The 72,089-nt window shown below is 32.9% G+C and overlaps 3 protein-coding genes and 2 long non-coding RNA genes across 6 annotated transcripts; 2 read left to right on the top strand and 3 right to left on the bottom strand.

Annotated features, from left to right (window-relative positions):
* Positions 1–14,402: 14,402 nt before the first annotated feature.
* LOC134258111 (uncharacterized) lies at positions 14,403–19,223 on the top strand. Of its 2 annotated transcripts, none has more exons than XR_009990079.1 (3): positions 14,403–14,447; positions 15,481–15,574; positions 18,556–19,223. It is a non-coding gene; the product is annotated as an uncharacterized LOC134258111 (long non-coding RNA). The 2 variants fall into 2 exon arrangements; XR_009990078.1 differs by lacking the exon at positions 14,403–14,447 and adding an exon at positions 14,695–14,758.
* Positions 19,224–21,568: 2,345 nt separating this feature from the next.
* LOC134258108 (uncharacterized) lies at positions 21,569–37,485 on the bottom strand. The gene is made up of 4 exons (XR_009990076.1): positions 37,334–37,485; positions 23,669–23,721; positions 22,882–22,988; positions 21,569–21,921 (listed from the first exon to the last, which is right to left on the bottom strand). It is a non-coding gene; the product is annotated as an uncharacterized LOC134258108 (long non-coding RNA).
* Positions 24,354–32,286, bottom strand: LOC134258104 (uncharacterized). Its single transcript, XM_062740662.1, has 12 exons — positions 32,169–32,286; positions 31,522–31,689; positions 31,115–31,183; positions 30,443–30,499; positions 29,852–29,887; positions 29,421–29,462; positions 29,256–29,309; positions 29,043–29,099; positions 27,341–28,717; positions 27,139–27,224; positions 26,548–26,833; positions 24,354–25,947 (listed from the first exon to the last, which is right to left on the bottom strand). Exons 1-12 carry the CDS (start codon positions 32,215–32,217, stop codon positions 25,820–25,822), a joined length of 2,409 nt encoding a protein of 802 aa, XP_062596646.1. The 5' UTR covers positions 32,218–32,286; the 3' UTR covers positions 24,354–25,819.
* On the top strand, positions 32,406–36,608 carry LOC134258103 (uncharacterized). Its single transcript, XM_062740661.1, has 2 exons — positions 32,406–32,509; positions 33,541–36,608. The coding sequence occupies exons 1-2, from the start codon at positions 32,491–32,493 to the stop codon at positions 36,324–36,326; spliced, it is 2,805 nt and encodes a 934-aa protein (XP_062596645.1). The 5' UTR covers positions 32,406–32,490; the 3' UTR covers positions 36,327–36,608.
* A 9,830-nt stretch (positions 37,486–47,315) lies between the features above and the next one.
* Positions 47,316–49,360, bottom strand: LOC134258105 (streptavidin-V2-like). The gene is made up of 3 exons (XM_062740664.1): positions 49,257–49,360; positions 48,079–48,152; positions 47,316–47,846 (listed from the first exon to the last, which is right to left on the bottom strand). Exons 1-3 carry the CDS (start codon positions 49,268–49,270, stop codon positions 47,452–47,454), a joined length of 483 nt encoding a protein of 160 aa, XP_062596648.1. The 5' UTR covers positions 49,271–49,360; the 3' UTR covers positions 47,316–47,451.
* Positions 49,361–72,089: the final 22,729 nt, after the last annotated feature.

The following is a 72,089-nucleotide window of genomic DNA, read 5'->3' as shown; positions in this document are numbered from 1 at the left end:
CACACAACACGAAGTGGTACGTATTATCACAAACTCATTCATAATCCTTGATTTATTCAATGATATTGAATGCCTTATTATACTATAATCAAGCGTACAGTATTAGGTACCTTACCTTATTTTCTGATTAAGCTAATTCTCAAAAATGAAAATGAAATTACATGCAATTACTGCAGATCTGTCAGATCCCAAAAATGAAAGATGCATTAATATTGATGAGTTGTTTTTGCAAATTATAAATTTACATTTAGTTTGAACCAAAGTCATATTATGTTCAAATAAAGATGACTTCATGATTACAGATGCTGCCCAGAAAGAGTACACCCGAGGCTATTTTTACTGTCTTCAATTAATAATCGGACCTGTTTAACAACACAAAGAGATTAAATTGTTGTTTTGCAGATATAAGAAAGCTTTTGACATTGTTGATCGATTTGAATTGCGGATAAACTCAAGCACATACGGTATAAGACGTAAATTATTGACAATTATTCGGCCTATATTTACATCCACTGAATATGTTCTCCTTTATTTCTTAAGAAAGCCCATTGCGTTCATCACTGCATAAACTACAGTAGTCATGTCGCCTGTACAGATTTCTTAATCAGTGGCTGTTCCATCAATGAAACGTATAAAGACGTTCGCATTAATACAATAATTAATCTTTTTAATCCTACTTTTAAATGATAATTTAAAAGATATATAAATATAAACAATAAAATGTCTTCTTTTGTTTGTTATTACTGGAATGAACGGTCGCAGCTATTGCAGAAAAAAATTACATAACCCGCATACACAGGTTATGTATTTTTTTACAACAGCTGCTTCCGTTCATTCCAGCAATAACTAACAAAGAAAGCATTTTATTGTTTAAATGTACGAAAGAATGAAATCTACTGTCAAGTTCCACAGGCCGGTTACATACTGTATTTGATTTTACGTAACCATTATGTATACAAAAGAGAAAGGGTAACAGCGTCAACCCGAATTTAAGCAGGGTAGATCTCTGAAATATTTGTATTTTGGAGGCGGGGGCATCATCAGTGAGCTCATCGCTCACAGTGCCTCTAGTTTATCACTTGTGCCAGTCAAATGTAAACACAATTCATAAATTCTAATTCCGTCTATGGACGTATAAGGGAGCGTTTCACATATTCTATTTACCTGTTGTTTAAATATGTAGGTATCAGAAAAGCAAGAGGAACAGGGAGGGGTATCTAAATTCAAAATGTTCAACATCATAAAAGCCAAAAACAATCCCAACACCTGGAATATACAAAAACGCCCTAAAAAAGCTACATGCCATGTAAAAATTATGACACTTTCCCTGTCATGTCAGCTCAAGTATGCAGTGACTTGACGTCATATCTAGGTAGTTCAGAGAAGTTAGTACAGTTTGAATAGTTTATTAGTATTTTTCGGACAGCCTTATTCTAGCCGCATTGTTCATACGTAGAGCATGCTCTTGCGTATCAAATCAACTGAGATATATATACTCCTTATGCAGGTGATGAAGGTATATTGCTGCATAAGTAAGGGAAGTTGACGATAGAAAAGTTAAAGTCATCACGTTTATCATATAGCTTGGTTGTTAGATTACCATTAACGTCTTTTTCATGTAAAATATAAAGGTATGAAACAGATGTGTCAGACTCTGATTAAAAAAAACGTTCTTGTGTGTGCTCGTGCATCAAGGCCTAAAAATGAGAAACAGAACACGTAATGTACTCAGATGACAGTACAGATTGTTGATTTATTTATATACTTAAAAATGAAGCATAAACATGTACATAAGAAAGGACAATATTTCAACGCTGAAAAAGATTTCATAATTATGACAAATTCTATGAATTGTAGAAAAAAAATCCCTATATTTTGTATTCTGAAACAACAAAGGCGCCTGAACCTTATCGCTAACCTAAGCTATGTTGACCAGCTATTCTTCGTTAGAATTTTTTTCTCCCTTTTGAAAAAAACTCTGACTTCATTAAGGCCTTTAAGCATCTGAAAGGGGATCTGACATATCCAAATATTATTCTACAAGATGAAACTATCATGTTTTTATCAATGCAACAACGCCGACTTACTAATCCGAAAAAGATATTTAAAATGATTTATATCTATGTCTGACATAAAATTCTTTATTTTTGCCTCTGTCATCAAAATGTTGCACATTCATGCGAATTTAGTTATGTTTATACGAACATGTTCTTTGAAGAAACATAGGGCCCCCAACCACAACACACTGAAGATTGCTGTTTTTCTTCAGAAAATGTTAGAATTTTTTTACCTTCCCCTGAAAATATGTTGCTTCTGCTTTTCGCCACGATTTCAATTGAATACTTGAATCTATTCAGCTTTATTGTAAAATTTGCTATTTCAGTCACATTCTACCCCGCAGGCTGGTATCGTTACTATATTGGGTTGCTAGTATATTTATATGAGTAATTATACCTCTCCTGTTTTTGAGGTGAGAGTTTTAAAAAAGAAAACAAAGTCTATGTATTCCGTATACTTAACATTTGATTCCTGATTAAGACCTATTTAACATATGTATTATATTATTGAATCATAACTATTTGGATTTTTACCCCTTTCACCATTTTAGATATTTTATCGCAATATTTCCAAAGTGAAACTCTGTCTGAATATTAATAGTCCATTTCATTTCTGACAAATGAGATTAAAATCTCTCCACAGATTCTTGATGAAATTTAAAAATGCAAAGAGATGGTAGATGGACCAACGACGGAAATTTGCTGATTAGTTTTCGAGCTTTCGTTCTGATTAGTCAAAATGTACTTGATGTATATTTTACCCCTTAACAACACACAACACACTTTCACAAAAACAAAAGGAATAATATTGTTAAGATAAAAGTTATCAGATTAATGAATATAAACAAATGTTGAAAATCTATTTTTACATTCGATAGAAATAAAAAAAAGACTAAATTAAAAAAGAATTAAAACAAAAAAATATTTTTGGCAGGTAGACTCTCTTTAAAAGATCTGCATTGGGACACCTTGATCTTTAAGGAAAGGAAATTTATTATCACTTTAATATAGGGTAATACACAATGGATATGCACTTTTTTTTAATTTCATATATAATTACAGAGGATGTGATCCTACATTTTCAGAAGACATAAGTGTTTATGCATTTATCTAGCATGTTTTTCTCCATCAAGTCTGTCTAATTTTAAAGAATCAGCTACTGTCATATTAAAAAAAACATGTTTATACTTCTTCTTTCATGCGATTTTAACCTTTCAGCAAGACTTGTCTTCACATTTTCTGAAAAAGAAAAGAAAAAAAGATAAAGAAAGGTTAGTAAATATATTGACAGGGGTATTTTTAACAAATAAGATGAGAGAGAGAGAGAGAGAGAGATTACTTAAATTGAATACAGATATTATAAATTTTAATACTCAAGGAAAACACTACTAATAAGACAGAAATATATATATTATATATAATATTGTCTGAAGTATAAATTTAAATTTAAAAAATGAGAATTTTTTAAGTTAAAGTGGAATGTTATGAAAAATTTAAAATTCAGAAGCCCAGTCATATCATCATTTTTAAGAGAAAAATAGATATTCTCGCATTTAGTATAATTTTTTCTTGAGACTTTCACATAATAGTGTTTGCATATAACAAGGTGACATCTCATAGTTCATACGCTATTGCAATAAAAAATTCTAACTTACATTCATCTTTTCTTTTCGATCATTCAAGAAATCATTTGTTGCTTTCCATCCTTTCTAAAAACAATTTTTTTCTCAAATTAATCATACTACCTGTATATTATTTGATAATTTAAGAAAAATTGAGAATTTGGTAAGTATAAATATATCAAATGAAAAAAATCAAGATTCAAAAGACTTGAATAGTCATTTTAACAAGTGTTTTTCTGTCTTGTAATGGCTCTTCAGACAGTTTTAGACAGTTAATTAATATTTGATATAGATTTATAAAAAGATTCTAGAATATCCATAATTAAAAATGAATGTTTTTGGTTAAACTATTAAAACAATAGAGGATCATGTTCGTAGGAAGACATGTACCACATCTGGTATCATTGTATTTTGTTACCGAACAGTTTTCAGGAATGGTCAATATTCATTTTAATTGGGTGGTTGTCCTTGGCTTTGAATTAGGTTCATATCTGTATCAGTGGTTGAAAATCATTATTTTGTTCAATGATTGAACCCCCCCCCCCCACCTTGTAAAGCGGGAAAGTATATAGTAATCGGTATTTCCGTCCCTCTGGCTGTTATGGTTTGAGGTACTCATCTCTTATCCGCAACTCCTTTTATACAACTGAGTTAAATTTCACAGAATCTTTATTATATACAGTTTATTATATGCAGTTTGTAAATGCTATTCAATATGTTTAGCATATAATTTTTTATTAAAATATCATGATGAATGTTCATGCAACTAAATAGCTCTTATCAATGTTTATAGTTTAAGCATATTAAAGATATGTATGCCGTGTTAAACAGTAGTTTTGCACAGCTGAAACCGAACAAAAATTTCTGGAGTATGATAAGCTACCAAAAATGAAGCATTCTTGCAAATTCGACGAAATTTTATTCAGTATTAACAAAGTACTGATCAGGAAAAGAACACGATATTCTCATGCATATTTATAAAGGACTGACGTTTATCCTGGATCTGCGCATGTGCGCGGGAAAAGCATCGCAAGAATCATCAAGTCGAGGAAAATATTTTTTGTGACGTCTGTTCAGTGAAGGACACAAATAGACCAATCAGCTCAATGAGTTGCATTTATGGGTTACTGCTTAAAATACTACGTGTTTTTCAAAAAGGCTAGTTTTTTTAAATCGCTCTCAGAAAGACTTGATGCATAATGTACATTATTTTCTACTAATCCCATGCTCATGTTTGCATACAAATGATTAACAATGATGAAAATTAAAGTTTTCCCCACTCCATGGTACAGGGGCGTTTGTTTTAGAGTTTCCCCGTGCTGTACTGCTAGTGGACATTTTCGGTTGGGTGAACATTTACCGGATCTTCAGTATGGAGCGCATTATGCGCAAAAAGATATTTTATGTCAAGTACAATGTATGGAAAGTAATTCAAACTACTATGTTTACACCCTGAATGGGATATCGTCAATAATCCCTTTTGGTTTTTTAATATTGAACTTCATAACGTATGTAGATGAAACTTACAAACCATACATCTTGCCTTCTTAGAAATATAGTTGGGCTAATAAAATAAAATTGGTCAAGGAATTCCAGGCCTCAAAAACTATTCCAGTTTGAGGGCACAACCAAGCATTTCGATGAACACCATTAAGAAAAAAAATTCAGGTAGGTAGCATATATCGTTTTTTTTTATTAAGTGGGTCGGGGGATAGAACAGTTAGAATAAAAATCAACTAGTTCGAAGAAATCTGACAAGTAAAATAGGTTCCAATATCTATCAGTACTAAATTTTATTCATTCACTACAATTTACTGCCAAACTCCAAATTTCACTTTCGAATTATCTCGAACAATGCTGATAACCTACTTTATTTTCAAGGGGTCAGAAATACTGTGGTTCATATGTAAAGAATATAATTATATTATTTAATAGTAATCTGGTTTTGGCAATCGGTATATTGTGCAGATTTATACATGATATTCTGTGGAATACTTTTTGTTGGTTTGAACCATTAAGAAATGCAGAATCGAATGTATCTAATAACCATTTTGATTGATTAAATTATATCATTTGTTTGTATTGGTTATTTCATTTTGGCACAACATGGTTTCCACACTTCTTTATCCATAGTCGCTGACAGCTGCAGAAGTTCACCCAACCTGTCCATTGAAAAGACAATTGCACGTGATTATTCCTCGGTACAAAAAGCAACCAACTCTTAGGTGCTCTCAATATTGACAATCCCTAACTCACGTGTTTGTAGTAAAACGTAGTAGACCATCATGCTTTTCGGTTCATTCACAGATTGGACCATTGTTTGCTGTAAACATGCGAGACAACGTGATCATGAATATTTCAATAAGAGGCGGTTTTTTATCCGACACGGAGAGAAAATAATTTTTACCAAATAATATTTCATAACTTTTAAAAGTGATGGAGTGGGATTGTCTTATTTGCAGAAAGTATATAACTTATATAACTTGATGAGACACCACATATATTTATTACTTTTAAAATAAAACACTAATACGGCATATATAGCTTTAAGATTAATCAAAGTCTCTTGAATAGTTTCTTTAAAACTAAGCTTTACTCACTAATTTAAAGAAAGGTCAAGGTAAAATAATGATTATGAAGTTGAATAGATCCCATCAATATGTATCTGCACATATATAAGGTTTGATAAAAATATCTGAAACAACTCTTGAAACCGAACTTAACATAATTTAACAAAAATTAAGGTCAAGGTCAGAAATAAGAAACTCATTAATGAAATATATGTATCAGCATATGAAGTTCAAAGTGTGATGGAAGGACAGTAGGACATGTTATTAAGATTAAGTAAACCTCATTACAAATGTTTATGCTAAGGTGAAAAATATTTGGAAGTTCAACATTTTTTTAAATTCTGTGGAACACTAGAACCAAGTAACCTAGGTGAGCATTGTGGCCCATGGGCCTCTTGTTATGTGTTATTTAATTCATCATGAATCAGGTGGTATAATGATATTTTTATGTTTCAGTTCTTCCTATGAATGATGTCATAACCCACTTTGAAAAAAAAGTTTGTTGGAGAGAAAAGGATCTGAAGAGGGAGAAAGAATTGCGTGATTATATTGAGATGGATTTATAGACTGTTAGACCTTTTGCTATCACTTAATTCTGTACTATTAGTTCCACAACACTGAGCCTATAAGCTTTTGACTTGATGGTTTATCTAATTTGAGAGAGCATAGTCCAGTTATTAGACATTTCAAGATTAACAATGCAGAATATGTACACATGTAATGGCAGGTAAAAATCCCACACAAACAGGACACTGATAAGACTGGAATTTAGAGATATTTAATTTCTCTCTTGTGTGAATTAAAAAAAAAAATTAATGCCAGAAACAATATAATAAATTAATAACTTAGTCTTGTTTTGTGCTTATACTTTTATGCCCCCATAAATGAAGTTTTGAGGGTATATAGTATTTGTCATGTCCATCTATCTGTCTGTTTATCTGCAAAAGCTTTAACCTTGCCCATACCTTTTGATTTTATTAGTGGAGCTATGACTTTCATATTTCACATATGTATTCTTTGTATTTAGATCTTTCATTGGATATTACCAACTTTGACCTTTTGACCTTGAAGATTTACATACTAATGAAAAAAATAGCAAAGATTAAACTTTTCTTAAATGCAAATTTAATTAATTGGTACCAAAAGTAGGGTATTCTCACTGGAAAACAATTGTAAATTTGAAAGTAGTCCAATGTTAAAGTACTTTCAATAAGTACAAATATCTCCAAGGTCAAGGTAATTGATATCCAATGAAAGGTCTTGCCACATAGGATACTTATGTAGAGTATGGAAGCCCTAGCCCTAACCATTCAGAAGTTATAGCCAAGGTTGAAAATTTTTAAAAGTAGGTCAAACTCCAAGGTCAAAGTTCTTGTTATCAAATGAAAGGTCATGTCACAAGGATTAAATGTGTGAAGTATGGAAGCACCACTGCACCAGCCCTAACCCTTTAAAAGTTATCGTCAAGGATTGCTTTCTTAAAGTAGGTCAAACTTAAAGGTTAATGTCAAAGGGTCAAAATGCTTGGTATCCAAAGAAGGGTCTTCTCACAAGGATTACATATATGAAGTATGAAAGCCTTGTCCTTTACAATTCAGAAGTTATAGCCAAGGTTATGTTTTTTTCACAGATACGGTAATATACAAGGTCAAAGGGTCACGATTGTTGGTATCCAATGAAAGGTTTTTTTTGAAAAAAATACATATGTGAAGTATAAATGTCCTGGTATCTACTGTTAAAAAATATGGCCAATGTATAAGTTAAAAATTTTCATGTAAAAGTGGGTCAAACTCCAAGGTCAAAAGGTCACATTTGGTGGTACCCAAAGAAAGGTCGGAATACACATGTGAAATATGAAAGTCATGGCTCTACCAAATCAAAGTTATGGGCAAGGTTAAAGTTTTTGTGGACAAACAGACAGATGGACACAACAAATACTATACACCCCAAAACTTCCTAAAAAACTTTAACATTGGCAATAACTTTTGAATTGCAAGGGGTAGAGCTTTCACACTTCACACGTAATCTTTATGAGAAGACCCTTCATTGGATACCAAGAGCTTTGACCTTTACCTTGCGTTTGACCTACTTTAAAAAAAACAAACCTTGACAAAATATATTCAAGAGTACGAGCTATTGCTTTATACTTTAGTTTTTTATTCGTTGTGACAAGACCTATCATTTGATACCTAGACCTTTGACCTTCACCTCAGAGTTTGACTTACTTTTAAAAAAAATGTAACCAAAATTTTTAAACGGTTAGGGCTAGAGCTTCAATACTTCACATGTGGCAGGATCATTTATTGGATACCAATAACTTTGACCTTTTGACCTTGGAGATATTGATAAGGTTAAAGTTTTTTCACAAGTCCGGAAATCTCAGATTTCCGGACTTGTGAAAAAACTTTAACCTTATCAATAACTTATAAATGGTAATAGGGCTAGGGCTTCCAAGCCTTCCATACTTTACATATGTACTTGTGAAAAAACTTTAACCTTATCAATAACTTATAAATGGTAATAGGGCTAGGGCTTCCAAGCCTTCCATACTTTACATATGTATTTTCTGTGGCAAGTCCTTTTATCGGATACCAAAACCTTGACCTTTTGACCTTGACATTCCAGGACTTATGAAAAAACATTAACCTTGGAAATAACTTTTGAAGAGTAAGGGCTAGGGCTTTTTTACTTCCCATATGTATTTTTTGTAACAAGACCTTTCATTCAATACCAATAACTTTGAGCTTATGACCTTGATCTTGAAGATTTCTGTACTTATGAAAAAACTTTTGCCTGACCATAAATTGGGAACAGATGGTGATAGGGTTTTCATGTTTCACAATTGTATTTCCAGTTAGGAGACCCTACTTTGGGTATCAATATATTAAATTTGCATTTAAGAGAAGCTCAATCTTCACTATGTTGCCATACTGGGGCATCAGTGTTTCACAAACATATCTTGTTTGGAAATCTACTTGCATGCAAGTTTTTTTTTCAATACTAGATTTGAGTGCGAATTCCCTCTCAAGGTCAAGTACATGTATGTGAAGGTACTGCATAACTCATTAAAAGGCATATGTATACAGATTACAGATTATCAGACATAAATATGAAGCCCACTTTTTTAAGTACACATACAGTATATAGGCCATATAGTAGCTCCCATATTTTGAACATGTATTTCCAATGTTGGTGAACAATATTTGGGTCTACAAATATCACATGTATATGACAGAGCTCCAACTTTTCCAACATGCCTTCCATTATATGTTTGTCATTCAAGTCCAAAAGAACACCAGAAAAAATCACAATTAATATCCACTCAATAACACATCAATACCAGACAACTTAAATAAAATAAATGTGCAGATTACTTTCAGGAAAATTTTTTTTAAAAAATCTTATTGCAAAATATTCAAATAGAAAATGCCTCAATATTTTGGTATATATATATATATAATATACAGAGTTTACAAGAGGCTCAGGGACCAACTGGTTTACCTATGCAATGTGGCTAAGAAAAAAGCAAATATCAGTTTAGTATTGAAAAACTTAAATGCATAAATGGTCCTGGCATACCCCTAAAAGGGAGGAATATAATTTGACAAAATTGAACCTACACTAAATAAGGATGCTTATATATTTTTGACTGTGGCCTTTTTTCCTAAAATTTTGAACTCTCAGTGTGGCACCACTCTACATCCAGGGGGTCATGATTTGTACAATGTACAAACTTGAATCTACCCTATCTGACAATGATTCCACAGGAGTATTCACCTTTCTTGGCCCACTGGTTAAATAGAGAATCAAATGTAAATACTTCAATAATGAAAATGTGTCAAAAATGCATCACTTCAAATGAAGTGTTAAATAATGTTAAAAAGACAAAGTTCATGGAACAGGAACAACACATGCAATCTTTCATCAAGAATTCTCTGAAATTTGACAAGACTCTTTTTTTCTTCCAAGTTATTCACATTGCAACTTTTTGTCCAGACCGGCACACTCTTCCAAGGAGATTTCTCTGATATTTATCATGGCTGTGTTTTCCTTATCATCCAACTGCCAGATTTTTGTCCGTAGGTCTGAAACTTATGATGTGCTCAAAGTCTGTCAGGGTGAAGTTCAAACTCCAACATCAAATTTATGGTTCCTGAACCCTGAAAATAACATTAAAACACAAGAGTCTTTATAATTATCATTGACACACATAATCATGGGAAAACTTGGTAGGGTGGAGAAGTTTTAATTTTCATGATAATTATGACAAGTGGTGGGCTCCCAATGTGACAGCAAACTGGGTTTTTCTTGTGTGAACTGACTTGGCATAAAATTCTTACATGAATAAAAAATGTACATTTGCAAGAGTTGTTTCCTTTTATCAAAAATAAAACCTCCCTATTTTCTCACAATATCCTTTGTAACTTGCATGAATTTTAAAAAAAAATATTTAAACTTCTTTTGACAATTTCATAACGGCAAAGTATGGGGAGAAAAAAAACCTTGCAAAATGAACAAACACTAGGATATTTTGCACAGAAATGATGAAGGTCAAATAAAGACCCATGGGTCACATTGCTCACCTTAGCTCTTTGGTTTTCAGTATTGAAAAAGTAATAATTCCTACTGGGCCCAAACTAATCCTAAGGGGAGGGGAAGCGGGTATGATTTGAACAAGCTTAAATCTACACCAACTGATGATGCTTTCTATTTCCTTGACTAATCATGGCCTTAGAAGATTTTTAATGATCTTTCCTTTGTATTTTGGTGTAAAACTTTGATTTCCATTGTGGCCCCATCCTTAACCTGGGGATCATTTATATGTATGATAAACAGATGCCAGACACTTCTTAGTCGGAAAAGTTTACTTGAGCCTTATGCCCTTTTCACATGGAGAGTTTAATTCACAGTTAATTAATGAGAAGTAAAAAAATAATGCAAATTAAATTGTGTTCACACGACAGCTAAAGCAAAGTAAACTTATGCGAATCAAAATTTTATTTCTACATTAGGGAGATCAGCATTGATATTATGACGTCATTTATTATTCACATCATGTGTGCCGAGCCGATTCAATTGACATAAAAATCATAGTGTTTTTTATACCACAGCAATTTAGTGATTAACATAATTTTCCTCTATTTTTCAACCAAACCTAGCACTGATATCTAAATCTAACTATTGACATGGGGCCTGTGACTTAATTCAGGCCTTACACATGCGTCAACATTTCATTTGAATAAGCTTTGTTTAGCGTTCACATGGAGCTAATGCGAAGTAATTTAATGCGCAGTTAATTAATTCAAATTAAACTTTTTTGCATTAAACTCTCCATGTGAATGCTGTTCAAATTTAATGTGCAGTAACTTAGGTTTAATTCGAATTAAACTCTCTGTGTGAACATGGCATTAGACTCAGGTAAGCTAAATTGCAAATAATTATTTATAAAGTAGATGACTTTTCTAAACATACCAATATATTTCTGCAGAATGAATAAAAATATAAGTCTCAATGTAAAACTTTCTGAGTACCCATTACATTTTCTTAATGCCCTCCCGCCCCCTTCCCCCTGGATAAATCTGCCACTGTAGTAATAAATATATAATTTCTTAATTCTTTCTAACCACTTTTGTTCTTTTCACCTCGGTGTCATCTGCAATCTTTTTCTTTCTTTACAACACTGTTTTCTTTCTTTGAAACCTGCATGCCTCTAAAAATCATGACTCTTTGTTGCTCCTAAAATTAAATGTACATGTGCAAATAATTCTTTAAAAACTACAACATATTTTCTATTTCTCATGGTAACTGAAGATTGAACAAAAAATGTAGAATTTCAATATTTTCTGAAATGTTTCATATTTAGAATTTGTCAATTGACTCTTTTAATGGCAGCTGTGGCTTAAAAAACAGAATATTGAAAATTGTTTTTTTTTATCATTGAGCAGGTGAGCTAAAAACAAATCCAATACATGAGTGATTCCTGGTTATGTTTATATAGTGATTTATTGTGCAGTTTATTGAACACACCTAGTAAATAGTAAATTTTAACAATAACATTGCTCTTGATAACAAACATAGGGTCGCCCATATGGAGCAGTGGTTAGAGCTTTTGCTCTTAGAGTTGCAGAGAAAGGAGTTGATCATTGTTTTGGGTTCAAATCCCACTGTGGGACGTGGAGACAGGTCTTTTGGATGAAACCATATAAATCGAGGTCCCATGTCACAGTAGGTGCCGGCACGAAAAAGATCCCTCACTGTTCAATAGCCCTGAGTGCCGAGTATTGGTCAAAACTTGAAGCTCTCCACTTATAAGTGGTGCGTCTCCATATGAGTGAAAAAGTCTCGACAGGGACATTAAAACCATGCATGGATCTAGAGGGGGAGGGAGGACCCCCCGTGGAATTTGCAGTTATTAAATTTATATACTAAAGCAAGAAAAAAAGTTACCTTGGACTCCCCCTCGGAAAACGCAAAACTCCCTGGTAAATGCAAATTTTTGTTAAATTGGTATGAAATATCAAAGGATTGAAGTCATCAACTACCCCCCCCCCCAACACAAAATAGGTTTTTGATGTTTGGGCGAGTTTACATGGAACCCCCCCCCCCCCCCGAGAATGTCTAGATCTCTGCCTGTGTTAAACAACAAACATACATAGGAGTTTGCTGTTATATTAAGAGAAAAGTTTTGGTCCAATAGTAGATATCTTAATAAAATCAGGAGATCTAGACAAATCAATATATGAAATCATCAATAGTCGTTTATCAGAGTTTCAAATAACAGTAAGAATCAACGTAAATGGCTTACTGCAGAGAAAATTGAAGCTAAACTGTAAAATACAAGCATTTACTGTTCGTAAAGATATATCATTCAATTTAACGCCACTTTATCTAGATTTGGAACATAAATTCACAATGCAATGGCATGCATTGATGCAATCTCAATCTCCTATACAAAAGTACAGAGATAATTCGAACTAGTTCTTCCGAAGCTGTCGTTTAATAACAACATACTGACAGCTGATTTCTGAGACATTTCCTTTATCGAATGAATGGAATTCACTTCCTTGTACATTAATATAACAAAATCATCTTTACTTACCGCCAAACCGCCTGCCTTTTCAGTTTCACTGGCGCCGTCCTCGGCACTGTTGATACTAGGGAAGCACATGGCCTTAAACCACGTGATTGTCTTCGGCAGACAAACGTTTACTTTTTCAAGCGTCCAAATAATAATAATCTTTCCCAAAGAAAATCTGACAAGATTATAATTGTTCAGTACATCAAAATCACAGAAACGTTTGATTTCAAGCGTCTAAATAATAATAATGTTGCAACTTTTTTGGTCGCGATTATTATTGTTGGAGTAAGACAGATTATAATTGTATGATCAATGTGGAATAAAATTGGCATGAAATTGAAGCGAAATAAAAATAATGTGTTCGCTTGGGCAAACATGATTATAATTGTTAAAAGTAAGAATAATTATTATAATTTTGAGGTGAAATAAAAATAATGTTTTTATGGAAAGCCGTAGGGTATCCCCACATTATTATTATATCTTCCTATATATCTATACCAAAAATAATTATCTCATCCAAACTTGCTTTTTACAACATTATTATTATTTTCCTGCAACAATTATAATCTTGTCTGTTAAATGTGTACACATTATTATTATTTTGTCCTACAATTATAATGATTCACTTCACAATAATAATCTTGCCAGTCAATGTGGACACATTATTATAATTTTTCGCCTCATGATTATAATCTTGTCAGTCGATGTTTTAAAACATTATTTTTATTTCAGCTCAAAATTATAATAATTATTCTTACTTTTAACAATTATAATCTTGTTTGTCCGAGCGAACACATTATTTTTATTTCGCTTCAAATTTATAATAATTATATTCCACATCGATCATATAATTATAATCTGTCTCTCCAACAATAATAATCGCGACCAAAAAAGTTGCAACATTATTATCATTTAGACGCTTGAAATCAAACGTTTGTTTGATTTTGATGTACTGAACAATTTTAATCTTGTCAGATTTTCTTTGGTAAAGATTATTATTATTTGGACGCTTAAAAAAGCAAACGTTTGTCTGCCGAAGACAATCACGTGGTTTAAGACCATGTGCTTCCCTGATCAACAGTGCCGAGTACGGCGCCAGTGAAAGGCAGGCGGTTTGGCGGTAAGTAAAGATGATTTTGTTATATTAATGTACAAGGAAGTCATTCGATAAAGGAAATGTCTCAGAAATCAGCTGTCAGTATGCTGTTATTAAACGACAGCTTCAGTTCGAATTACCTCTGTACTTTTGTATAAGAGATTGAGATTGCATCAATGCATGCCATGTAAACTCGCCCAAACTTCAAAACCTATTTTGTGTTGGGGGGGGGGGTAGTTGATGACTTCTATCATTGGAATTTTCATATTTACATACCAATTTAACAAATATTCGCATTTACCAGGGAGTTCTTAGTTTTCCGATGGAAGTCCAAGGTAACTTTTTTCTTGCTTCAGTGTATAAATTTGAAAACTTTGCAAATTCCATGGGGGATCCTCCCTCCCCCCTCTAGATCTGTGCATGGTTTAACGTCCCTGTCGAGACTTTTTCACTCATATGGAGACGCCACCACTTATAAGTGGAGAGCTTCAAGTTTTGACTAATACTCGGCACTCAGGGCTATTGAACAGTGAGGGATATTTTTTGGGCCAGCACCTACTGTGACATGGGACCTCGATTTATAATTATGGTTTCATCCAAAAGACCTGTCTCCACGTCCCACAGTGGGATTTGAACCCAAAACATAATGATCAACTCCTTTCTCTGCAACTCTAAGAGCAAAAGCTCTAACCACTGCTCCAAATGGGCGACCCTATGTTTGTTATTAAGAGCGATGTTATTGTTAAAATTATTTACAGGGTGTGTTCAATAAACTGCACAATAAATGACTTACTATATAAACACAACCAGGAATAACTCATGGTTGGGATTTGTTTTTAGCTTACCTGCTCAATGATAAAAAACAATTTTCAATATTCTGTTTTTCAAGCCACAGCTGCCATTAAAAGAGTCAATTGACAAATTCTTACATGTAATATGAAACATTTCAGAAAATATTGAAATTCTACATTTTTTGTTCAATCTTCAGTCACCATGAGAAATAGAAAATATGCTGTAGCTTTTAAAGAATTATTTGCACATGTACATTTAATTTTAGGAGCAACAAAGAGTCCTGATTTTTAGAGGCATGCAGGTTTTAAAGAAAGAAAACAGTGTTGTAAAGAAAGAAAAAGATTGCAGATGACACAGAGGTTAAAAGAACAAAAGTGGTTAGAAAGAATTAAGAAATTATATATTTATAACAGTGGCAGATTTATCCAGGGGGTAGGGGGGGGGGTTAAGAAAATGTAATGGGTACTCAGAAAGTTTTACATTGAGATTTATTTTTTATTCATTCTGCAGAAATATATTGGTATGTTTAGAACAGTCATCTACTTTATAAATAATTATTTGCAATTTAGCTTACCTGAGTCTAATGCCCTGTTCACACAGAGAGTTTAATTCGAAATATTTACATCCACTGAATATTTTCTCCTTTAGGCCAGCATTTTTTTAATTTTAGGTTTACAAACCCGCCGCTCGAGTTTTTGAATTTTCAGAAAAAAAATAAAATTGAGAAAAACAAAATTTTTTCTTTCCGATGTCAAATTTGAGTAGGGATCGAGATTTCAAATCTACGAACTCGTACTTCCAGTTTTAAATGCATGATGGCGGGTAATGAAGGTAGATTTGTCAAGTCCATAGCAGCACTAAAGCTTGGTTTAATTTAAATATTTATCGATAGGAGTGCCATTCAAAAAGTTTCACTCGTTCAGAGAACAAATAAAATGCTGACGACTTTGTTGCACGATGACATTTTGGTGAAATAATTATGTATCCATATTCAAAAGTATCTGTCATCTGTCTGTAAATTATTTTCCTCCCACAGGTTTGAAACTGCCCATGGTAGCTATTGTCAGAGACATTGTTTAGGTCTCTGTTATAGCTTACAGTCTTGTATCATTCTTCAGAAAAGGGTCGCTTATGCATCAGATGTAGTGAATAAAACTATGAGAGAAGTTAAGTCCATTTGAGGAAGAAATAAACAATAGCCTAGAGAAATAAAATATTTCAACTATTTTAAAAATAAACAAGTATATACAAATATATACAAGCATGTAGTATCGTTTGGGTCAGCCAGAAAAATTATTTTACTTTTGATTGAAAAAAAAAATTCTATCCTACTCCCCAATACTGTACTCCCTGTCTGTTTTATGAAAGGAATTATTATTTTATGTCTCAAGTATATTTTAGAACAATTTCAACACTCTCACCTAACACACATTAAAAACAAAAATGAAGATATATATTGAAAGAGTTTTAAAAAATGATTTTTTTTAAATCTGTATTTTGTCCAACATCACAAGACTTATGTCTCTGGCCCCAACTGGTAGATGATGAAATAAATAATTAAAGGTTTTATTTTCCCCTTTGTAACTCTTACGTGTTCAGTTGCAAGGAGCCTGTTAGGAGGGCATCAAAAAAGAAACAAAAATTAGTGTAGAAAAGTTTATAATGTATCCCAAAAATAATTTTATTTTTATTTCCTCCTCCTACGGGACTTTTTCATTCTGATGTTCGTAAACCTAAAAATAAAAAAAAAATGCTGGCCTTATTTCTTAAGAAACCCCATTGCGTTCATCACTGCATAAACTACAGTAGGCATGTCGCCTGTACAGATTTCTTAATCAGTGGCTGTTCCATCAATGAAACATATAAAGATGTTCGCATCATTAATACAATAATTAATCTTTTTAATCCTACTTTAATTGATTATTTAAACAGATATAAATATAAACAATAAAATGGCTTTCTTTGTTTGATATTACTGGAATGAACGGTCGCAGCTATTGCAGAAAAAATTTACATAACCCGCTTATGCAGGTTATGTTTTTATTTGAATTAATTTGAATTAGCTTCTCGTGAAAGCTAAGCGAAGCTAATTAAAATTAAATTTTGACTCATGTGCAAGGCCTGAATTAAGTCACAGGCTCCATGTCAATAGTTAGATTTAGATATCAGTGCTAGGTTTTAAGGAAAAATAAAGGAAAATATGTTAATCACTAAATTGTATAAAAAACACTATGATTTTTATTTCAATTGAATCTGCTCGGCACACATGATGTGAATAACAAATGACGTCATAATATCATTGCTGATCTCCCTAATGTAGAAATAAAATTTTGATAAGTTTACTTTGCTTTAGCTGTCGTGTGAACACAATTAAATACGCATTATTTTACTTCTTGTTAATTTACTGTGAATTAAACTCTCCATGTGAAAAGGGCATAAGGCTCAAGTAAACTTTTCCGACTAAGAAGTGTCTGGCATCTGTTTATCATACATAATGATCCCCAGGTTAAGGATGGGGCCACAATGGAAATCAATGTTTTACACAAAAATACAAAGGAAAGATCATTAGAAATCTTCTAAGGCAATGATTAGTCAAAGAAATAGAAAGCATCATAAGTTGGTGTAGATTTAAGCTTGTTCAAATCATGCCCGCTTCCCCTCCTCTTAGGATTAGTTTGGGCCCAGTAGGAATTACTGTATACAGGGTTATTTTCGCCCCGTGTTATTTTCGCCCTTTTACACTTGCTTACAAATATGCCCCGTTTTAAATTCGCCCAGTCCCAGTTCAGTTTAAGAATCTATACTGTGTTCTTTGAATACGCCCTGTTTTAAATTCACCCACTTGTGACAAGGGCGAAAGGGGCGAAAATTTCCCTGTATACAGTATTACTTTTCAATACTGAAAGCCAAAGAGCTAAGGTGAGCAATGTGACCCATGGGTCTTTATTTGACCTTCATCATTTCTGTGCAAAATATCAAAGTGTATGTTCATTTTGCGAGGGCTTTTTTGTCGCCCCATACTTTGCCGTTATGAAATTGTCAAAAGAAGTTTAAATATTTTTTTTTAAAATTCATGCAAGTTACAAAGGATATTGTGAGAAAATAGGGAGGGGTTTTTTTTATAAAGGGAAACAACTCTTGCAAATGTACATTTTTTATTCATGTAAGAATTTTATGCCAAGTCTGTTCACACAAGAAAAACCCAGTTTGCTGTCACATTGGGAGCCCTCCACTTGTCATACGTATCATGAAAAAACTTTTCCACCCTACAAGTTTTCTCATGATTATGTGTGTCAATGATAATTATAAAGACAGTTGTGTTTTTAATTTTATTTTTGAGGGTTCGGGAACCATAAATTTTATGTTGGAGTTTGAACTTCACCCTGATAGACTTTGAGTACATCATAAGTTTTAGACCTATGGACAAAAATCTGGCAGTTTGATGATAAGGGAAACACAGCCGTGATATATATCATAGAAATCTCCTTAGAAGAGTGTGCCGGTCTGGACAAAACGTTGCAATGTGAATAACTTGGAAGAAAAAAGAGTCTTGTCAAATTTCAGGGAATTCTTGATGAAAGATTGCATGTGTTGTTCCTGTTCCATGAACTTTTTCTTTTTAACATTATTTAACACTTCATTTGAAATGATGCATTTTTGATACATTTTCATTATTGAAATATTTACATTTGATACTCTATTTAACCAGTGGGCCAAGAAAGGTGAATACTCATGTGCTTTCATTGTCAGATAGGGTAGATTCAAGTTTGTACATATCATGACCCCCTGGATGTAGAGTGGGGCCACACTGAGAGTTCAAACTTTTAGGGAAAAAGGCCACAGTCAAAAATATATAAACATCCTTATTTAGTGTAGGTTCAATTTTGTCAAATCATACCCCTTCCTTTTAGGGGTATGTCAGGACCATTTATGCATTTAAGTTTTTCAATACTAAACTGATTTTTGCTTTTTTCTTAGCCACATTTCATAGGTGAACCAGTTGATCCCTGAGCCTCTTGTAAACCTGTATATTATATATATATATATATATATATATATATATATATATATATATATATATATACCAAAATATTGAGGCATTTTCTGTTTGAATATTTTGTAACAAAATTCCTGAAAGTAATTTGCACATTTATTTTATTTAAGTTGTCTGGTAATGATGTGTTATTGAATGGATATTAAATTAATAGTGATTTTTTTCTGGTGTTCTTTTGGACTTGAATGACAAACAATATAATGGAAGGCATGTTGGAAAAGCTGGAGCTCTGTCATATGCATGTGATGATTGTAGACCCAAATATTGTTCACCAGCATTGGAAATACATGTTCAAAATATGGGAGCTACTATATGGCCTATATACTGTATGTGTACTTAACATAGTGGGCTTCATATTTGTGTCTTGACCTTGAGAGGGAATTCGCACTCAAATCTAGTATTGAAAAAAAAACTTGCATGCAAGTAGATTTCCAAACAAGATATGTTTGTGAAACACTGATTCCCCAGTATGGCAACATAGTGAAGATTGAGCTTCTCTTAAATGAAAATTTAATATATTGGTACCCAAAGTAGGGTCTCCTAACTTGAAATACAATTGTGAAACATGAAAACCCTATCACCATCTGTTCCCAAGTTATGGCCAGGCAAAAGTTTTTTCATAAGTACAGAAATCTTCATGATCAAGGTCAGAAGCTCAAGGTTATTGGTATTGAATGAAAGGTCTTGTTACAAAAATTACATATGGGAAGTATAAAAGCCCTAGCCCTTACTCTTTAAAAGTAATTGCCAAGGTTAATGTTTTTTCATAAGTCCTGGAATGTCAAGGTCAAGGTTTTGGTATCCAATAAAAGGACTTGCCACAGAAAATACATATGTGAAGTATGGAAGCCCTAGCCCTATTACCATTTATAAGTTATTGCTAAGGTTAAAGTTTTTCACAAGTCCGGAAATCTCCAAGGTCAAAGTTATTGGTATCCAATAAATGATCCAGCCACATGTGAAGTATTGATGCTCTAGCCCTAACCGTTTAAAAATTTTGGTTACATTTTTTAAAAAAGCAAGTCAAACTCTGAGGTCAAGGTCAAAGCTCTTGGTATCCAATGAAGGCTCTTCTCATAAAGATTATGTGTGAAGTATGAAAGCTCTACCCCTTGCAATTAAAAAGTTATTGCCAATGTTAACCTTTTTTACAAAGTTTCAGGGGTATATAGTATTGGTCGTGTCCATCTGTCTTTTGTCCGCAAAAAATTTAACCTTGCCAATAACTTTGATTTGGTAGAGCCATGACTTTCATATTTCACATGTGTATTTCTTGTGACAAGACCTTTCTTTGGGTACCACCAAATGTGACCTTTTGACCTTGGAGTTTGACCCACTTTTACATGAAAAGTTTTAACTTTTACTCTGGCCATATTTTTTTAACAGTAGATACCAGGACATTTATACTTCACATATGTGTTTTTGTCTAAAAAAACTTTCATTGGATACCAACAACCTTGACCCTTTGACCATTAAACATGTATTTCCGTACCTGTGAAAAAACTTTAACCTTGGCACTTTTGAACGGTAAGGGATGGGGCTTTCATACTTCATATATGTTATCCTTGTGAGAAGACCCTTCATTGGATACCAAGCATTTTGACCCTTTGACCTTAACCTTTAAGTTTGACTTACTTATGCAATCCTTGACCATAACTTTTGAAGGGTTAGGGCTGGTGCTTCCATACTTTACACTTTAATCCTTGTGACAAGACCTTTCATTTGATAACAAGAACTTTGACCTTGACCTTGGAGTTTTACATACTCTTAAAAATTTTCAACCTTGGCTATATCTTCTGAATGGTTAGGGCTAGGGCTTCCATACTCTACATAAGTATCCTATGTGGCAAGTCCTTTCATTGGATATCAATTACTAGTACGTTGACCTTGGTGATATTTGTACTTATTGAAAGTACTTTAACATTGGACTACTTTCAAATTTCACAATTGCTTTCCAGTGAGAAAACCCTGCTTTTGGTACCAAATAATTAAATTTGCATTTAAGAAAAGTTTAATCTTTGCTATGTTTTTTATTAGTTTTAAATCTCCAAGGTCAAAAGGTCAAAGTTGGTGGTATCCAATGAAAGGTCTTAATACAAAGAATACATATGTGAAATGTGAAAGTCATAGCTCCACTAATAAAATCAAAAGGTATGGGCAAGGTTAAAGCTTTTGCAGATAAACAGACAGACAGATGGACATGACAAAAACTATATACCCTCAAAACTTCATTTATGGGGGCATAAAAGTACAAGCACAAAACAAGACTCAAGTTATTAATTTATTATATTGTTTCTGGCATTAATTTTTTTTAATTCACACAAGAGAGAAATGAAATATCTCTAAATTCCAGTCTTTTCAGTGTCCTGTTTGTGGGGATTTTTACCTGCCATTACATTTGTACATACTCTGCATTATTAATCTTCAAATGCCTAAAAACTGGACTATGCTCTCTCAAATAAGATAAACCATTACATCAAAAGTTTATAGGCTTAGTGTTGCAGAACTAATAGTACAGAATTAAGTGATAGCAAAAGGCCTAACAGTCTATAAATCCATCTCAATATAATCAATTCTTTCTCCCTCTTCAGATCCTTTTCTCTCCAACAATTTTTATTTCAAAGTGGGTTATGACATCATTCATAGGAAGAACTGAAATATAAAAATATCATTATACCATCTGATTCATGATGAATTAAATTACACATAACAAGAGGCCCATGGGCCACAATGCCCATCTAGGTCACTTGTTTCTAGTGTTCCAAAGAGTTTATAAAAAATGTTCCTTTTTTCAATGAAAAATGACCTAATATTGTGGCTTCACCTTATCATAAACATTTGTAATGAGTTTTACTTAATCTTAATAACATGTCCTACTGTCTTTCCATCACACTTTGAACTACATATGCTGATACATATATTTTATTAATAAGAGTTTCTTATTTCTGACCTTGACCTTAATTTTTGTCAAATTATGTTAAGTTCGGTTTCAAGAGTTTTTTCAGATATTTTTATCAAACCTTACATATGTGCAGATACATATTGTTGGGATCTATACAACTTCATAATCATTATTTTTTTTACTTGACCTTTCTTTGGACCTTGACCTTTCTTTAAATTAGTGAGTAAAGCTTAGTTTTAAAGAAATTATTCAAGAGACTTTGATTAATCTTCATATGCTTAAACTATAAACATTGATAAGAGCTATTAATTTGCATGAACATTCATCATGATATTTTAACAAGCATTCTGAGAGTATTGCATAAGCAATACATGTCCCCTACCGGGTTCCCCTTTTTCTTCAGAATGTCATTTTAAAATGTGCAAAAGTCATGTCCAAGGTAAAACTGAAAGATTTTCAAGTTGTAAATGCCTTAAAACTAATAAAATAATCCGCGTTAAGACGAATATTCAACTCATTTCTCCATCATGCCAGTCTTTTCCTCGCTTCATGTTTTTGTCGACAATCGGAAATTAGCGCAATTCGAACCCGGTAGGGGACTAATAAAAATTTATATGCTAAACATTTTGAATAGCATTTACACAATGCAACAAAAAATCTGCCACTGTGTTAAATAATTAATTCTTTCTAACCATTACTGTCCTCTTTACCTTTGTCATCCACCATTATTTGATGGAAAATCTTCTTCTTTCTTTACAACACAGTTTTCTTTCTTTAAAATCTGCACCCCTATAAAAATCAAGACTCTTTGTTGCTCCTGAAATTAAATGTGCAAATAATTATTTAAAAACTAAAGCATAATTTGTATTTCTCATGGTGACAGATGATTGAGTAAAAAATATAGAAATTCTCAAATTTAGAATCTATTATCTAACTCTTAAAAGCTGTGAATTTAAAAAACTCCCAGAAACGTTAGATCCGCTCGCATACTTGCTACACTAACATCTAGTAACAACATCTCACAAAGGGTCAAGTCAGAGGTCAGATTCTATCATCCAATCATATTGTCGCCTGCAAAATCATTGAATATTTGTTGAAAGGAATAAATCTACAGTTGTTCCGAATTTGACCTTAGATGTGACCCTCTATGGGATATTGTTAGATGTTAGAGTGGCAAGTATGCAAGTAGATCTAACATTTAACTTTAATTAGATTGACCAAGAGGTGAACATACTTACTGTAAAATCACATATTTTCGTGGGTTCAAACTGTCATGGTTTGAGGAAAAAAATTTGGTTCCTGGGAATTTGATTTCGTGGCTGAAGAATTGTTGAGTAGTTTTATATGTAACACTTTACATTTTGTGGTGGACTTGAATTTGTGGGTCTCTGCATACCACGAAAACAACGAAAATTAAACCCCCGCGAAAATTTGTGATTTTACAGTAAATGTGCATGTTCATACCCCTTTAAAATAATGGAAAAGGCTGTCTTTTACCTGGAATTTTTTCACCATTCCACAGCAGCTCCTTTCTTCAACTTGTGCATAATCTGCAACATAACAGTTATTTCATAAAAAATGTTTTTATCCAATCATAGATAAAATCAGCCAATCAAGACAATTTATCAATAGTCAGACTTTCAAATTAAAGTTTTTTGTTTGTTTTTATGTTGTTTAATGTCCCTCTCAAGAATTTTTCACTCATATGGAGACGCCACCATTTGCTGGTGCAGATAGAGCTTCAAATTTATTCTATACTCAGCAATTAAGGCCATTGAGCAGTGAGGGACCTTTTTTGGGCCAGCACCTACTGTGACACAGGACCTCGGTTTATACCGTTTCATCTGAATGTAGTAGTCCTGGAAGTGCTAGCCACGGATTGCCCAGAGTGCTATCTCTGATCACACGGTATATGTCATGCACCTGCTGTGACGTACGTGTACCTATCATCGCACACTTTTTCTGTTAACGGGTGTAGTCAGTACAGACAAATCTTTTCGGCTCCATCAATATTAAGCATTGTATATAGTAAATTGCATATGAAGGACTGGTCTCCATGTCCCACAGTGGGATTCGAACCCACGACATAAGGATCAACTCTTAACTTTGCAACTGTAGAGCAGACAGTCTAATATGGGCAACTCAACTGAACCAAGTCGCAATGTAAATAACAATAACCCAAATGAAAAAAACAGGGTAACAAAATACTATAACAAAACACTAATACTTTGTTGTGTTTTGTTAACGTTTTATTAGTACAGCAAATCACATGCAAATGAGGTAACAAAATATCAATAAAATACTAATAAAACATAGTCAACAAAATACTACCAAAATACTGACTACAACAAAACACCAATACTTTGTAGTGTTTTGTTGATGTTTTATTAGTACAGCAAATCACATATGCAAATGAGGTAACAAAATATCAATGAAATACTAATAAAACATAGTCAACAAAATACTACCAAATCGTATGTAACAAAATATCATCAAAATATGAAATTCAAATCACTTTCAGACCACTATTAACAAAACATGATCAAAACACAAAAAAAATGCACCTTTAAAAGACTAGAAAATCTTAATCAATTCATACTAAAAAAAATAATTGGAACAGAGTTTCTGATTATAAATATACATACATAAAGAACTTGCAGATACATGCATTGATATATATGTAAAAATTGTAATTTTAAAGCAAATATAATGGATTTCGGACAAGAATTGAAATCAAGTAAATTAAAAGTACATTAGAAACCATTTAATTGTCAAAAGACCATGGGCTAAGAGTATTGAGATTTGGAACATCACATCACTATGACTAGAACAGCTGAATGAAAAAAGCAAAAAATAAATCCAAAATATATATACAAATAAAAAAATCTCTGGTGTGTACATAGCAACTGATATGGACGGTCTTTAATATTAATGTCACAAAATTACAACAACCAAAAAACTGACATGTTCCTCAAAATTATATAATTTTTATCAAGAATTTGCCATTGATGACATACCGGTATACATGTAGGTACTTGTACAATCACAAAAAATTAGGGTACTTTACATTACTAAGCACTTAATTTTGGACAAGATACCACAGGGTGATATTTCTTATATATCCCATATTGGTAATTATCTAAGTGGCCTATATCACAATTTTTAATGAACTTATATTTAAAAACATGTTGAAAACAATGTAGAAATAACAAGAGAATGACAAATATGACCGATTATATAATGAAGAACTACAAAAGATATATTTGAGGAACATGTCGCCTGACCTTAAATAATTAAATAGATTGAGTACATTGGACAACAAATAATATTTTAAAAATTACAGTAAAAAAAGAGTAAAATTACCGGTATGTAAAATACTGACTAGAACATTTAAAAGATGAAAACGTATACAGAAATCAAAATAAGTAAAAAAAAGTTTATTTACAGAACATCAACATCCCCTCTTTCAGACAAAAACTGAAGCTCTAACTCTAACAAGAACTATATACAGTAACACTCAATTATAACTAAGTCACCGAGAATTGTATAGCAAGTATTGTATTTAAGATTTTCATTTCTTACGTTTTGAATTTCAAAAGCAAACTAGAAAAACAACTGTCAAAAACATTCTGGAAATGTGATCGCTTTCTACTCTGATGCAGCTTTTGAGCTCAGCGAGGACTGCCGTTTAACAGTCTGTCTAGCTGAAACCATTTTCGCATTCCAACACTTCTTAAAGTATGGGACGTCCATCTTCAAAGAATGTGTTGCATACACTGAAATTTTATGCCAAAAATTAACTACCTGTAAATGTAAGACCTCTCTGTTTAACAGCTATAGGTCTTGACAATTTCTATACTGTAGATCACTATAATTTTGCGACACCTTATTTTCGCGAGATAGTCATTGACTCTTTATAAGCGACACATAATTTTCATGAATTGGAGTCATTCTTTATATAACCTTAAAGAATACTATTAGACGTGAGAATGAAATTTTTGCGAGCTCACTGTCTCCCGTAATTATGCAAAAATAAAGTTTTCCCAAATAAAAAGTGATTTACAGTATATAGAAGTCAAGAATGATAATTATGATTGCTATAATTGCAAAGAATTAACAAGGTATGTGTTAATTCTTCTGACCAATCAAATAAATCAAAATTTAGACAAAACACATTTAACATGATTTGAAACTTTTTTTTACAGCTTTTACTTATCCGATGCTTGCATTATTCAACAGGTTTAACCAAACAACCATATTTTACCGATTACACTATAAATAATAATACTTTTATAGTCTTAAACATCGATTCATGTAATTCCTTTTATAACAGCTATACTTCTGTGTATATTTTGAAGAAACGAGAATATACTCACATTGCAAACCCGCGTAGATGGGATTTTGCTTAAACATAGCCGTGCCCCCATCGACTGCCAAATCCCAAGGGTCAAAAAAACCATCCATCAACTTCTTCAGTATTTCAACCTCACGGGTTTCTCTAACTTCCTTTCCTTTCTTTGTCGCCTTTTTCTTTTTCCGACGTCTTTGGTTTGATATGAGCGAAAGTGTGTTGTGCATCCACAATGAATTAATGGCAATATTACTACCAGGTGCCAAAAGATGAAAGCCCTCCGGTATGACTCCATTTGGACCTATTTCAATCTTTTTTTAAAAAAAAAGGAAAGAAATAGAGAATGAAAAAATAACAAAAAGGTGTTTGTTGGTTTTTTTTTAAAAGCTGCATGTCAAATATAAATAGACTGAAGAACATTAATATGTACCAAAAATCTTTTTTATTTTAAATGTTTTATACATTTCTTTCCAAAATGTAAAAAAAAATTGAACAAAATTAAATGAAATGCCCCATTAAGAACTATATTTAATTACTTAAAAATTACAATATTAAATTTTTTCTTCATTAAAAAATTCATTAGAGTTCTTGTATAAACTTTAAAATTCATACTTACATAGTCTGCCAGTTCCACCTCTGGCCGGGTCTTCGGTTGATATTTACGTTTTTTACTTGCGGTGTTTTCAGGATTTGAGGAGGAAGCTGCAAATTAATGAATATTTATGTAAACTGTAATATTTTCCCCTGATTTATCTCTGAACAATTTATGATGACAGCATAAATCATGTAACAAGTCTCAGCTATACTTAAGCACTCACCACTCTGTTGAAGTTGGTTGATTTCTGCCTTTAGATCTTTAATAATTTTGTCTTTCATTTCACAATCAAAACAATTTTGGTTTGCAAAGGAATTGTTTGTAACGTTGCAGCTTTCAAAAGTTGGGGGTGGTGATGGAGATCTAGGACAGAAATCATCTCCACTGACGACCGTGTATGATGTAGAGATAAATCCACCCTTGCACCTGGTGTTGTTGCTTATGTCAAGAATATCTTCAGACTCGGATCGACTGTCTGGTAAAGTTCTGTCGCTGGGAGGAGAATTACACATATTTTCACCACTGAAATTGTTCAAGTCTGCTGACACCTCTTGGGCATGGTTAGTCAGACTGGGCTCTTGATAACCAAAGTGACGGGCTGGTGAAATGTTCGTGTTTATATACGACGCAACCTGCTGGGTTTGGCTAGGAGGACTTGGCTCTTGATAACCAAAGTGACGGTCTGGTGAAATGTTCGTGTTTATAGACGACGCAACCTGCTGGGTTTGGCTAGGAGGACTTGGCTCTTGATAACCAAAGTGACGGTCTGGTGAAATGTTCGTGTTTATAGACGACGCAACCTGCTGGGTTTGGCAAGTAGGACTTGGCTCTTGATAACCAAAGTGACGGTCTGGTGAAATGTTCGTGTTTATAGACGACGCAACCTGCTGGGTTTGGCTAGGAGGACTTGGCTCTTGATAACCAAAGTGACGGTCTGGTGAAATGTTCGTGTTTATAGACGACGCAACCTGCTGGGTTTGGCAAGTAGGACTTGGCTCTTGATAACCAAAGTGACGGGCTGGTGAAATGTTCGTGTTTATAGACGACGCAACCTGCTGGGTTTGGCAAGTAGGACTTGGCTCTTGATAACCAAAGTGACGGGCTGGTGAAATGTTCGTGTTTATATACGACGCAACCTGCTGGGTTTGGCTAGGAGGACTTGGCTCTTGATAACCAAAGTGACGGTCTGGTGAAATGTTCGTGTTTATAGACGACGCAACCTGCTGGGTTTGGCTAGGAGGACTTGGCTCTTGATAACCAAAGTGACGGTCTGGTGAAATGTTCGTGTTTATAGACGACGCAACCTGCTGGGTTTGGCTAGGAGGACTTGGCTCTTGATAACCAAAGTGACGGGCTGGTGAAATGTTCGTGTTTATATACGACGCAACCTGCTGAGTTTGGCTAGTAAGACTAGGTTTTTCACAGACTGGCACAGCAGTGTAGCTGATGGATGTGGCCTCAGGAGCATTCATGCTGCAGGGCTCAAGCACACGTTTCCTGCTGGTTTCTACATTCTTGTGTTTAGCAAAAAGTGAAGCTGCAATTTGCTGGTTGGAGGCTATTATTGCTTCTTTCTTCTTCTTGTTTTCAGCTTGAATTTCTGTGTAAACAAATATTAGAAGAACTTTCTTTTATTATGCAGAAAATGTTGGCAATTTTTTTCAATATTAATTGGGTTTAAGGAGGCTGGGGGAGAAGGGCAAGGAAAAGTAAGATATCTAATGTCTGTCTTTGTTTTTCCCCTACAATTTTTATCCCCACTTCTCTTTAGAGATTGTAGTGCAAAATTGCAGGACTTTATATGAAATAAAAATACTGTGATGATTTGATTCCAGTGAACCATTTCACTTCTAATTTAAAAAATTTGAACAAGTTAAACATATACTATAAATATATAACACAAACATATCTATTCATTCACTAACCTTTTTTCTTTTTTTTCATTTCAGCATTTATATTTTCCTTTCTGCCTTCGTCACTGTCTAGAGAGAACAAAATCAAGCGTTTTTCATAAATTTGTAAGAAAGCAGGCGAATCAATAGATGAAGACTCAGAGCAATGTTTGAGATTGAAAATAGTTATATTTATTAGCAATCAATTTACTGTTTCTAAAATAAATTTTATCTTATAGTCCATACCATCTTCATTTGCAGTAGACTTTTTAACTCTCTTTTTAGATTTCTTCTCCGTCTCTAAAAGAAAGATTAAAATACACTTAAGTTAAAAGTTAATTCTCGTTTATTTGTGATTATTACCTGAATTTTATCGTATTTCATTAAATTCTTATCCTTTTTTTTATTTACCTTTTGAGGACTTCTGCACCTTTTTGTCTTTAGACTTTTCAGCTTTAATTAAAAATAAGGTTATACCATTAATTTTTCAAATATTAGAACATCATTTAAAAAAAGGTTTGTTCCAGGTTGGGTTTTTTTTTTGTAATGGTATAAATATTCATTCTACCTAAGGTCATTAAAAGTGATTTCCTGTTCTGTGAACAGACTAGTTTTGATCGAAATTTTTTTTGAAAATCAATTCTTACAAAAATTAGTATGACATGATAAAAGAAAGTTTTGTCATATTTATTGAGTTTTTTTCTGTTCATCAAGTTTCTACTTTAAAGGATATAAAAAAGGAATTGGACATAAACACAAACTTGTTTAACCACATTTACAATTTCTTAATAGAATTTATTTGAAGACATACATACATATATCTATCAATTTTAAAGTCTTACCTTTCTCACTCGGCCTGTCTTGCTCTTGAGATTTTCCTTTATAAAATAAAAAAACAATTATTATGTTTTTCATTGAGGAAGTTTAATTTATGCAGGGATTAGTCTAGGGCATATTGACTACCGATATAAGATATAAGGTATTTTTCCTCTAGAGAAATTTTCCCCAAAAGGTCTAATTTCCCCCTTTTGATGAGTAAAATATTTCCCTTACAATAATAAAGACTTTAAATATTTTTCCCCTTCATAAAAATTGAAAATTCAAAGTAAAATCTTTCAGTGTAAATAAAATGTTTCAGTATATGAGAAATATGGTTTTACTTTGCTACTTTATGCACTTTAAACATGTTAAATGATCATAAAAATACTGAAATTCAATTGGCCCCAAGCAGGGCTTGCCCTGCATGATTGGCTCAAGTGGTTCCCAGACCCTGGCTGAATTTCCCAATTTCTCGAGAAAGGACAGTTTCCCCCAAAACCTAGATTAATCCCTGTTATGGTAAATATGTAAGCATTTATTTCAGCTATTTCTTCAAAATGGTTATTCATGAATGTGTAAAAATTTAACATGCAAATGTTTATACATGTACTTACCATTTACTTTTTCTGCATTGTCTGCCTGTTGCATTGAGCAAGTTGAGTCTTGATCTCCTGAAAATGTAAAGAAATTATATTAGGAAAGTTTACATAGGAATAATTTCTAGAAAGTTATTGTCACAATGGCAATAATGATGCAAAGCATAATTTTGTACATCAGAAATATTTTGGGTCTAAGGCTGTCAAGGATTGACCAATTCCCTTACAAAACGTTTTTGATAGCAAGCGTAGCAAAGGGACGGTCGTCACTGCGAGCTCTTAAAGCAACGCCTGTGCGAAGAGAAAATTTGGACTACTGCACTTCATTCGATGAATTTTTTGATGCCGTAATTTAGACCCACAATGTTTCACTTGTTTTAGCTACGTTCTCGTGAGAATTATAGAAATTATTCAACAAAAAGTTTACTCGCCTTTACTTAATGGAAATCTATTTAATATAAATAGAAAACGAAACATTTTTCATTAACTTTCAGCACTGTTTAGGCTTTTTCTTGGTATATTGTAACTTACATATGATGTCATGTGACGTCAGTCTAGAAGCAACAAACGCCACGTGCGGTTTGACGAGCCTGATCTAAATCAAAACAACAGAATAGTTTGCGCTCGCTCTAACGGTCGTATCGTCAACTTATTAAATGATATTTTGAAATTTTTGGTGTTAAATATTACCTCTTTTCTTGCTGTTCTTTTTTTTGGCCTCCCTATCTTTTTTCTTTCTCATGACATCTTCTTTGTTGTCTGTCAGTATAGAAACAAAGCTTAAATGAAATCAGCATTAAATTGGATGGTTTTGAAAAAAATTTTTTTACTCTATATGATGTGTAAAATGGGGCCTATATATAATACAGATCGACTTTGCAGATTTTTTTTCCAAGAATATGCAAAATATTCTTTGTTGCGAAATGGACCTAATATAATATTGATTATCAAATTAAATCAATAGATAAAACATTAACATGGAATATTCAGATATCCTTCTAAAAATATTTTTTTAAAACTGTTACGATCTTTTTGAAACCATTCAAGGGAGGAATTAAAAACATTAATAACAGATTTAGATATGTATAGATACAAACCATCCTGGTAAATAACTGTAGCTGGATAGAATTCCTTTTCAAATAAAGCCATGCATCTTGATCCTTCTTTTAGATTCAAATTATCCCCACTCTCTCCCTCTTCATTTTCGAGGTCTTGGAGTTTACAAATTGAATATATGTCGTCATCGAAATGAACCAGTACCCATACTATAAAATTATAAAATATGCATTTCAATAATGATACAGTCCGATTTAATAAACTTCTGTGTAGACCAATTGGTTTACTAATAATTATACGTAAATTCAATATACAATGCACTGCAGTGGACCATTTTAGTCAGTCAGTCGAGAGAGGGCAACAAACCATTTTTAAAGATGGCCAATAAATATAATAATTAATAATTAATGTATAATTTTGCATTGTAATGAGCAACAAAGTGATTTTAATCAATAAATAAATATACCTGTTACCTTCCAATCAAGGGATTTTCGATGTTGTGCTGTGGTTTGCTCGAAAAAAACTGAAATTATCTGCCCCTTTTATCTTATATTTATAGTAAACGTTTTGCTCTTACACATGCACGGTCACAGCTCTAAGACTTCATCTTTCGGCAATTTACAAAGAAGCAGTTTATAGCACATTTTCTTGTTTAACAACTGGTAAAAATGAATATGAAAAAACTTACCATGATCGCCTTTATTCGTCGCTTTAACCCTCCTCTTCGAATCGGTCATTTTATAGGGCCTGTGTTTCAATGATATTCCGCCAAAAATTGTGCGCCAAAATTATAAGGGGGATCGGTGTCACAAGTAAGCTTGAAACACCGTCAAATAATCATTTTATTTGAAGCGTTATTAAGATCACGAATCTAACTGACATCTATGTGAAGCAAACGCTTTTAATTTTGAGCAATCGCAAACGTTTTACTGATCCGTGTTGTACAAAAAATGTGACGTCCTGTTGAGCATTACCAACTAACGAAGTTGTTTAGTGGTTTAATATTTCTGATGGAGGAGGAATTAGAAGGTAAGATATTTTAAGATGGCGCTTAATTAAGTGATAGATGGAATATGTTGAAATTATGCGTCTTTCCTACAGAAAGCGATGTATACAAGATGTTTTTTTTAACAAGTCACATGTGAAAACAGTACCTGGATTATGCAAAACGGCACTGTTCAAAATGGCACTTAGTGAAAACGACACTTAGTTTAAATGGCACTTGGTCAAAGTGGTACATATAGAAAAAAGTATATATATGCAATGATAATTTGATTTATATATTTGTTTCTTGTTTCGGAACGGGGGGGGGAGCTTATTTTTTTTCCAAATATATACTAAGTATAGACATTTAACTTTGTTTCGTAGGTTTAACCCCCTCCCTCCACTTTCCACAGACACCTCGAAGTATAGGTGAAAAATGGGTAAAGTCTTGGTGTTTAGAAAAAAAATTTGCTAATGAAATTCGAACCTAACCCCCACCCCCTTCCTTTGGGAAATGGACATTTCCTCTTTTTTTTTGCTTGTTAGGTTTTTTTTTTAAGGTAAGAAATTTTTTTCATTACTCTTAGCCCCCCCCCCCCTCTTTCAATTTGCTTCTGACGCCAATGGTATAAATAAGGAATTATTATATATATTTTTTCTGTGAGGATCTATTTCTTCCCGAGAAAACGATTAATTCATGTATTGTATCAGCTGTAATAAGTTTTTATGAAATCTATGTGATATATTTAATTAAATTAATTCTGTTTGAACCCAGTGGCAGATTTAAGGGGGGGGGCACTTTGCACATGCCCCCCCCCCTTTATATTGTCAAAGCTAATGTAAATCACAGTTTCATCTAGAAAATATATATATGTCTACTAGGTTGACCTCATTTTTACCCTATAAAATCTCTAGAATGCAGGAACTTTGGGGGGGGGGGGTGCTGGAAGCTAAAATAATTGCAATTTAAATTAGCAAATTTGATGTACATAAAAAAAGTTTTCTCAATATAATTACTATCATTTATGATTATAATTAAATCTTTTTTTAATAATTTGTTTTCTGTGAATTAACAGGTTTTTACGTGAATGCAAGACAACATGTGAGACCCAGAAGATATCAGCGGCGATTCAAAAAGGCTCGATTAGCCCAAGGAGATGACCAACCAAGTGACTTGGGTTCAAAAGAAAGCTCATCAAAGGAGGTTTTTTCTGTACAGGAAGATCAGGTGACACATCATGTTGATACTTCGGATGTCTATATGGATGATGTACATCAAGAAGAAAGATTTGATCATATGGATCCTGTCAACATCTTTGAAGATGAAAAGACAAATGGAACACTTAGAGAAAATGAAGAAAGAAATGGGGCACTTAAAGAAAATGATGAAGGAAATTGTGCAGAATATCAAACAGATGGACTCAGAGAATCTTCTTTAGAATGCAGTCAGGAAAATGATTTGATACATTTCATTAAGCATCAGGAAAGCACACTCCTTGACACTTTGTTGGGAGAATTAGACTTCAATCAGTACAATGATCTTAGGAAAGAAGACGATATTGAAGAAGAAGAAGAAGTTACATCGGACACAGAAAAAAGAGAAGACGCATACGATACTCCAGTTCAACCTGGTCATTGGCTTACATTAAGAACAAGTGTACTCCTTATTTGGATATTTGCAATGACTCATTCCTTGACCTCTTCTCAATTATGTGATCTTCTGACTCTGATAAATTTACATCTTCTACCATCAAACCCTGCTTTTGAAAGTTTATATAGATTCAAAACATTTTTTTCAAATTTGGAAATGCCGGCCAAAAAGCATTTTTATTGTGCAAATTGCTACACAGCAGTTGATAAGGTACAACATTTTTGTCCAAATCCTGTATGCAACAGAGATCTAAGGATTTCAAGTGGTAAAGAGTACTTTTTAGAACTGGATATAATTTCTCAACTCAAAAATTTCTATTCAAGACAAGAATTTGAAGAGGGTTTGAAACATAGATTTTCCAGGAACAAAGAGAAGAAAGAAAACATTGAAGATATATATGATAGTCAGCAGTACAAAGATTTGTCTAAAAATGATGGCCCGCTAAGTAAACCATATAACTTAAGTTTTGTTTTCAACACTGACGGTGTGCCGATTTTTAAAAGTTCGAAAACTTCATTATGGCCAATCTTCTTGCTAATTAATGAATTGCCATACAAAATGCGAAAAAGCAGAAAGTACATGATATTAGCAGGATTGTGGTGTGGCTCTGCTAAGCCATCAATGAACATATTCCTTGATCCAATGTGTAAAACTTTCAATGATTTAGAAAAGGGTGTTGAAGTAACAACATTTAGTAAAGCAACTGTACTTGTTCAAGGATTTCTGCTTGCCATTTCTTGTGATTTACCTGCAAGAAGCACTGTTTTGAACATCAACCAACACAATGGAGAGGGATGTTGTATAAAATGCTTACAAATGGGAAAAAATCACCGTACAGAGACCGGCGGGAACATAAGAGTATTTGATTATAAAAAAGATGATCCTAAAGGACCTCTTCGAACCCATGAATCCATCATAAAGGATGCTGAGAAAGTTACAAATCTGAAATCTACTTCACACATCAATGGAATCAAGGGACCATCAATTATTCTGTTTTGTCCATTTGTTGATGGAGTAAAAAGTGTTGCTATTGATTACATGCACCTTGTGTGTCTCGGTACAGTTAGACTTTTATTGAAATTATGGTTCAACTTGGCCCATAGTTTGAACAATTTTTCTCTCTACCGCTATACAGAAATTGTTGATATGAGATTAGAGGACATCAAACCACCACACATAATATCACGGAAACCACGATCAATTAGTGAGCACTTAAAATTTTGGAAAGCTTCTGAACTCCGCACTTGGCTTTTCTATTACTCAATACCATGTATAGCAGATCTTCTACCACCAGTGTTTCTATACCACTATTGCACATTTGTTGAGGGTATTTCTTTACTTTGCAGATCAAGCATAAGTGCCTCTGATTTAGAGAAAAGTGAAGAACTCCTAAGATATTTTGTATTTATGTTTTCTTCTCTATATGCAGAGAAATACTTGACCATTAACATACATTCATTGCTCCACCTACCCCAAACAGTGCGTGAACTTGGGCCCTTGTGGGCATTCTCTTGCTTTTCTTTTGAAGATGCTAATGGAGAATTATTGCAATTATTTCACGGAACTCAGAATATTGATTTACAAATTGTGAATGCAGTACACGTGTTTCAGATGCTTCCACTGATGTCGCAGTCGATTTCAAATACATCAATTGCTTCTGACTTTGTCAAAAAACTTTCGAAAATTCAAGAGAGTGCTGATGTGTCACAATTTCGTTTACTTGGGAGATCATTTCAGAAGGAACTTTCAGAAGAGCTAAGATTGTGCATTATCAAGTTAGCAAACAACGTAGAGTTTCATATTAATTTCCATAGTAGGGCAGTGGTCAGGGGAGTTATCTATCACAGTTTAGACTATAAAAGAGTTTCTAAGCGTAATTCTTATACTGTTCGATATTTTCATGAGAAAAAACCATGTTATGGTTTTGTAAAATGGTTTGGGGAAGTTGATTCCAGGCAAATATTCTGTGTCAATGAACTTTTGCCAAAGAGTATTACTTTATTTAATATGCATCATGAAAACATTACTCCTGATGAATTTGTATTGAAAAATTTTCTTGGTGTTGAAATCCCCCATGTTCATTTTTTTCAAAAATCTGAAAATGAAACCATTTTACCTCTGAGAAACATCTTAGAACTCTGTATTTGTGTAGAAATGGGGGATGTCATCGTTGTTTGTGACGAGCCTAATCATCATGAGAGAAATTTGTAGGCTTTAAGATTCTTTGTCTTTAATTCTGATTAAAACACAACAGTGCAGTAACTTTTGAACATTGTACATGTATTGTCATATGAATAAGAGCTAGTATAGATTTACCTGGTAGCTAGTCTATTTACCGGGTTTACAAAGGAGATGAAATATATGCATGCTTTTTTCTTTGTATACACAGTATAATTGTTAAGAGAGCTTTCAGCCAGTGTATATATTACCCCGTCTGTAAAAGTTACATATTTAAAGGGAATAAAATAACTTCTGACTTATTTTGAATTTTTTTTTTTTTGACTGAGAATTGCTTTAATTTTGGAATTTATATTTTATGTTTTAAGTTTAATCCTATACATTCAAAATGCTTTTACTTTTACTAAAGTCAAATGAAATGCTAACAAAATATTACTTTGGTGAAGACAAGTGTAACGAAATACTTTCAGAATGCAATTTGATTTTGCAGAGTGTAATGAAACATTAATAAAACACCAACATTGTAATGAAATATTAACAAAATACCATGCCATCCCTATCCTCTAAAGTGTTGCATTGATGTTTTGTTAAATGCAACACTTTCAAAACATGGAAACAAAATATAAAACTATGATTTGTTAGTGTTTTGAAGATATTTTGAAAGTATTTTGATACATTTCTTTTTCATTTGGGAAATCTCAATGTAAATAACTTACTTCAGAGAAAATTCAAGTTAAAACTGTAAAGAACAAGCTATTAATCAACTAAAAGTAAAAAATATCTGTTAGTAAATATATGCACTATATCATTCAATTTAACGCCACTTTATCTAGATTTGGAACATAAATTCACAATGCAATGGCATGCATTTATGCAATCTCACTCTCCTATACAAAAGTACAGAGATAATTCGAACTAGTTCTTCCGAAGCTGTCGTTTAATAACAACATACTGACAGCTGATTTCTGAGACATTTCCTTTATCGAATGAATGTAATTTACTTACTTGTACATTAATATAACAAAATCATCTTTACTTACCGGTAAACCGCCTGCCTTTCACTGGCGCCGTACTCGGCACTGTTGATAGGGAAAGCACATAACCTTAAACCACGTGATTGTCTTCGACAGACAAACGTTTACTTTTTCAAGCGTCCAAATAATAATCTTTCCCAAAAGAAAATCGACAAGATTATAATTGTTCAGTACATCAAAATCACACAAATGTTTGATTTCAGGCGTCTAAATAATAATAATGTTGCAACTTTTTTGGTCGCGATTATTATTGTTGGAGTAAGACAGATTATAATTGTATGATCGATGTGGAATATATAATTATTATAAATTTGAAGCGAAATAAAAATAATGTGTTCGTTCGGGCAAAGAAGATTATAATTGTTAAAAGTAAGAATAAATATTATAATTTTGAGGTGAAATAAAAATAATGTTTTAAAACATCGACTGACAAGATTATAATCATGAGGCGAAAAATTATAATAATGTGTCTACATATTGACTGGCAAGATTATTGTTGTAAAGTGAATAATTATAATTGTAGGACACAATAAAAATAATGTGTACACATTTAACAGACAAGATTATAATTGTTGCAGGAAAATAATAATAATGTTGTAAAAAGCAGGTTTGGAGGACATAATTATTTTTGGTATGATTATATAGGAAAAAATAATAATAATGTGGGGGTACCCTACGGCTTTCCATAGCTTTCCATAAACCTTATTCCCAAAGTACAACAATATTTTTTTATTTAAAAATGAAAAAATATTTTATGATGACGATTAAAAGTTTTTTCTTTTTTATTTGGTCATAAAATATCTCTTTTATAATCCGGGAGAAAATTCATGCGAACGTGAAAAAGTACGCAATTAAAATAATGAATGTCCCTGTCTGGTACCCCTGTTACATCGATTGTTGGCATCAGAGTTATCTTTCCTATTTTTATTTATAGAAAATACAATTAATTTGACTATCGTTCTTACACATTCTTGCTAGATTTGTAAAAATCGTGGAAGATGTATGTTTAGTTTCAACAATATTAATTGTACAAACAATTTAATAACAGTTTAAGCAGTATGCACCGATGAATCAATGTTTACATGTGATCGACACGATCGCGGTGTATATTTGAGAGTGGTGGAGCGGATCTCAAAGAAGTAGGAAGACAATTTTCCTTTGCAATATTTTTTTACGATATACCCTGTCTAAGATGTATTCTAAAAATGGTATAAATATGTAAATAAAATTTATCTAAAGTATAAAGGTTCAATATGCTATCAGAAAACACCTTGTCTACAGCTTCTATACATTTAATTACGCCTGTAGGAAAACTTTTGGTATTATAGAGACGTATAATTTAATAATGTTTGTTAAGAAACCAGTTCTAAATGTTTTTATTTATATCTATTAAAATCAGCGGATTAGGAGATTCAGATATTGATTAAATTAATTTATAAATGAATATAAATTCCACATGTTGGAAACAGCAATAAAAACTCGGGATGCGTCAAACGTCAAAACACGTGGTTAAAAAAAAAATCTGCGTCGAAGTTCGCCGTCACCCTGCGACGTCACATCTTTATGACGTTATTTCTCTGTTTTAGCAAAAATGCCATAAGGACCCTTTTGTCATGGGCGCAATCTGTATACACATGAATTATAAATATATTTGTATTTACATTAACTTACAGTGCTTGTGTGTAAAAATTAACATGAAAAGAATGAATTCCGAATCAATTTCAACAGTAAACCTGAATAAATAAGAATAAATATACTTACATCGCTTCTAAATGCAGCTTTAGCAAGTGTATAATTCACAAATTTGAATTCAATTTCTTCTAACTTGCTCCGCATTTTCAGTCTATCACCACCTGTGATCAATTGAATCTGAGAGCTCACTCCACGGTTTGGTGTTTAAATCGCCGCGTGACTCTCATTCTTTAGCGAACGCCTAATTTTTGTTTCAATTTAATGATAGAGCTGTGTCATTTGGATTTATGTATATGTGGGCTTCATTCACATCCTGTTCTTGAGAACTTATTCAGTGTTCTCAAAATTCTCATGAATATAACGCTCATGTAAAAATTCATAATTCAAAGGGTTTTATTTCAAATAAATAAACATGCATGAGATTCAAAAAATATATTAAAACAGTCTTTGGTGCTGTGATCACTTTTGTTCAAAGTTAGAATGTTGAAAATATTTTATCTGAACAAAAACAGTCATCCAGTTAAAAGTATGGACACAAAATATCCTCTTAATTATTTCAGAATGTACATCTACATTAATACTTATATAAGAACCAACGTTGTCCCAACGTAAAGCTCAGCAGCTAAAATTGACACCATCATTTAGTTGGCAGTATTAGCGTTGGCCCAATATAAGTATCCCATCTTTGAAACACCTAAACAAAAAAAAAAAAAAACAATCGTGCTGACATCGGGCCAACGCTGGGCCAACATACTACTACCAACTTGATTAGACACTTTCTTTAAGGGTGTACGAGGGATGATCAAAAAGTTCGCGAACTATCTCTATATCTACACAACCACAATTCAGATTAAATAAAACTTGGTACACACACAGCCATACACAAATTCTATAAATACCATTTGCTGAATACAGTTTTGCTCCTTGTTTGTGACGTCACAATGTGAAAATGACGTCACAATGTGGTAGGTCACTTGTGGCGAAAATTGTTTTTTTTTTCTCTGTTCTACTCGTTCAACAAACGACTGCATAATCTATGGCATATCTTAGAAATACCTTTGAAATTGCGTATAATAATTTGCACATAGTTTATCAAGACAAATGACTTCCTATAAATTCAATCAATGATTGGATTTGTCGTTTTAGTGAAGGAAGGCAGATGGTTAAAAATGACACTTGTTATTTTGCCCAGTGAAAGCAAGTTTGAAAAGAGATGTGTTTTTAATTAGGCAATTTGCTATCCAAGACCTCCAATTTACACATTTAAAAAATAGTTGAATATCTTAACATTAATATAATTATTAAATACGTAACATATCCTTTACTTTAGATTTTAAGTATATTAGATATGATAAAAAGGAGGCTCTATCCACCTTGAATAAACGTCTTTCCCAAGACAGAGGATTTGGGTTTTTATGATCGCCATGCTTATATTTAGAAAGGATATTCTCATCCACCCATTCTGTTGCAGAGAATTGACCATTAACTTACATGGAAAGAAATATAAAACTTAGAAAAATCTTTCAGTTTTTGTGACAGAACGCTACGGAGGAGGTCATTTGTCCGCCTATATCACGTGTTTTGCGCATGAGCAGAACGGTGGGAGATGTACATTAAAATAGGAGAGGACTAATTTAAAATATAATAAACGCTAAAACCAAATATTGTTTCTTTTGTGGAAGTTAATCAATTATTTTGCGAACTTTTTGATCACCCCTCGTATTACAAACATTGGGTCAACGTTGGACCAACATACCACTACTTACTTTATAAGACACTTTGTTTAAGGATGTATTACAAGCAATGGGCCAATGTAGGGCAAACATACTACTACCAACATACTACTACCAACTCCATAAGACATTTTCTTTGAGGGTGTATTACAAACATTAGGCCAACGTTGGGCTAACATTCCACTACAAACTTGATAAGACTCATTCTTTATGGGTGTATTACAAACATCGGGCCAACGTTGGGCCAACATACTACTACCAACTTTAAAATACACTTTTTAAGGGTATATTACAAATATTGGGCCAACGTTGGGCCAACTATACGAACTATACATCGGCAAATTATCCCCCGCCACTGGCCATGCGTAACATGTATCCTAGTCCAGGAATCTAAATAATAAACATCACTATAGATATATCAAAATAATTCTTCTCAAGGTGCAGATAGTAATTTATTTTTTCTTCAATATCCTACCTTCCTTGGAAAGTAAAGTGAACTTAAGTTGATAACGTAGGACCAACGTTGGGCCAAAAGAGTAATTATGTCATGCTCGAGAAGGTTGGCATGGTAACATTGATCCAAAGTTGGCCCAACGTTGTTCCCCCAACGCCAACCATACAACCTTTTGCCAATGTTGGCCCAACATAGTCATGCTATCTTGGTGGTTGATCAAATCATTTTTTTCAAATGGAAATATTGGCTTGTTTACAAACACATGCACGTGTTAACTCAAGAATTAAACTTTCTTCATTGTCCATGCACGTGTTAAATCATTCAGCGGATCAAACTTTCTTTTATAGTCTATTTATGATAATTACTACATTAAGCATTTCTATGTGCGCCATTTATAGTAGTTCCGTCATTAGAACATTTTTTTACTCATGCAATATATATATATATATTGTGTCATTGCGATTTGAGTGCATTTTTAATCTTCTGCATTATGCAGTATGCAAATCTGAGAAAATAAAATATACAGAGAGCAACTGATTTTTTGCACAAAATGTTTCAAGGGCGTTATCGGTCAATTAACCTGTCGGCTGATCTACACATGTTTTTTTTTATGAATCTGTGATCGTGGTCAATCAGTCACCACGGGATGTCAGCTGCAGTATTGTGGATTGTACTCTGGCCTTACCGGGGGTTCTCGGGGAGTCTCTCCTATCCTCTCTGATCCTGGCTCCGGATGGAGTCCACCTTCAGTAAACTCCATTCACTGTCCATCCATGCTTGTGCATTATATCATCTTTTCAAAGAAATACGACCAGTACGCCAGTTTATGTTCTATATTATTATTATATAACTTAATCAAATTATGCTCAGTTCAGGGCTACACGTATATAAAGAGTTTTGTACTGTTCCTTACAATTCCTTGCATTTCCAGTTAACAATTAACAGAATGTTTAACACAATTTACTAATGATGCGAAGATATCAATGAAGTTGATAATTTTTTTTTTGCAGCATCAGAAAAAGGGAACATTTGGTAATTTAATGCCATATATCTGAAGACAAGTTTTGATGAAAACGTTCAGTATAATGATCAAAAGTTTTCCTGGAAATTAAATATGTTATTTCAAAATTTTGGGAAAACATTCAGTTCAATGTTTCATTGTTTTTGTGCAAACATTCAGTATGCTTTATTGTCTTTGTGAAAACATTCATTATAATTTATATTTCAAAGCTTTTGTCTTCAACATTCAGTATAATGTTCCAAAGTTTGTGTCGAAACATTCATTATAATATTTCAAATTTTTGTGGTCACATTCAGTATAATGTTTCATTTTTTGTGGAAACATTTAGTATTACATGTATAATGTTTCAAAGATTATATTGAAACATTCAGTATAATGTTTCAATTTTTTCGTGGAAGCAATCAAATTAACGTTTCAAAGCTTTTGTCGAAACATAAAGTTTCATGTGTCAAGTTTTTTGGAAACATTAGGTATAATGTTTCTAATTTTTGTTGAAACATTCAGTATTAATGTTTTAAAGTTTTTGTAGAAACTTTCAGTATATTGTTTGGAAGTGTATGTCTAAGCATTCAGTATAAAGTTTCAAGTTTGTTTTGGAAATATTCAATATAATGTTTCAAAGTTCTTGTGTAAATATTCAGTATTATGTTTCATAGCCATGTGTTAGTGTTTTGTGGAAACATTCAGTGTAATGTTTCAAAGTTTATGTTGAAAAAGTCAGTATAATGTTTAAATTTTGTATGGAAACATTCAGAATAATGTTTCAAGTTTTGATGGGGACATGCAGTATGATGTTTTAAAGGTTTTGTGGAAACATTCAGTATAATGTTTCAAATTGTATGTCGAAACATAAGGTATAAAGTTTAAAGTTTTTTTTCGGAAACGTTCAGTTTAATGGTTAAAATTTTTATGGAAACATTCAGTATAATTTTTCAAAGGATTTGTGGAAACATTCGGTATTATGTTTCAAAAGTTTTTTGGAAATATTCAGTAGAATGTTTTTAGTTCTTTGTGGAAACAGTTCATTATATTATAATGTTTCATTGTTTTGTGGAAGCAATCAGTATAATGTTTCAAAGTTTTTGAACAAACTAATGTACAGTGTACATACCATTTTATACCTTTGTGGAAACATTCTGAACAAAGGTTTAATTGTTTAAAAAAATTGAAAATCATCAGTTGAAACATTCTGTTTCATATTTCAATCTGAAGAGGAAAGAACTTTCAGTATTATGGGAAACTTAAAATTGATATTTAAATAATTCTTCTCATACTGTACATGTAGCATGTCATCAAGACTGTTCTGAGAATCTCAATGTAAAAATGTTTCTCATTTTGTTGGGTTCCAGTAGCTACATAGTTGTAGGCTTTAGTAGTGCATTACATTCATGCACTATTGATCATGGTTTCCTGTTACTTGTAGCAGTACATCGATGCCATGGGCCAACCTGAACTAGAAAGTGATCAACATCTAACTTCAGTACCAACCAATGCACAAAATGGAGTGGCAATGTAGCTTAAAAATTTCAGATGGCGGAAATTGTGCATTATTGGAACGTCATCCCAGCTGCAAAATTGTTCAACAAAAATCTTAAATGAAAAGATGCCCCAAATGAGCTAATCACAGTGTCATGAAAAATCTTGGTCCCAAAAATAAAAATGCTGAAACAGTGCTCTCAAATGGAACCTCAAAAACAGATATATGATCGAGCGATCAACAAGGTCATTCAAGAAATTAAGGTGCTCTGAACACGATGCCAGCTGTCTTCATAGTAAGCTGCTGGAAACTGATGCACCAAAGTTTGAAATCCACACCACCAGGAAGGACAAGCTACACCTCAATATGCTCAGGCCCCTCTTATGGATTCTATGTAGATATCTGTGTTGAATGGCAAATATCATTTTCTCCAATATGTACTGCCAAGGAACATCATATATTGAGTAGTCAGTACCTGTCATTTATCTACTGTGTAAAGTAGGATAAGGCAATCTATTAGCTTCTTATGTAGCATTAATTGTTCAATCATTAATTTTGTAAATCTGGTCATGAGACCAGCAAATGGTTTATCAATTTTTGCACATTGAACATTCCCTATAGTCTTAGACTCTGTATAATTCAGCTCAATTTTTTATGAGGTCAGCACTAAGGTGCTTTTGTATAATGTATTTTAGTTAATTAGCCCAGTATTGGTGTACTTTTAATGTCTCCATAATCTGCTCACTAATGTCATCGGTTCAGCATTAAAACAGGCCTGCATAGTCTTTGATCTACATGTAAGATGATGGCTACTCATTTAAATTGTATGTTTAAATCTGCCAGCATAGACTTGAGTTAAGATACATAGTTCAGCGGATAGCTGCTCATGTAAATTGTATACCAAATAAAAATATATAAATTGTTTGTAAAATCTGTTTGCATAGTCTTGAGTAGAGATACATGAGTTCAGAGGATAGCTATTCATGTAAATTGTATGTATAAAAATCTGTTTGCATAGTCTTGAGTTCAGATACAAAAGTTCAGTGGATAGCTACTCATGTAAATTGTATGATTAAATCTGGCTTGCATAGACTTGATTTAAGATACATGAGTTCAGTGGATAGCTGCTCATGTAAATTATGTGTTGAAATCTGCTTGCATAGTCGTAGGTTAAGATATTTGAGTTCAGTGGATAACTGCTCATGTAAATTGTTTGTAAAAATCTGCTGGCATAGTCTTGAGTTGAGCTACATGAGTTCAGAGGATAGATGCTTATGTAAATTGTATGTTAAAAATTCTGCCTGCATTTTCTGGAGGTTAGTTTAAGACCTTCATAATTTTACACATATACTAAAAATTCCTTGCAGCGATTTTGGTTTCTTTTGATCCACAATTGAACAGCTACATGTAACAGGTGAATGTTAATGTCTTTGTTGCATCAGTATTTGTTATTTGTCAAGAACGCCTTGTCTTAAAAGTATGTGATATCATATGAACTTCAAGTTCAATGTTGTTATATATATTGAAAAAAATCCTGTTTATTTCTGTATTTTACTTTTTTTATAAAAATGTTTTCTTTTGATTTTTCTCCTTGTTTGGCGTCAACCTCTCACTGCGTGACACTGCGTTAGGGCCTGTGGCGCAATTGTTTGGACACCTCCAAGGATTTACTCATTTATGTTTTATTTTATGCACATTTACATGTACTCTGATTTGTTCACTGCATGTAAATTTCTAGTCAATCTCAGCGGGATCACATTTGTACCTTTCACCTATGTACATGTAACCTGTATTGTTTAATATTAGGTGATCCCCCTTAATGAATTGTTATACATGTAACTTTATGTCATTTAATTAAATGACATATTCGACAAAACTGCATATCTGTGTTTGGTTGTTTTTCACTGCTATACCAGGCTGCTATTTCTCATAGGAGGCATAAAAAATATTCTCGAGAACAGCAAAGCTGTGGTTGCTTAAATTTATATATAGGCATCCTCAGATAGTTTTATCTACGATTTTTTTTTCAAATCATGACCACTGGGGTTAGAGTGGAGACACAACTGGTGATCACGGTTTTACGTTGGAATACATAGGAAAAGTCGTTGAAATTTTCCACAAGAACAACAAAGCCATGGTTGATCATCAACATAGAAGCAACTAAAAAGGTAATGTAGATTTTAATTTGTTCAAATCATGACCAACCAGGAAAAAAGAGGAGCCATGAAATTGGATCATAATTACAATGGACCTTCAGATATCAGGACGCCAGATATCCAGATGTTTCAGGATCCGGAGGACTTTTCATGGGAACAGAATTTGTATTGTTAATTTGTCTGGTTTTACTGGTAATTCAAATATCCGGACGCTTCACATATCTGGACAAATTGACAAGGAAAAAAGCGTCTGGATAAATGAGGCTCTACTATAAATGTATGCAATGGAATATAAAGGCGATATCAATAAAGATTTTCATCTTATAAACAGGCATTATTTGTCATATTAATTCAAAAACATCCTTAGGAAGTGTAAATTTGAGCATCTTTAGGAGGTGTAGATTTGAGCACCCTCCCATTCCCCTGAACCCACTTTTATATTTAAACTTTTCAAAACTGAACTTTCTTTAACGTAGTCAGTTGTACAGGTGAGCAATGTGGCCCCTTGGTCTCTTTGTTGTCTGGTTTTCTGTTTTCGGCAAAACAAACGCACACATACAAACAAACAGAATAAAAAAAAACTTGTCCAAAATTTTTGATTGGATGAAGAGCTTTAACTATAAAATTTCGAAGGCTTGAGTTTTTTTTCAAAAATAACACCTTCATTTTAGTTCCGACATATGTTGCCCTGTCACTTTATCTTGGAAATTGACCTCTTTTTCAAATGCCACCAAATCAGTGCTTGTCTTCGTCAAGAATATTTGAGGATAGATACTGTACAAGTATATTTCTTGTAAGAAGACTTTTCTTTAGATGCAATTAATTGTTTACTATTTGTCCTGAGTTCAAGTCATGTTTACAGTTGAACTTTCATTTTTCGCAGGTATATTTCTTTTGAAAAGACTTTTCTAAAGATGCATTCCTATTACCTTTTAGCCTTGCATTTCAGTTTGAATTTGTTTTGAAAAAAAATGGCAATAATTAATGAAAAATTGTTGCTAAGACTTTCATAGTTCACAGTTGTATTTCTTTAACCCAACTTTTATTTGATTGTGCCAAATACTTTTTACTAAACTTTGAAATTGACCTATTTGTAAGAGAATTGTTTCTTAGTACCCTTGATTTATTAACACGGAGTGCTAAGACCTTCCTATTTCATATGATTATTTAACAATTACCTTGTCGGTTATTTTTCTGTCGGAAAACCTTGACCTTAAACCTCCATAACTTATCAAAGGTTATTTATTTGGTTCTGGTTGGTACTGTTCAAACATATTATGAATCTTCTTAATACTCTGTACATATGTGAAACTGCTTGTCAACTGATGTAGATTGGTTAACTTTTTTTTGATTTGTAAGTATTATGAATGCAAGAAAAACCTCTGAATCATTTCATAGTTGTATATTTATTATTATTATTCATTTCATTATGCCATAAAACAAGCAGATGAAAAGTAAATTTGTTGAGGAATTTTATTAATGCATCTTTACTTTTATTTTATAAGTAAACATGAGAATTTTTTAATGCAAAAAAAAATGAAAGAAAGAAAAGAAATGGCATAATGATATATCAATTGAATATCTTCTCCATCTAACATTCATTATCCCTGGTAAATACATTCTGATTAGTGTAGTAAATTCTCCAGTAATCTGTTTGATTTTTGAACGCACCGAGAATCCACTGGGTCCATATTTCGTCTTTCTCGGCATAGTATACCCCAGTCCAACTTGTGAGAGACTTGGCATCTTCATCTTGATTTTTCCAAGCCACGGACCATCCGACCATGAAGTCTTTCTCATTTACCTGGAGATATCTTCCCGAAAGATCATACCAATTTACAGCTTGTCCAACGGTGCTTTCATATCTACCAGAGATGGTTCCTTCGTTGCAAGTTATTTCCATCTTAGAACCAAGCTCATTTTTCCACTTCCCAGCCAATGCACACTGATTTTCATTTCTCTGTTGCTTCATGCAGGGTTTAGTAACTAAAGAAATTGAGCAGAACTTTGAAACGACATTCGAATCTTTTTTTTTATTTAATTTTTTTTTAATATTTATTTTTTGCTATTTGTTTTGCAATGTTTAAGTTTGTCATATAATTTATTGATAAAGAAAGGAAACATTGTGATCTTTCACTGAAGAAATGAAAACTCCAAAGAACGGAAGGAAATTCAATAAATGTTATGTAAGATTTAAAAGTAATAGTAGCTTAATTACCATTAGTGTTCAATGACTGAACTGGCAAGACTCCACAAATCAACAACGGCAGTAGGTATCCAGCAATTTCCATCCTATAATTAATTTGATTATTGCTGTAAAGTTTTTGTTGTGACAAGGAAAGTTTAACAGACTTATTTGAATAATATTTGACATGGGATACCCTAATTCGTTAAAAAAATTTCGGAAAACGGAATTTCTTTGGCTCTTTATGTATATATTATATGTCGTAAAGAACCTTCGCAATTTTCCTGGCATGTTACCTCTGCTAAAAAATGACACCCCATGTAATTTCTGTGATTTCCGATTTTTATTTTACCTACTTAAATGGGATAGTTGACGTTTTATTCTGCAAAATTTTGATAGGTAGGAAATCAAGCATTGGATTCAATAATACTATCAAAAGGGACTTTAGCGTTCGTGACTTTGACTTTGCAAGGAATATCAAAACATTAAATCAAACCCCTTCGAAAGGATTTCGAATATAATTATTGTTAGCTTGATTTTTCTGTAAGTCTTTTTCAAATCATTCAAAACACCAAAGGGATATGTAATGAGAATATCTTAATGAGAAATCAAATATTTAGTTATAGAATGAATTTTTTCATTTTGTTTGAAAATTTGAGATGTTCTGTTTGCCAGTTCTACTGCAATATTCATACATGTATCATTACACGGGTTGATTTTGTAACGCCATGACCTTTGGAAAAAAGTATGTTCATTCCAAAATTAGTATATTTATTCTCCTCGTCTGTAGTAGTTCAAACTCATTATATGAAAGGAAATATTTTGAAATGTAAAAATGTCATTGGTCAAACCTATTATTTCCTTGTAAAAATTAATTTTAATCACGTTTAAGAAAAACTTCAAATAAACAAAAAAATTGCAAAAGAGTATACTCTAGTTTTTCCCCTGGGCATCAAAACTACTCATAAGAAAAAAGAAGAAAAAGATTTTAAAAAAATGGTCTTCTAAAAGAAGTCGAGAGTCTTTATAATGATGATACCAGGAATGTTTTCGGAAGGCGGAACAAAGTATTAATTCCGAATTAGATAATATTAAGAAAAACAATAAGTGCACTTTACTATTTTTAGTGCTTTCCTTACATTTCCTTAACTGAAGTTTTCGATTTCGTTTTTATATGTCATTTTCAATGGTAATTTATATCAAATTCTTACCTTAGGACGTGCATTTTTCACGAAATCTGTTTAAATGATGGTGAAAATATTCTACGGCAGTGAAAATGTTCTGGAATATATAGAGGCCGAGTAACTGCATTTTAAGGGCTATACCACTCTCAAAGACACGCTTAATGCAATTAGGAATAATCTATCCTTATATGGATTTAAGTGGGTTTGTTTCATATACAGTTTAAATTCAAACATTTTTGTGAACCGGTCTTAAAATCTATTTGTGTTAACAGTTTCATATTCTGTAGAGGTTTTGGGATTTTTGTTAAAAAAAGCACACGAAAACCACAATGATCATGTTTTTAAAATTTGAATATGGAGATACTGATTTTGTCTAACTGCGCATTTCATTTCCAAAATTGCTAGAGGCTTATTAGTATGGAAGGGAATTACATATATTAGTTATATACTAATTTTAACTTAAGTTTGTGCATTTTGAAATTAATCTAAAATGCAGAAATCTATTCTTCAATGATAGTATTCTAGACACGTAGAAAATCAATACATACAGGCTATCCCTTGCGTTTTAGGTCATCTGAGTTACAACAGGTGACCTATTCTATCTGTTTTTATCCGTCGTCTTGCATTGTCCGTCGTTCGGCGTGTGTAAACATTTGAACATTTTCATTTTCTTCACTGAAACCACTGAACTGATTTCAACCAAATTTGGTATACTGCATCTATGAGTGAAGGGGAAAAAATGTGAATTTTATGGTCCCCGTCTCCCTATGGCCTTAGGGCTGGGGCAAAAACCACTAAAATTAATGAAAACTTTAAAAATCTTCTTATTTATTCCTGGACATCAAGCAGTCAATCTGTTAGCATGAATGTGATAAGAATTGGGTCCTCTAACAAAATTGTGAAACTCATCGCTCCAGGGACAGGAGTTCTACTGCTAGGGCGGGGATATATAAAATATATACCGTAAATCTGGAAATTTTTACGTCGGTTTTATTTTGCGAATCGGGGTCAAAATGTTGTTGATTACTTTTTACGTTTCAAAATTTTGCGAATGACCACTCCTTTGTTCATATTTTCTTATTGTTGAATAATTTTTAAGAAAATAATTTTTGAGGATCCAATGAACTCGCAAATTTGCAAAAAAATATATACAGCAAAAATTTCCAGATTTACGGTAGTGAAAATGCATGAATTCCTTGAAAATCTTCTTCTCTGCATCTGGGTATTAAATAAACTAACCAAGTACATAGTTATGATGAAAAGTGCGTCTACCAAAATTGTGAATTATATGGCCCCAGGGTCAGGAGTGCTGGTGTTAGGGCGGGGCTCCATTGATTATATTGTGGAAATGCCTTAATTCTTTGAAAATTTTCTTTACTGCTTCTGGGTATTAAATAAACTACATTTGTATCTAAGTACATAGTTATGATGAGCAGGAGTGACTCTACAATAATTGCGAATTTTGTGGCCCCAAGGTTAGGAGTTCAACTGTTAGAGAGGGGCTCTTTTGATTAATTATATAGTGAAAATCTTCTTCTCTGCTCCTGGGTAATAAACAGATGAATTTTATGGCCCCGGAGTCAGGGGTTCTGGTGGTAGGGCGGGGCTCTATTGATTATATAGTGGAAATGCATTAATTCTTTGAAAATCTTCTCTTCTTCTTGCTATTAAATAAAATAACTAAGTGCATAGTTATGATGAGCAAGAGTGCTTCTACCAAAATTGCAAATTTTATGGCCCATAGAGAGGGGCTCTTTTGATTAATTATATAGTGAAAATCTTCTTCTCTGCTCCTGGGTAATAAACAAGTGAACTACCTATATAGTTATGATGAGCAAGACCCTTCTTCTAGAATTGTGAATTTCAAGGCCCGTGGGTCAGGGGTACCACCGGGGGAGGGGTCTACTTATATACTGAAAATGAATTGATTGTTTGAAATCTGCTCCTTCGTATTCATCAAACATTTTTGATAAGCAAGGGTGCCTTTTCAAAAATTGTGCAATATGTGTGGACCTAGGGTTAAGGGTTCATGTGTGGTAGGGGCACTATTGATTATTTCTGAATATAACTGATTAGTTGAAATGCAGTTTTTGTTCCCCTACCCTGCCTATGGGTATTAAGTAACCAAACTTAGCAATTACTCAGTGTTAAGTTATGATAAGCAATCATGCCTCTTTCAAAATTGCGAGTGCCACAACATCTAGCTCAAATTCAATCACTTGAAAGTTGTTGCATGATGATCAGGTGACCCATAAGGCTCATGGACAAGAGATTAGTAGCAAGAGAGAAATCCAAATAAGTAGATTAAAAACTAAAATATTTAACTAAGAATCGGATAAAGAATCTAACAATTCCTTAAAAACCTAAGAATTTAAAAGTAAAATGAAATTAATTTTAAGGTGAGCTAAGGGTATAATGATGATGAAACTTAGAATCAGTCGATAGAGCGCTCTCTCTCTCTGTGATAGGAAGAGCGTGTGTTCAAATCTCGGCGGCGATTGACCCAAGTCGATAAAACATGGGTATCAATTATTATCTTTCGCCAAGCGCTTGGCACTTTAAAGTGAATGTTTCAGGTCTTTTGGATGAGAGTTTAAAAACCGAAGCCTCTCATTATGGAGTAAAGAAATGAAGACCTTCACCTGTATATGGTGACTTCTCTATATGAGTAAAATATTCTAGAAATGTATGTTTAACAACGTACATACATAAGTCAATGTTTGTTCAAATAACGACCCCTAAGGTAGGACCAGTCCACAAGATCAATATTATAGATAAAGATTAATACGTTTAATAGGATAAATATAGTTAAGTATTTCCGTTTCTTTTTTATTCCTATGTGATAACTGTTTGAAAACTAGTTTATTTTTTTTATTTTTTTTTTTAATTTCGTTTCTTGATCTTTCTACCGGCAAGCTATACGTCAGGAGCTAAGAACGTCTAATGTGCATGTAAAGCTTGTGCATTTGTCTTTCTGTCTAATGCTAAGGAGGAATAACATGCATGTAAATCTTGTGAGGTTGCATTCGTGTTTGACATCGATGAAAGGGAACAGTTGAAATTGACGTGAGAGGCCTCGTGTACTTAAAAAATATTTATTTACATTTTTGGAATTTAAATTGACAATTTTATTTCAACATAAATTGAAATATAAAGAACATCTGTCTAATTAGAAGAGTGTGCCTAGGACATCAACAATTGTTTTAAACAAAGGATAATTTATGTATAAGACCGTTTTGATAATTATCCCTCGCTTCGCATTATCCCATGTCCCTTCCATGGTGATAGATTTGGCATTATGTATTGAAACTTTTCAAATTGACCATTCTAGGGACCTAAAAAATAAAATAAGACCTAAATTTCTAAAAAAAAAAAGAATAATAATTATAATAATAAAATAATGTTATGCTTTATCTTATAGTCCCTTCTATTGTAGTGCAGTCTCTCTCTCTCTCTCTCTCTCTCTTTCTCTCTCTCTCTCTCTCTCTGTCTCTATCTCTCTCTCTCTCTCTCTCTCTCTCTCTTTTTCATGAGGACGCCTTATACTTGCATATATATTTCATGTCAGCATTTCATGATAAAAATGCAGGGTTAAAGCATTGTAGTTCATGTACTTTATATATTTTTAAATATTGAATTCATATAACGCTCTTCCGGATAATTCTGACATATCAAAAGTGGCATAATTATCCCCCAGGATTTTAAAAACTTCTGTAGAATTTATTTTTAAGTAAAAAATTCCTGTGGAATTTTTTTTTCACTTTTGAATAATTTACCAGCTCCTACTGGAGAAAGATACTCCGTAGAAAATTTTGAATTCCTATACGACTTTTCCTTCTCCTATATGAACTACATTAAGATACAGCTAGAAATCCGCAATATACCTTATATCGTGTCAGACTTTGATATTTTTCTGGTGAATAACAAACCTAATTCAACACCAAAAGAGTTTATAATTATTGTATATTGTTATACTTTTAAAATGTTGTTCCTATACAAATCTATAAGAAAAAAGTTTAAAATTCCAAATGTTTTACTGAGCGGGCATGTTGGACTGCTGAGTGAGATGTTGGACCGGTCGATGAGATGTTGGACCGTTAACGTCACAGAATGGGCGGAGCTTAATCTCATTTTAATTCGTTGGTGTTCAAAAGTGAAGGAGCTGAGGTTACATCACGGAAGACAGTAGAAAATACATGACGTATTGGATATATGCCAAATACAGTTCTGTATTAAAAAATATCAGATAGTTTGACTGTCTGAAATTTTTAATACAGAATTGTATGAGGCATATATCGCACTTCGAAAATTACTTTTGATTTACCTGAGACAGTCCGAAATTAGAACAAAAGAAAAAGGTGATAATGACCATTGAAGCAATTCTTTCAAGAAAGCAGGCTTAAATGAAAAGTACTCGGTATTTAGGGATTTGGCTACACGGAAGCAGGTGTTTGAAAAAAAATTTGGTAAGGAGAGCGGGGACACATTTTTCTCCATTTAAACATACACGGCGATTGAAGCAGTGCAACGAATTATCATACAGACAATATAGTGAATGATGAATATGGAATAGAAAAATTATAAGATCAATTTAACCAAGAAAGAAAGTTTTTTATCATTAAAAGAAATATTAAAGCGTAGAAGGAAAAGAATAAATAAATAACCTAATTAATTAACTAGGGCTAATTGTAACGGGGACCGTTACAGATGTTCCCCAAACGCTCCCCAACTCCCTTTTGGTGCCATATTCCCTGTAAGCTCTATTAAATAAGACATACTTTATGCAATTTAGACTTAAACAACGTTTTCCAAGAAGAATACAAAATATATTTAAATCTTAGCATTGCACGCGTGCTCATGTGAATGCATGTGCGTAATGACCATTTCATCTTGTGTATACTATCAAAATATTTTAATATACTTAATATCAAAGCATTTAATCCAGAAGTATTAAAAAAATACACTCATTTAAGCGTATTTTTAATTTTACTCATTTCACGTGCACGTACGTGCAAGCATGTGCATGATGACCATACCTTCTTGTAGGAGTTCATTTTGTCTATCTATATTCTAAATCCCATCCTGTTTGGTTGAAAAACAAGGTAGTAATAGCCATTTAAAGTTTTAGCCGATCAGATTGCAGCGCACGTGCATGCGCGTGTTTTCATGACAACTGTTATATATCATATTGTAGCACATACTAAAGTATGCCGATGTTTAAAATTTCATAGCATTTGGTCAAAAAACAGAAAAGATATTGAGATTTTTGTTTCAGCCAATCAGCGCGAAGCGCACGTGCATGCGCGTGAGTTCATGCTAATTTGACAGTGTCACGTTATCTACACTATCAAGATATCCTTATATAATGAGTTTCAAATCATTTCATTAAAAAATGTAAAAGTTATAGCTATATTAAGTATATCAGTCATTTCACTCTTATCACGCGCGCGCACGTGCATGCGTATGCGCGCAAAATGACCTTCGTTCCGCACACCTACACTACACACCTATTAACCCTAAAAAGGTTTTAGCTTAGTTGGGTGAACAGTTTCTGAGAACACTCGCGGACAAAAAAGTACCGGAGAACAAAGAAGAAAAAAAAGAATAATAATAATAATAATAATAATAAGAAACCGAGTAAAAACAATATGTTCCCAAACTCCGTTTGGGGAACATAATTAATTTCTTATTAATAAATAAAATATATACATATATCACGGTCAAGCTGAAAGTGATTATCAAACACTAAACTCTATGTTCCAGAAATGAAATAATCGACCCCTTGGTCTTTTTTAATTTGTCAAATTGTATGTCTTCTTTCGGTAAACATTAAATATATAGATATATGATTTTCTTCAATTAGTAAAAGCTACAAGAGGAACATTTCCGGTAAGATAAGATGTATGTGTACCATAAAAAAAATATAAACAGGGCATTACTATGTATGTTTATTTTTGAAATAGATGTACAATATTCATTTTTTCCCGAATTATCGTCTGATAATATAAGTATTGTGCTGATCTGCGTGAATGCACAGTTATTCAAAGTCTTGATATTACAAAAATCAAGAAACAGCAGTCATTGACCCATATGACTTTAACACCGATTTTGTCTGTTTACTCTATATTTTTAATTTTTTTTAAATCCTTATTTAATTAGCTACATTCCTTGATATGTTGGAATTAAAAAAAAATAAATTATAAAATATAATGCATGAAAATGCTCTTCCCAATTTATCACACCATGACATTTACCATAAAATAGGGTTAGGGTTAAAAGTTGTTCATTAATTTTATCTGGCATTACATAATCTAAAAAAATACATACAGGCAAAACATGATGTCAACAGCTTACCTTTTCGCTGTGGAAAAAAACTGAAAATATCTGAGTATCAAATTGAAAAACTTTCTTTACCAGAAAACTGACACGTATATTTACTTCTCTACTCAGCAAACTGCTTCCTGTGCGGTCAACACCCCCTTCTCGGCCCGTGTGTATTCACCGTTAACATACATGTACTGCTCTATCACTTGGAGTCAATCCAAAGTTCCTAAACTCAATCCGCTGATTTATTTCATTTCTACAATGTTTTCATGATGATTGTATAAATAATTGTTTTAAAAAACGTTTTGAAAAAAAATACTGCATTTATGTTACATGGACTTTCAGATCATCTGGTTTTCTGTGTAATACGGACAGAATTAATCCTCGGAAAAAATTACATTGATCGTAGAAAAGGGTGAAATAATTCTAACATTCTAAAAATTAGCCCACATTATTTTTTCCGGTATTTTACAATAATAATAAAAGAAACTAGATGCGATCTCGTTGCAAGCAACGAGTAGGTCTTCAGTCCGATAACAGATGGAATAAGACCTGTGTTGGGATAATTCCACTGATAGGATAAAAAATGTCAAAAAGGCAGAAAAATTCTTCAAAATATGTTTAGAAACACAAAACAATGTTGAACCTATCAATTCCAATCAACTTCTGCTTCTACTTCTTCACTTCCTGTGCGACCGTATGTGCTCAGAACTACTTTCAACTCTACATCAAGCATGCAGTAATCATCCCTAAAAGTGTCGATGGAAAATACTCATTTTTGAACAACTTCCGGTTTGAACGAACCGTACTTCCGGTGGAAATAGTAAGATGCAACGCATTCTTTAAATCTCTATAATTAACAATTACATTCATTAGAAAATAAAAAAAAATCGCTATACATGTACATGTATTTAAATTACATGTACTTCCGGTTTACAACGGAAGTGTCGACAGAAAAAATGAACAAATTAAAAGTATGCATAAAGTTGGGAACATTACTTTGACCATCTTTTGTTCAATATTGCTTATCAAAATATTCACGTTTTTAGAAATATAAAGCGTCAAAGATTTTGCATTCTAGTCCCCTTTGATCCTTTGTTACGTAACATATGATCAAATTTTTAATATATATTGTTGCAAATCGTTAAGTTGAATATCTTTGCTTCAGTAATGTATCACAAAATATTGATCATTAAAGAGTTAAAGACGAGAGACTTTTGGCCCCTCTATGCCCCTAATTTGAAGGGCTAACCTAATTTTCTTCATATCAAATGAAAGGTCTTACTATATTGCACATTTTTTATTATATATGTCTTAACAAAATACGCGGGTATGTTAAGGAAGCATATAAATAATTTCTCGGGAAATTGAGACTTTTTGAAGAAAGTTAAATTTGATAATTTATCAAGACCGCTGATAAACATAAACTCTTATTAACTATTGCATAGAGGTAAAAGAGCGTCTAACGCAAAGACGTGCGCCACCTCAACGTCATCACGTGACTTCTATTTACAGCGAAAAGTTCCTTAATAAAAAAGCAAACAGAACAACAATACCCCGGAGATTAATAATTTCTTTGAGTAAATAATATAGTCGAAAAACATCTATTCTTCCTTAAATGTGCTGCTAGAATCCCGCTGTACTGTCAGTAAAATAATTATTATACGCATTCGCACGAAACCTCACCCAATGTTTTCAATTTGATACATATGAACCGAGATTTTTTGTAAAACCATGCTTAACCCGGGAATCTAGCAGCACTTTCCAAATATTTTTGAAGGCAAACTTTCCATCTGTACAAATCTTATGTTTTGAAATATCCAGCTTATTGTCGTTCTGTGGCATTATTTTTGTCTCGAATGACAGAGGAAAGGCAGACCGAGATACGTATATAGCTGACTGTCTTCGAAAGAAAATATAATCGATGAAAATAGATTAACATACCTGTTTAATAAGCTGATCTCCATATGAATTTCACATAATTTTCACGATATTTGCTTTTAAACTCCATTTTACATATCTATGTACATGCCGTCTTAGCCATATTCTCATTACACGACATGGTGAATTCCCAAGTTACTTGATGCATACATATGACGTCATCGGTCGTAGATTTTAATCAAAATGACAGAATACAGCATAACAAAATAAGAACATTTTATATTTGTGAATTTTTAAACGTTTCTATTCATTTTTTCGTGTTAAATTACATCTCTGAATACCAATAATACGAAAACTTGTGTTCTAAAATTGACGTCATCTCGCCTACTATGACGTCATAATGCAGCACTGATTTAGTCAAGGTAGAATATTTTGTATGCTTCCTTATTCCCCTTGCGTATCAACCAGTAAAAAGATATAAAAAGAAATTTTTTGCGAGATGCGTATGAGCCTATTTTTCGAGCCTAGGTGAGCGTCAATGCCTTTACACCTGGAAAGCTCTATATGCAAAATGTCACATCTACTACTCTTCTTCTACCTTCACGGAAAATCTCAAGTCGAAATCTTCAGTCGTGTAGGAGGAGATCTCAGGACAAGCTGATCCTCTAAAAATAAGAAAATCGTCCATATCTCACGGCCGGAAGTGACGTCATCAACGACAAAAATTTCCGACAAGGTTCAGATGAATGTTTATCAGATCTGAAAGTTTGGTGAAAATCGGGCGCGCCGTTTTTGAGAAATCGCGTGCAGAAAATCGGTAAGAAAAATAATAATAAGTAGATGAGATCTCGTTGCGAGCAACGAGTAGGTCTTCCGTTGAATTTATCGATAAGATGAGATGTGATTTTTACTGAGATATTCGTTAAAATGACATTAAGTTTTTCTTCATAAAATTTAAAGTTTCTGTTTTTTATCCAATATTCTGTTCATCTTTTGTTAAATTTAGTTTATAAAAATACCCCCCCCCCCCCTTATCGAGACGTAAAGCATAAAAAATATAGCATTTTGACCCCTGGCGATCCCTTATTACGTAACATATGATCAAAATTTTATAACATATTGTTGCATATCGTTAAAATGAATATCTTTGCTTCTCATAATGTATACTTATTACAAAATATTGATCATTAAAGAGTTAAAGATGAAAGACTTCTGGCCCCTCTGAGCCCCTAATTTGAGGAGTCAGCCCTTTTTTCTTGATATCAAACGAAAGGTCTTGTGATTTCAAAAACTTTTTGTTTTACACCTATTCAGAGATTTCTTTTCGTTTAGGAGATATGCTTTATATAGATATTTAGGGGCCACTCCTACAAGTCCTTAATAGGGTCTCTTTGCAAAAATTCAAAGTATGCATATTGCTAAGAATATTAGTCTGGCCATCTTTTGCTCAATATTGCTTATCAAAATATTCACCCTTTTCGAGATATGAAGCGTCAAAGATTTGACATTCTAGCCCCTTGTGACCCCTAATTAGGTAACATATGATCAAAATTTTATAATATATTGTTGCAAATCGTTAATATGAACATCTTTGCTTCTGTAATGCATCACAAAATATTGATCATTAAAGAGTTATAGATGAAAGACTTCTGGCCCCTCTGAGCCCCTAATTTGAGGAGTCAGCCCCTTTTTCTTGATATCAAACGAAAGGTCTTGTGATTTCAAAGACTTTTTGTTCTACACCTATTCAGAGATTTCTTTTCGTTTAGGAGATATGCTTTATAAAAATATTTAGGGACCACTCCTACAAGTCCTTAATGGGGCCGTTTTACAAAAATTCAAAGTATGCATATTGTTTAGCACATTAATCTAGCCATCTTTTGTTTAATATTGCTTATCAAAATATTCACCCTTTTCGAGATATGAAGCGTCAAAGATTTGACATTCCGGCCCCTTGTGACCCCTAATTACGTAACATATGATCACAATTGTATCATATATTGTTGCAAATAGTTAAGATAAATACTTTTGCTTCAGTAATGTATAACAAAATATTGATCATTAGAGAGTTATAGATAAAAGACTTTTGGCCTCTCTGAGCCCCTAATTTTAGGGGTCAGCCCCTTTTTCCTGATATCAAATGAAAGGTATTATGATTTTGCACAGTTTTTTTTAATATGCTTTAACAAATTATGAACGGGTATGAAGATATGAAACAAAATGTGTCAAATTTTGTGAGATATTTCTGAGACATTTTTTTCGGGCCCTACCGAGCTCCGGCGCCTTTTGCCCTAGAAAGATTTGGAGACCCAATTACAACTCACAAAACCTTCCTTTACTTTCACTAAAAATCTATATCTTAAGTCGTTTCGGAGGAGTTTCCTGGACAAGCCGACCCTCTGAAAATCAGAAAATCGACCATATCTCACGACTGGAAGTGAGATCATCAAAAAGCAAAAAAAAAACCTATCAAGATCAATCAAATATCTTTCAGTTCTGAAAGTTTGGTATAAATCGGACGAGTCATCTCTGAGAAATCGCTTGCACAAAATCGGTTGGAAGAAAAATAATAATAACTAGAGCAAAGCTCGTTGCAAAGCAATGAGTAGGTCTTCCGTCCAGTTTTGACCGAAAGTGCTGGAAGAGACATCAACAAAAGAAAGCAATGAGCTTAGTCGTCTCCAGTGACTTTAGAATTTCAATTTTCAAATTTCAATTTTACATCAAAATCTTCAAAATAAGCTATTTTTGGCTACTTCCGGTTTAACCGGAAGTGATGACGACGGACGAAAAATTTATTTTTATGCTCCCAGAGACATATGTAATCCAAAAACTTGTCAAGAACGGCAAAAATGCGCGTTTTCCGACTACTTCCGGTTTAGCCGGAAGTGACGCCGCCGGACGTATTTTGACGATTCCAGTTAATAAAGCTTGACATTTTGAACAACTTTGCTTCTTTGACGTTTTACAAATTCTCAATACGTTTTGAGATATAAAGGAAACAATTTCGACCCCTTTCGGCCCTTTATTTTAGGGGCCAGCCCTTTTTTGACATATCATTTGAAAGATCTTGAAATTTTACACTTCTTTTGTTCTATATGTTATAACAAAATATTTCCAGGTAAAAAGATATTGCACAAAAGGTGTTAAAAATTGTGAAATTCGCAAAACGAGTATTTTCGGGCCATAGCGAGCGCCGATGTGCGGCACTTCTGATAAAAATGAAATACTTTATGCATATCTATAGACTTTGATCTATCATACCTGAAAGTTTCATGTTTCTATCTTGAGCCATTATTGAGAAAACTGCCGGACAAAATGGCCCTCTAAAACTCACTAAATCGCAGAAAACTCCGAACCGGAAGTGACGTCATCAAATTAAAAAAAACGCCTTAAGTTGATATAATTTGTCATCAGTGCTGATAGTTTCATGAAAATCCGTCGACGTATTAACGAGAAATCGCCTGCACAAAATCGGTAAGAATAATAATAAGAAAAGTTGAAAAGAAACAACAGAATAATAAGGTCTTCCGTTAAAACGGAAGACCTTAATTATAATAGTAGGGAAAAAGAAACCGAACGAAAACAATAAGACCTTACCTAGATATTTTTGTTGCTACAGCAACAAGTAAGGTCTTCCGTTTTTCTCTATTTATCTGTAAGAATGATATTTTTCTATTTAAGAAAAATAAAACCAGACAAATAAAAAAAAGACAAAATGCAAAAAAAAAAAAAAAAAAAACTCCAATTGGGCTCGATACCAAGACCATTTGTATGAAAGTCGGACACGCTAACCACTGAGCCACCAAATTCCACAACATTTAAGGTATTTTGTAAGCTTCTCATTTTAAGGTTGAAGGAAATAGTTTCGAAGTGAAAAAAATCGTTTCGTAGTAAAGTCCCGGTCAAATTTCTTAAAAAACTGAGATATTGGCTGTTTGATGTGATATTGTATGTAGGAAAATGATTAGAATAATTATGGGACACATTTGCAGTGAAGCAATGACACTTACATGTAGCACATACAGAGTTGTAAAAGCGAAAGTAATACACATGGTCAGTTGCAGAGGAAATTAAAATTCCCGGAAAAACAGTTAGTGAGTCAGGAGCATTTTTTCAACACCATATCGTGTCAATCGGGGTTACTGCAATTGACCTATCTAAATTGCGTTGAAATTTAATTGATATGAAAAATCGTCATTTCCGAGTTTAAGCCGATTCATATTTAAATCTAAATAAAATTAGAATAAATTCCATACACCAAAGAAAGCAAGAATACTTGGTATTAAAATGTCGTAATAGAGCAGGAGAATCGAATGATATTAACAATAATTGCAAAAATAGCCAATACAAGTTTTAATTAATTTTTATGCTCAGCAATAACTAAATTTCAGACAGAAAAAATGCAGATTTTGCTGATATTCACTAGAATTTCAAAATACTTCAGAAACTCACTTTTCAGGTCTTTTCTTTCTTTTATTACGAATCTTATGCCGATATTTCGTTTCGTTTGACTTGTAGACATTTTCTCTAAGTTGGTGTTGACTGTTTTTTTTTTTTTAGAGAAGGGAGGGGATATTTTATGAGCATTTGTTACAGTAAGAGTTGCAAATACCCCCTAACAAAAAAAATACTATAGTAAACTATAGTTTACTATAGTTAACTATAGTAAATCAAAGTTCCAAAGTTTTCACCATAGTAAATCAAAGTTCCAAAGTTTTCCAAAGTAAATCAAAGTTCCAAAGTTTTTACTATAGTAAATCAAAGTTCCAAAGTTTTCACTATAGTAAATCATAGTTCCAAAGTTTTCACCATAGTAAATCAAAGTTCCAAAGTTTTCACTATAGTAAATCAAAGTTCCAAAGTTATTACTATAGTAAATCAAAGTTCCAAAGTTTTGACCATAGTAAATCAAAGTTCCAAAGTTTATACCATAGATATTCAAGGTTCCAAAGTTTTTTCCCCATTAAAAATCAAAGTTTTAAAGTTTAGTTTATATCAAAGTATTTAAGTTTTTGTATGTTTTAATAAGTTTTTTTTAATTATTAATCTGTTTTAAGGGTGATGATTTTAGTTTCTTTGGGCTGATTTTTGATGTACATCTCAATTTAAATATGCAAAGTAATTTATTTAAATGCATTATTTACATGGAACGGTAGAAAAAACATGTTAACTGATGTTAAAAAAGCAAATATTTTTATTCTAATTGACGGATTTTTTTTATCTTATAGTATTTTTTTCTCCATAAATAATAATAAATATTGCTTATTTATCGGTGCAAGGACAATTTATCATTAAAATTCATTTCTTGTACTTTGTTTTTTTAGGGGACGATTCGGGTTTTTAAATCGTTCATCAAAGCCAAAATAAATCTTATATTCTTGACATTTCATAAAATGTACAAAATGAGAATCAAAACCATGATTCCACGGGTTTTATAGTACTTAATCAAAGTTCCAAATTTTTCACCATAGTAAATCAAAGTTCCAAAGTTATTGCCATAATAAATCAAAGTTCCAAAGTTTTAACTATAGTAAATCAAAGTTCCAAAGTATTTACCATAGTAAATCAAAGTTCCAAAGTTTTTACTATAGTAAATCAAAGTTCCAAAGTTTTTACTATAGTAAATCAAAGTTCCAAAGTTTTTACTATAGTAAATCAAAGTTCCAAAGTTTTCACCATAGTAAATCAAAGTTCCAAAGTTTTCACTATAGTAAATCAAAGTTCCAAAGTTTTAACTTTGGTACTATAGTTAACTATAGTAAACTATAGTTAACTATAGTTTACTATAGTATTTTTTTTGTTAGGGCCTCCACGACCTTAAGCTTGATTGTGACCTTTGGGTCAATGGGGCCAAAGGACAAGGTCATTTATCAAGGTCATCAAAAAGAAAGAGAGAGAGAGAGAGAGAGAGAGAGAGAGAGAGAGAGAGAGAGAGAGAAGAGGTAAACTTGAGATTAACACTTGAAGCTGAATCTAGATAAAGGTAATGAATATTTCTTTTTTACTTTTTGAGTCAGGTTCAAAGGTCTCATTTTGAGGATAAGAAATCACGTGATCTGAAGAAAGTAAATTTTAAAAGAATATATTTGAGGTTACTCTAGACATATGCAGTCTGAATAACATGTCCCAAAATCATTTCAAATACTTTTTTTTATAAAAGATATTTATGGGATATAAACCGGAAGACGTCGTTTTTGTTTCCAGTGGGACTACGTATCTCGAACCTACCAGTAAGATGCTATAAGGTAATACTAAAAAAGATTCCATTAAGAAAAGTTTAAAATTTTGATTTATTTGATCAATTCCTGTGACAACCGGAAGTGACGGCGGACGATCTTAAACTCAAAGGATTTGTCTACTCATCAAGGTCTACCATCCCTATTAATTTGGTGTCTTAATCTCTTACCGTTTACAAGATCTAGCTATGATAACTTCTGATTTTGAAGACAGGAAGTCACGCGACCGGAAGTGAAGTTTACTGAGATATTAGACGTTATTGTAGACATTTGCAGTCTGCATAACATATATAAAACCATTACAAATGCTTTAACTTTAAAAAAAATTATGGGAAAGAAAAATAGTCAAATTGTATAGTTTTTTTCTCTTTTAACCGGAACTTGTTATTTTTGTTTCCCTTGGCACTGATACATTTTGAAACTACAAATAAGATGCTATAATGTGATGCAAAAAAGTTTCCAGAAAGAAAAGTTGAAGTTTTCGATTTATTTGATCACTTCCTGTGACGAACGGAAGTGACGGCGGACGATCTTACCCCAGATGGTTTTGCATACTTATCAAGATCTATTACTAATATAAGTTTGGTGTCTTAATCTCTTACTGTTTACGAGATCTAGCTATGATAATTTCTGATTTTGAGGACAGGAAATCATGCGACCAGAAGTGAATTTTAATGAGATTTTAAACATTAATGTGGACGTTTGAAGTCTGCATAACATATATAAAAACCATTACAAATACTTGAACTATAAAAAATTTTATGGGAAAGAAAAATACTCAAATTGTATAGTTTTTCTCTTTTAACCGGAAGTTGTCATTTTTGTTTCCGTTGGGACTGATACTTTTCAAAACTACAAATAAGATGCTATAATGTGATGCAAAAAAAGTTTCAAAAAAGAAAAGTTGACTTTTTCGATTTCTTTGATCACTTCCTGTGACGACTGGAAGTGACGGCGGACAACCTTACCCCAAATGGTTTTGCTTACTAATCAAGATCTATTACTCATATAAGTTTGGTGTCTTAATCACTTACTGTTTACGAGATCTAGCTATGATAACTTCTGATTTTGATGACAGGAAATCATGTGACCGGAAGTGAATTTTACTGAAATATTACACATTACTGTAGACGTTTGCAATCTGCATAACATATCCAAAAATCATTACAAATACTTTATCTATAAAAAATATTTATGGGAGAGAAAAATACTGAAAATATGCAGTTTTTCTCTTATAACCGAAAGTTGACGTTTTTGTTTTCGGTGGGACTGACTTATTTCGAAAGTACAAATAAGATACTATAATGTGATGCAAAAATGTTTCATAAAAGAAAAAGTTGAAATTTCCGATTTCTAATATCACTTCCTGTGACGACCGGAAGTGACGGAGGACGGATTTAAACATATTGCACAAATCTACTTCTCATGATATACTAAATATTAAAGACTTAGTTGGAAACGGAAGACCTCAATAATAGGGAAAAAGAAACCGAACGAAAATAATAAGGTCTTCCATTGGAGACGGAAAACCTTAATAAAATCGCCGTGACATTGCAAGTCTAGTACATGTAAATACACTGAACCAAAGTTAGTATTGATCGATTTCATTCCATACATAACTTTATTTTTGGCTATTTGGTTAGGTCCTGTTTATATGATTGACTTTCAACATCCCGTCTTTCGAATATGCCTCATATAAAATTAAGTTTATGGTAATTCTCAGGGTTTAAATGTATTTGCCGACTTAAACCTAATCTTAATCATTTTTACAAAGTGTCCTAGCGGCCACTTGACTACGATCCGGTACCTTACCATCGAGTGTGTTCCAGGCATTTTATTGACGGCCACAATGTCCCAGAATTATTTCCATGGAACAATTATAAAGTCTTTACACCAAAAGGCAGTACAGCTTCATTGACAAAACGTGAATCTGACCTGATAGTGAACCCCATGTCATCCACACCTATTTTGAGCATAATGAGGAGATATCAGAAATACCCATGCCTGTAGAAGGTTTGTAATTAAGAATTTTATATGTAGTCTTCTAAAAAGCAAGTCCATAATTTTTGTTATTATTATACGTTTTACATACTGATTCATAATATATATTATACAATTTAGAAATTGAACAAAGGAACACAAAAGCATCAAACTATGTTTTCATTTTGTATACCTTATCAAGAAGACTGTATATGTTATAAATACTTTTGTTTTTAACTTCAAAGCAGAACTTATACATGGACACATGTACCAGTTAGCAGTATATCACTATTACATGACAGGTCTCTAATCTAGAGGGTGAATAAAATCACCAATATTCCATTGAAGTTTAAAAAATGATTTTTTTTTATTATAGACACACTTTCAGAAGAGGTAACTACCAGTGCGTGTGATGGCACTTTATTTATTGATGATGGTGCGGGGTCTACTAGAGTTCTTCCAGTTGCCAGTTGCATCAACGTTACATCAAGCAGTTCAGAGGAAAACATAGGTATGTAATGTAGCCACAGAACTGTAGCTCTCCAGGACAGATTTTCCCTGATATTACAGTGTGGTATTTTGTTGTGTGTCTGCATTTATTATTTCTTTTTCCCAGAGAGCTACAGTTCTGCATCTAGTTCATTGTTTATACATATGTTGAAAACAAGCAAATAAATTAAGTGAATTGCAATATTCAGCAATCCATTCAAATTATACATTCTATAGATTAGTACAAAATGCTTTTTCGACCTATGTAAACTGGTCAGTACATTTTAAGTTGTCATCATTCCGATTAAAACACCCATTTCATTTTAGTATTAATATTTTTAGGTCTACCAAGCCACCCACAAATGCTTGAACACAGCTACAGCATAGTATCTACAAGAACTATGAAGTCCATGGGATGTGATTCAATGTTTACTGACACTGGGATACAGACAGATATGAGCTTCACTTATATCAATGATATTTTGTTAGAAAATGAACAGCTGAAGAAAAAAAATTAATGATAAAGATACTTTATTTTAAGACATTGTCGTAGAAAAAGTTACCAAGAATGATGATTCAGTTAGAAAGTTTACGGAGTTACCAAGCTTAAAAATCTTTAACACAGTTAAAGATGCTGTAGCCAATTTTGATATCAATATTAAGTATTGGACAGGAAGTGAAAGTGAGACAGAGAAGCGTTATCAAAATCAGGGGAAAAAACCAGGGCCTACTAGGAAACTTTCACGATCAGATGAATTCATTTTAACATTGGTTCGCTTAAGATTAGCTCTGCCTGTCTTTGTCATGTCACACCTTTTTGGGGTTTCATGTTCAAGGGTTTCATCCATCTTTACAACATGGATGTTTTGCTTGTATTACATTTTCAAAGACTGTATCTTATGGCCATCTCGAGAGATTGTTAAAAAGTTCATGCCCAAGTCCTTCAGACAGAGCTACCCCCGGACAAGGGCAATTATTGATTGCTCTGAGATATTTATTCAAAGGCCTAAAAATCCAACTGTCAATGCTCCGACATACAGCACTTACAAATCTCATAATACTTACAAATTTCTTGTAAGCATAACTCCTAATGGTGCATTCAAATTTATTTCTGAAATCTGGGGTGGCAATTCCTCTGATAGATATATAATTGAGCATAGTGGATTTTTAGACCTCTTATCTGCTGGTAATGAAGTAATGGCGGATAGAGGGTTCACAATTAGAGACCAACTAACAGAACGCAAAGCATATTCAACTATTCCGCCATTTACACGCAAATGTAATTGGGGAAAGGGGAAATATCTGTGTGCCAGTGACATAAAAAACAAGGAAAATAGCAAATCTTAGAATACATGTTGAGAGAGCAATTGGACGCTTAAAAACATTCAAACTTATTTCACAAACTATTCCGTGGGACACAAAATCACTGGTTCATCCTATGGTCACTGTTGCAGCATTTTTCTATAATTTATATCGACCTCTTGTTAAATCCTAAAATAAGGGGCTTTATTCAATTGGCTGAATTTACTGTGCCCTTAAACAGCATTTATGCTTGTAACATATTGAACAAGATTGGCAATCAATTGTATATATTTTTCTTACTGTTATACAGTACTGTATGTAAATGTGATATGTATATCAGTACATGTACCAGTGAAATAACTCTCCATACAGCTTTAAACAGCTTTAAAAGTAGTTCTGACTTCTTTGCGATGAATGTAACATTTCATGTTTTCAATAAAAAAATAAAGAAAATTAAATAGTCTTCAAAATTTTATGTGTCTCAATTACAATAAAAAATTTGAAATTACATAATGAATTTGAAGTAGAAATCAATAGCCTTTTTCAAGCACATATCAAAATATTTTGAATTGAAATAAATTCTATCAGTTGCAAAGTCTTTTTGAGTAAAAAGAACAAAATCACACCATGATTTTCCAGTTACAAAAAGTTGAGTTTGGATTTGTGTGTACCAAGGCGAGTTTTCCTTTAATTTCACTTCGTCATTCACAAGATGAACATAACAATTGTTTTCACTAGCAATATCCTTAGTATACTTGTGCTGGTGTGTGTATGTGCACTTGATCTCCAGGAGACCTTCACCACAACATAGACATTTTACATATCCATCTGGGGAAGCAGCTATAATAGGACACGCAGGAGAAATCGACAAACCTGCCTTTGATATTTCTGCTTTCTGGTGAGATTTGATGTATTGTTCTCCATACAGGTTTCGAGCAACATCTTCAATTGATTTTCCATAATCTGAAGATTATCTCTGGGTAGAGAAAAAGGGAGCAGTATTTTGAATCTTTTTTACTATGTAGTTATTATCATTTAATCTCCCCATATTGCATCTCAGGACGGATCCCATTATTGACGCGGTAATTCTTCCCTTTCGATATTCATACCACATTGGGTCATCACTTTGTTCCTTTGTTATACTTTCAATATTTTTAATTATTTCTTGCGAATAAATGTTACACAAATGTTTAAGAAATTCCTGTCTTTCTACATTGTCATGCTCTAATTTATAATTTTTAATGACATCTGGAATTAGTACTAAGTCGTGATTGTTATTGATGTCATTTTTACTATCACTTTCATCAGACGGGGGCTCCATAGTGTAAGTTAGGACTGAATCATGTTTCTTGCAGACTTTGTACAAAGATTTCATTACATTGTCCCTGTACGGCTTTAGATGCACATCAATAGCGTTATCAGAAAAAAGCTGATAACTATCACGGATGTCTTTTTTACCAAAATTAATATTTTGTGTTGTAACAGAATAAGATGCCTGCCTCGGTCGATCCCATTTGCATGGATTGTCTGTGCATACCTCAGTTCCTCTGTCTTGGTGCCTTTCACTAAAGTTATGCAAAGCAAACAATAGTGCTACACAGTGCTTGCAACTTCCGTCATCTCTGGAAAAAAAATAAAAGCTTGCATTTTATTCACTTTGAAATTTGATAAGATTTAAATATATTAAAATTGACAATGTCACATGACAGCATTAGCACACTGTATAGGTCATGCTTACTTCAGCATTGTTCTTGTTGATTTAAAAAACTATATGTTTAAGAAAAAAATAATATCCCTTGAAAATATTTATTTATTTATCATAATTATGATTAATACTTATAGTCCTAAATTTTTCAACTTGGATTAAATCCATATATCATACTAACATTAGAAGTGTGTTTAAGATTGTGGCAATTAGCCTACCAGGTAGACAAGATTCTAGGTCTATTTAATAAAATCATTATACAATGTATTAATGGGTGTTTCCTCTTTGCAGGGCCAGCTAGATATTTGTGTAACTATGTATTTAACATCAAAACGCAGATCACTGGTAGATGTAGTTATGTTTTTTAATGACATGTTCAAATAAGCATTATGATTTAAATTTATCATTATTTATGAGTACATAAATACATACAAGAGGATCTTGGGTCCCTCCCCCTTATTAGGATTTTAGAAGGAATACCAAAATAATATAACTAGGGATTACATGATTACCAGTACATCATATAATATAGGCAAGGAAATTCCCTGGCTCCTGGGTCTTGGGGACAATCCTGAGGACAGGTATGTTTATGATATGTTGTTCCTATGGGACCCTTAGAATATTTATTCAAATAATCGTTACCTCTGCTTTATAAATAAGATGCATCTCCATCAAAATTATTGAAAGATTCACCAGTCACCACGGTATAAAACAAATTATGATAGTACGCGGGTATGTTAAGGAAGTATATAAGTCATTTCTCGGGAAATTTAGACTTTTTAAAGAAAATCTAGTTTAATAAATTACCAAAACCACCGAGAAACGTAAACTGTTATTTACTTTTGCATATAGATAAAAGCGTGTCTAACACAAAGACGTGCATCACCTCCACGGCATCACGTGGCTTCTATTAATAGCAAATTTTCCTTAATAAAAAGGCTTACAGAACAAAAATACCTCGGATTTTGATAATATCTTTGAGTATGTAATATAGCTGAAAAACATCTATTTTGTCTAAAAAGTGCTGCTAGAATCCAACTATCTTGTCCGTAAAATATTTATACCACACATTCGCACGAAACCTTACCCTTTGTTTTGAATTTTATACATATGAATCGAGATTTTTCGTACAACCATGCTTAACTCGGGATTCTAGCAGCACTTTCCAAGTTTGTCAAAACGCAAACTTTCAATCTGTGTAAATCGTATGTTTTGAAATATCCAGCTTATTGTTGTTCTGTTGCATTTTTTGGTCAAGAATGACGGACGATAGGCCGACTGGGATACGTAATATAGCTGACTGTCTTCGAAAGAGAATATAATCGATGAAAATAAATTAGCACACCCGTTTAATTTATTGAACTCCATTTGAATTTAACACAATATTTCCGATATTTCCTTTTAAACTCCATTTTACGTATCTTTGAACATGCCGTCTTAGCCAAATTCTCTTTACACGACATGATCAATTTCCAAGTTACTCGATGTACACGTTTGACGTCATCGGTGTTAGATTTCAATCATAATGACTGTTACAGCATAAAAAAATAAAAACATTTTATTTTTGTTAATGTTAACACGTTTCTAATCATTTTTTAGAGTTAAATTACATCGCTAAATACCAATATTACAAAAACCTGATTTCTAAAATTGACGTCATTTTGCCTACTATGACGTCATGATGCAGCACTGATTTAGCCAAGGTAGAATATTTTGTATGCTTCCTTATTCCCCCTGCGTACCCTGGTATGTGTACATATATAATTACGCCACACAAGTACAGCCACCGGATTTCACAGAACCATTTTTATGCAAGAGAATCCATGTTTGATAAAGTTTTTTCTGATTGCCTTGTCTCTGGCACACAGGTACTCTTAACAAATATGTATCCATGTGCAACAGAGGCCATCACAACTTTCTCTATGTGGTTGGTTTGATACAGTTTGAATGAGTTATCATCCTTGTAGGACTTCAGTCTGTTTGCACTCCAGTCACAATAAGTCATTAAATACACCATTATATCACCCATTTCGGTTTTTTGCAAGTTTTGTATATCGGCCTTCCAATCGGAAAGTCCACTGATATCAGGTAAAATAAAATTCGTAATATTTTCATCGGTACAGACCTCCATCGTTCTCCTTTACTGGTCGTGATCAATCGCAACTTCTCGGGCCTTTCTGACTAGTGGAAAGACGACCTCAAATGTGTATGGTAGCTGCCATGACAACCCTCCTTTTTCACTAATAATGAAATGATATTACCTAAAATATACCATAGAAGGGACTTCTAACTTCGTCTATCCTACATTTGAATAAACAGGAAATGTATAAATTTTTAACATCCGGTGACGTTAATATATTCGAGTTTGTTTTTCCGACTCCTGACGGAAAGACCCAAGATGATGCGATTGGGTCGTGATAGCTTTAATTTTCAATGGCACATTCTTCCGGCTCAAATTTCATTTCGGTCGAAGCTTCTGCCAATCTAATAGGTTGTTTTTTTTTTCGATAAATCGATGTTTGAATACCTCTTTCTTTCAAAAAATCCCGGAGCCGGGGAACGGATTTTAAACGAATCTGTTCCGCCGCCATTTTGTCCAAATGGTGCCTAAATTTTTGTCACGTGGTGATGAGTCATATGACACATTTACTTAGAGCAGACATCCCGGAAACGAAGTATTGTAAGTATATAAAATTTAAAGATTTGTTTTATTTTTAAGCTTGTTATTTTTAAAAAGATAATAGGAATACAAAATTGTAGCCAGTGTAGGTCCCTATTTTTTGTGTACTTTTTTAAACATTGAAAGAATTCTGAAAACTTGCCATGCCTCAAGTGTTTTGTTGTGTTTCTTGTACGTGCTGGTAAAAATATGGCATTGCTTTTGACAAATTCTATATATAACCTTTTCTGCACAGAAAATGAAGAAGACATATAACAACT

This window comes from Saccostrea cucullata, unplaced genomic scaffold (genome assembly GCF_032062105.1).
Source record: "Saccostrea cucullata isolate Sc308-1 unplaced genomic scaffold, CSIRO_AGI_Scuc_v1 ctg1874, whole genome shotgun sequence".
NCBI classification, from domain to species: domain Eukaryota; kingdom Metazoa; phylum Mollusca; class Bivalvia; order Ostreida; family Ostreidae; genus Saccostrea; species Saccostrea cuccullata.
The sequence above is the reverse complement of the archived record's forward strand: the minus strand, read 5'-3'. Positions and strand labels throughout refer to the sequence as shown.

Excerpts from the sequence above, each read along its gene's own strand:
- LOC134258104 (XM_062740662.1), bottom strand. The coding sequence starts at position 32,217 with ATGACCGATTCGAAGAGGAGGGTTAAAGCGACGAATAAAGGCGATCAT. Across the intron at positions 30,500-31,114 it reads AAAGAACAGCAAGAAAAGAG|GAGATCAAGACTCAACTTGC; the intron begins GTAATATTTAAC and ends TTACATTTTCAG. Across the intron at positions 26,834-27,138 it reads AGGTGGAACTGGCAGACTAT|ATTGAAATAGGTCCAAATGG; the intron begins GTAAGTATGAAT and ends TTTTAAAAAAAG.
- LOC134258105 (XM_062740664.1), bottom strand. Across the intron at positions 47,847-48,078 it reads TCAGTCATTGAACACTAATG|TTACTAAACCCTGCATGAAG; the intron begins GTAATTAAGCTA and ends CAATTTCTTTAG.